Raw genomic sequence first — 72089 nt, forward strand, 5'->3', positions numbered from 1 at the left:
TCCAGCAACACCAAACCAGCCTTACAACAAATGCTAAAGGAACTTCTCTAGGCAGGAAACACAAGAGAAGTTAAAGTCCTACAAAAACAAACACAAAACAATTAAGAAAATGGTATTAGGAATGTGCATATCAATAATTACCTTAAATGTAAATGTATTACATGCTTCAACAAAAAGACATAGACTGGCTGAATGGATACGAAAACAAGACGATCACACACCAGTCAGAATGGCCATCATCAAAAAATCTAGAAACAGGGGTTTCCCTGGTGGCGCAGTGGTTGAGAGTCCGCCGGCCAATGCAGGGGACACGGGTTCGTGCCCCGGTCCGGGAGGATCCCACATGCCATGGAGCAGCTGGGCCCATGAGCTATGGCCGCTGAGCCTGCGTGTCCGGAGGCTGTGCTCTACAACGGGAGAGGCCACAACAGTAAGAGGCCCGCGTACCACCAAAAAAAAAAAATCTAGAAACAATAAATCCTGGAGAGGGTGTGGAGAAAAGGGAACCTTCTTGCACTGTTGGTGGGAATGTAAATTGATAAAGCCTCTATGGAGAACAGTATGGAAGTTCCTTAAAAAACTAAAAATAGAACTACCATTCGAGCCAGCAATCCCACTACTATGCATATACCCTGAGAACACCATAATTCAAAAAGACTCATGTACCAAAATGTTTATTGCAGCTCTATCTACAATAGATAGAACATGGAAGCAACCTAAGTGCCCATCAACAAATGAATGAACAATGAAAATGTGGCATATATATACAATGGAATATTGTCCAGCCATAAAAAGAAACGAAATTGAGTTATTTGTAGTGAGGTGGATGGACCTAGAGTCTGTCATACAGAGTGAAGTAAGTCAGAAAGAGAAAAACAAATACCGTATGCTAACACATATATATGGAATCTAAAAAAAACAATGGTCATGAGGAACCTAGGGACAAGACAGGAATAAAGACACAGACCTACTAGGGAATGGACTTGAGGATACAGGGAGTGGGAAGGGTAAGCTGGGACAAAATGAGAGTGTGGCATGGACATATATGTACTACCAAATGTAAAATAGATAGCTAGTGGGAAGCAGCCACATAGCACAGGGAGATCAGCTCGGTGGTTTGTGACCACCTAGAGGGGTGGGATAGGGAGGGTGTGAGGGAGGGAGATGCCGGAGGGAAGAAATATGGGGACATATGTATATGTATAACTGATTCACTTTCTTATAAAGCAGAAACTAAAACACCATGTAAGGCAATTATACTCCAATAAAGATGTTAAAAATAAAAAAAAGTCAAGTTCTTATATACAATGGAATATTATGCCACCTTAAAAAGAAACGAAATTCTGATACATGCCCACAGCATAGATGAACCTTGAAAGCATTATTAAGTGAAAAGCATTTTTAAGTGAAAAAAGCCAGACATAAAAGGACAAATATTGTATGATTCCACTTATATGAAGTACCTAGAACAGGCAAATTCATAGAGACAGAAAGAAGAATAGAGATGACTATGGACTGAGGGGAGGGAAGAATAGGGAGTCATGTTTAGTGGGTAGAGTTTCTGTTTGTGATGATGAAAAAGTTCTGGAAATAGATAGCAATGGTGGTTGCACAACATTGTGAATGTACTTAATACCATTGAATTGTATGGTAAAATGGTAAATTTTATGTATATTTTGCCACAGTAGTAAATAACCCAAGTTCAAAAACATTAATAAAAATTAATAACACACTTTAAAATTACTTGGGAGTAGGGAGAGCTATATTGGGGAAAGGGACAAAACAAAAACAAAAATAGCACCCTTCTATTTTAACTAAAATGAATGCCATTTTTTTCTTCATTTAGCTTTATCTCAGTTATTAACAGAAAAAAAAGTTTCTCTTACCTAAAGCTAAAAAGAGAATTAAATAAAAGATTGCTATATATAACTGAAGGGGAATATCCGTCCCACTTCGGGTTATGGCACTATTACTACCTCCCCTCAAAAAATGAAATCTCCACTAGCAAACATACAACACTCCTTGTTCACCACTGTAAAATGAGTAACTGCTTTCTCACTTTGCCTGGCAGAGCTCTCTTGTCTTTACCCCACAGTCATCCACAGCATCAGTCTCAGGCCCACTGCATGTTCCTCCACTGCCCTTCCCCATTATCCTCTTTTCCCTGCTACCAGCTGTAGCCATCCTCTTCTCTTACTGTCTGAAAGACTGACTATGCCCTTTACCTTCAACAATGCAGAAAGAACCCTGTGAGGGCTGGTCAGGAGTTCCTTATATGGCAAGCAAGGAGGTCCTGTTCTGGGCTTCCTGTCATCGTGCTTGGAAGTCTACTACTTTTCTTACGCCACCATCCTAGCATACATAACCATTGCCTACAAGCTAGCCAGGTCCCAAGTTTAGCTCTCCAGAGTCTGCTTCTGTGGTGTAGGAAAAATTTTAAGGCAAATGAAAACTCATCCTTATAGGCCCTGCTGCCATTTCCTTCAGGCCAGATCTTGGCTGAGGTAGGAGACAAGAAAGGGATTTCTAGACGCCTGAGATATTTTCCATAATAGAAGGGAACTCCCTAATATTAAAATAAAATGTTAAAGATAGATACATAATGCCTCCCCCAATCATCCACTGACCTCTCTGAGAGAATAGATTTTTTTTAATGTTTCATTTTTTAAAGTTTTCTTTTAAAATATACCCACATGATGTTTAACTTAAAACATATATTCACGTAGTAAATGAAAACAATAAACTTATAAAACAGTTAAAGTAATTAACATGGTAAAATGGACTTGACAGTATAAATATGTGACACTTAGACAGGTCACTCTTCCTTTCTACATAGACTCAGGAACCATTATGGTTGTATGACCTTGGACAAATTAATTAACCCTTTTATGACTTAGTTTTCCCTTTAGTGAAAATTCATGGCTTAATTCATATAAAACACCTACAATAATGCTTGGAGATAGTGTTTAATAAATGTGAGTTATTATTGTTTCTAGTAATTTTTCATTTGGTATAAGGAAAAAATGGCATGTTCTAATCAGCCTATTTAGCTAAGAATTACTATGCATATCACCAAGAGTTATTACTTTTAAATCATAAATAAGATGGAAGAAAAAAATATAAATTAATAGAGGTTAATGACTCCAAATTACTATTGCAGCTTCTAGGTCTTCAAGAATGGGAATATCAATTTTGACTAATTCACTCAACAAAAGTGCTAAATACTCTCTGTGCCAGATGCTGTATTATGTACTTATGTATATTATCTTATACTTATCTCACAATAATTCTGTGTGAAGGGTAATATTGGGCTCATGGTATTGTAAGGTTAAGTGATTTGCCCAAGGTCACACTGCTACAAACTGCTTAAGCTGAGATTTGTACCTAAGTTCCAAAACCCAGGTTCAATAGCATGCAAAAATTAGACTGACACTGTATGGATCTATGGATGCATCTGCTCTAAAAATACATTCATAATTAGAGCTCGTTGTTTTCTAGTTACTTACACACATCTATCTATCTATCTTTCTATTTATCTATCTATCTTCATATTCTCTGGGAAAGAGACTGCTGTTTAAGAGAGTTTACAATACTAATTTTAAAGGAATAGAGACTAAAAAATCAAAACTGCTCCCCATTTCCAAGACACTTCTGTGGCTCTGATTTCGGTTCCTAGTTATCCCCTTTTCCCTTAAGCAATACCCTGTGGATTCTTTATTCACAATGTCACTTACATTAGTCTCCTTTCCACAACCACTGATGCTTCCCTTGTTTACCTCCTTGTTACCTATTTCAACAACTTCTTTACTATTTTCCCATTGGCTATTCTTCTTTTTATCCATTGCAGTCTGTATAACATGATGGCTTTCACATTGCATGAACCCCACTGACCATTGACTTTTAGCAAATTACTACAACCAAGTCAGAAAGTGCTAGAGCTGGAAGAGACCTAACTATTGAGCAAGGAAGAGATTATGTCATTTTCTCACACAAACCCTTCAATTACCTTTAGAAAAAGATACAAAGGCAGGTCAAAGAATAAGAAAACCAAATGACCAATAAACAGATGAAGAGATGTCCAATCTCACTAGTCATAAAGAAAATTCAAATTGAAACAACATTGAATATCATTTTTAAGCCATCAAATTGGCAAGCTATATAAAGGATTGGAGAGTGTGTGAAACAATAAAATCTCAACACTGCTGATGAGAGTTAAAACTATTACAGACACTTTGGAGAGTGATTCAGTCTAAGATGTGCATACCTTGTGATTCAGCAAATCCAATCCCATGCATAGGCTGTAGGTAGGCCTTCTTAACCTGAGGTCTACACACCTTCATGAGGTCTGTGATCTTGGGTGGGAAAAAAGTTACACCTTTATTTTCATTAATTGAAATGTAATATTGCTTTTGATAATGAATGTAGGCAAAACACCAGTTTTATTAGCAGTACCTATGACTTATGCTCTAATAGGAATTTCAAATAGTTCCATGACATGTTATTTATTAGAGCTCCCTTGAAATATCATTTACATTCATCAGTACTTTTAGATTATAATAGCTATTAGAACCACTGACAGATATTACATAAAGAATTTTAAAAGAATCCCATTTTATTCTTTCACTATATATAGATATATAGACATGATAATTATATTTCAAAAAATTGGTTTCATTTGTAGTCTGATGCATTGTGCTTTATTTATTTTAAAACATTTTTCTGAGAAGGTGTTCATAAACTTCACTAGACACACAAAAGAATATATGGCACAAAAAATTAAGAATCTCTGCTGTAGAGACACACTTGTACATGTATATTTGAAGAAATATGCACATTTTTAAATAGTGGCATTATTTGTAATAGTAAAAATTTCATATCCATCAACAGGAAAACAGATAAATAATATATGCCATAGTTGTATGATCTAATACAAGAGGAATGAACTGTGTGTGTGTGTGTGTGTGTGTGTGTGTGTGTGTGTGTGTGTGTGTATGGCTAGATTGCAATAACCCCCACTGCCCATAGTAGGCATCCCCACAGGCACTAACACAGCACCTAATTTTGGATAAAAAATAAAAGATGAGGAACAATATGTAAAATATGATATTATTTATGTAACTTACAGAATATGTATACAGAATTATATATTGCTTATGAATCTATATGAAGGTATGCAAAAGTATTTTACAAAAGTAGACCAGGTAATTATGTATACCAAGCCCACAGCAGTGGTTTCCACTTGGGTGGTGTGATATCACGACTGGAATGACATATTGGACAACTAGTTATTTCCTTATTACCTCATACCTGCTCATTCCTTTGTATGTGTTGTTCTTTCTCACTGGAATACTTTCTCCAAGATTCCACTTATCAAATGCCTATATCCAATTGCAGCAGAGGGAGTAGGATAATATATTCATATTACTGACAGAAAAAAACCTGCCAACCAAGAATACTACACCTGGCTAAACAGTCTTTTAAAAATGAAGAGGAAATGAAGACTTTCCCAGACAAACAAAACTGAGGGAGTTCATTACCACTAGGCCTGCCTTACAAGAAATGCTAAAGGGGGTTCTTTAAGTTAAAAAGAAATGATGATGAACAACAATACAAAGATATATGAAAGCACAAAACTCACTGGTAAAGGCAAAAATATAGACAAATACAGAATATTGTAACACTTTGTAAGTGATCAGTAAATCACTTTTAATGTTAGTATAAAAGTTAAAAAAAAAGTTAAAAATAACTAGCTACCTAGAGGGGTGGGATAGGGAGGGTGGGAGGGAGATGCAAGAGGGAGAGGATATGGGTATATAAGGATACGTATAGCTGATTCACTTTGTTATAAAGCAGAAACTAACACAACAATGTAAAGCAATTATACTCCAATAAATATGTTAAAAAATAATTAACTATAAAATACATTAATGTATACAAAATATATAAAGATATAAATTGTAACTCAATAACAAAGTGGGGGGGGATAAATAAAAGTTTATTCTTTATATACAATAGAAGTTATCAACTTAAAACAGATTTTCATAACTATAATATTTTTACATAACCCCACAATAACTACAAAGAAAATACCTATAAAAGGCACATGAAACAAAAGAGAAAGGAATCAAAGTATATCAGTACAAAAAAATCAATGAAACATAAAGACATCAAGAGAGGAAAAGAGGGACAAAAAATCCCACAAGAAGAATGAAAACAAATGACAAAATTGTAATAATAGTTCTTTTCTATCACTAGTTTATATTAAGTGGATTAATCTCCCCAATGAAAAGACATAGAGTAGCTTAGTGGATGAAAAACAATATCCAACTATATGCTGTCTACAAAAGACTCACTTATTTTTTTAACCTTTATTGGAGTATAATTGCTTTACAATGGTGTGTTAGTTTCTGCTTTATAACAAAGTGAATCAGCTATACATATACATATATCCCCATATCTCTTCCCTCTTGTGAAAAGACTCACTTTACATTTAAGATGACACAAGCTGAAATTGAAGGGATGGAAAAAGATGTTCCATGCAAATTGTAACCAAAAGAAAGCAGGGGTGACTATACTTATATTAGACAAAATAGATTATAAGCCAAAAACTGTCACAAGAGACAAAGAAGAATATTATTTAATGATAAACAGGTTAATTCACTAAGAAGATACAATGATATATATATATACACAATATAATTGTACATATATAATTGTATATATAATACACAATTATACAGATAATATAATGGTAAATATTATAGATATAATTGTATATATATATACACAATTATATATAATTGTATATATAATATAATTGTATATATATAATACACAACTATGTATGTAATATAATTTTATACACACACACACACAACAGAGCAAATAAATATATAAAGCAAGGATTGACATAACTGAAGGGAGAAATATGCAGCAATACAATAATAGTAGGGGACGTCTATATCCCATTTTCAATAAAGGATAGAACATTCAGACAGAAAATTGATAAAGAAACAGTGGGCCTGCAAAACACCATAAACTAAATGGAGCTAACAGATTTAGAAAACATTATACCTGACAGCAGTAGAACATATTGTCTTCTCAAGTGCACACAGAATATTCTCCAAGAGAGATCACATGTTAGGTCACAAAATAAGTCTTAACAAATTTTAAAAGATTGAAATCACATCAAGTATCTTTTCTGACAACAGCTGAATGATACTAGAAATCAATATCAGAAGGAAAACTGGAAAATTCACAAATATGTGGGAATTACACAACACATTCCTGAGCAAACAATGGGTCAAAGAAGAAATCAAAGGAAATTAGAAAATATGAAAACAAAAACACAACATATCAAAACTCACAGGATGCAGAAAAGGATATACTAAAGAGGGAAATTTATACAAATAAAAGCCTACATTAGAAAAGGAAGAAAGATCTCAAATAAACAACCTAACATTATGCCTTAAAGAACTATAAAAAGAAGGACAAAAAAGCCCAAAATTTGAAGAAGAAAGGAGAGAATAGAGCACAAATAAATAAAATAGAGAATAGAAAAAAAAGTGTAGGTTGTTTTGAAAAAAACACGAATTTGACAATTAGGTAGACTAAGAAAAAAATGAGAGAGAAGACTCAAATAAATAAATGCAAAAATGAAAGAGAAGACAATATAATGGATGTCACAGAAATAAAAGGATTATAAGAGAATATTGTGAGGAGGAGCTACAAGATGGCTGAAGAGTAAGAAGTGGAGATCACCTTCCTCCCCACAAATACATCAGAAATAACAACTCCTACAGAACACTTACTGAACACTGGCAGAAGAAGTCAGACCTCGCAAAGGCAAGAAACTTCCCATGTACCTGGGTAGGGCAAAAGAAAAAACAGAGACAAAAGAATAGGGATGGGACCTGCACCAGTGGGAGGGAGCTGAGAAGGAGGAAAGGTTTCCATACACTAGGAAGACCATTCCCAGGCAGAGACTGTGGGTGGTGGAGGGGTAAACATCAGAGCCATGGAGGAGAGCACAGCAAGGGGGGTGGGGAAAGGCAAAGCAGAAAGATTCTCACATGGAGGATCAGTGCTGGCCAGCAGTCACCAGCCCGAGAGGCTTGTCAGCTCACCCGCTGCAGTGGGAGGGGGCTGGGAGCTGAGCATCCAGCTTCAGAGGTCGGATCCCAGGGAGAGGACAGGGGTTGGCTACGTGAACACAGCCTGAAGGGGGTTAGTGTGCCACAGCTACCCCGGAGAGAATGTGGGAAAAGGTCTGGAACAGCCAAAGATGCAAGAGAATTTTTCTTGCCTTTGTTTCACAGTGCGTGAGGAGAGGGGACTAAGAGCACCACCTAAACGAGCTCCAGAGACAGGAGCGAGCTACAGGTACCAGCACAGACACCAGAGCTGGACATGAGATGCAAAGGCTGCTGTTGCAGCCACCAAGAAGCCCGTGGGAAAGCACAGGTCACTATCAACACCACCCCTCCTGGGAGCCTACACAGGCCACCACTGCCAGGGTCCCAGAATCCAGAGACAATTTCCACAGGAGAAAACATGGCGCACCTCAGGCTGTTGCAACATCATGTCTGGCCTCTGCAATGGCAGGCTCGTCCTGCATTCCATATCCCTACTTCCCTCCAGCCTGAGTGAGCCAGAGTCCCCTAATCGGCTGCTACTTTAAGCCAATCCTGTCTGAGCGGGAACAGATGCCCTCAGGAAACCTACATGCAGAGGTGTACCCAAATTCAAAGCTGAACCTCAGGAGCTGTGCGAACAAAGATGAAAAAGGGAAATTTCTCCCAGCAGCCTCAGGAGTAGCGGACTAAATCTCCAAAACCAACTTGATGTACCCTGCATCTGTGGAATACCTGAATAGAAAATGAATAAACCCAAATTGAGGCAGTGGACTTTGGGAGCATTGATATATAAATATTATTCCTTTTTCTCTTTTTGTGAGTGTGTATGTGTATGCTGCTTTGTGTGATATTGCCTGTATAAACTGTCTGAACCAACTTTAGACACTGGGAACAGACACCAAAAACAACGGGAATTATGAACATGCAGTCTGCGAAAAGGAGACCCCAAACACAGTAAGTTAAGCAAAATGAGAAGACAGAGAAACACACAGCAGATGAAGGAGCAAGGCAAAAACCGACCAGACCTAACAAATGAAGAGGAAATAGGCAGTCTACCTGAAAAGAATTCAGAATAATCAGAGTAAAGATGATCCAAAACCTTGGAAACAGAATGGAGAAAATACAAGAAACGTATAACAAGGACCTAGAAGAACTAAAGAGCAAACACACAGTGATAAACAACAAAATAAATGAAATTAAAAATTCTCTAGAAGGGATGAATAGCAGAATAATTAAGGCAGAAGTACAGATAAGTGACCTGGAAGATAAAAGAGTGGAAATAACTACTGCAGAGCAGAATAAAGAAAAAAAGAATAAAAAGAATTGAGGATAGTCTCAGAGACGTCTGGGACAACATTAAATGCAACAACATTCCAATTATAGGAGTCCCAGAAGAAGAAGAGAAAAAGAGAGGGACTGAGGAAATATTTGCAGAAATTATAGTTGAAAACTTCCTTAATATGGGAAAAGAAATAGTTAATCAAGTCCAGGAACCACAGAGAGTCCCTTACAGGATAAATCCAAAGAGAAACACACCAAGACACATATTAATCAAACTATCAAAAAATAAATACAAAGACAAAAGATGAAGAGCAGGGGGAATCCACATACGGTTGACAGCTGATTTTTCAGCAGAAACTCTGCAAACCAGAAGGGAGTGGCAGGACATATTTAAAGTGATGAAGGAGAAAAACCTACAACCAAGATTACTCTACCCACCAAGGATCTCATTCAGATTTGATGGAGAAATTAAAGCCTTTACAGACAAGCAAAAGCTAAGAGAATTCGGCACCACCAAACCAGCTTTACAGCAATTGCTAAAGGAACTTCTATAGGCAGGAAACACAAGAGAAGGAAAAGACATACAATAACAAACCCAAAACAATTGAGAAAAGGGTAATAAGAACATATATATCAATAATTACCTTAAATGTAAATGGATTAAATGCTCCAACCAAAAGACACAGACTGGCTGAATGGATACAAAAAGAAGACCCATATATATGTTGTCCACAAGAGACACACTTCAGACTTAGGGACACATACAGACTGAAAGTGAGGGAATGGAAAAAGATATTCCATGCAACAGGAAATCAAAATAAATCTGGAGTAGCAATTCTCATATCAGAAAAATTAGACGTTAAAGCAAAGACTGTTACAAGAGAAAAAGAAGGACACTACATAAGGATCAATCCAGGAAGAAGATATAACAATTGTACATATGTAAGCACCCAAATAGGAGCACCTCAATACATAAGGCAAGTGCTAAGAGCCATAAAAGGTGAAATCAACAGAGACGCAATCATAGTAGGGGACTTTAACATCTTATATTCACTAATGGACAGATCATCTGAAATGAAAATAAATAAGGAAATTCAAGCTTTAAATTATACATTAAACAAGATGGACTAAATGATATTTTTAGGACACTCGATTCAAAAACAACAGAATACACATTCTTCTCAAGTCCTCCTGGAACATTCTCCAGGATAGATCATATCTTCGGGCACAAATCAAGCCTTGGTAAATTAAAAAAAATTGAAATTGTATCAAGTATCTTTTCCGACAACAACACTATGAGACTAGATATCAATTACAGGAAAAAATCTGTAAAACATGCAAACACAAGGAGGCTATATAATACATTACTTAATAACTAGGAGATCACTAAAGAAATCAAAGGGGAAATCCAAAAATATCTAGCAACAAATGGCTATGAAAACACGACGACCAAAAAGCTATGAGATCCAGCAAATGCAGTTCTAAGAGGGAAGGTTATAGTAATAAAATCCTACCTTAAGAAACAAGAAACATCTCAAATAAACAACCTAATATTACACCTAAACCAATTACAGAAAAAGGAAATAAAAAACCTCAATGTTACCAAAAGGAAAGAAATCATAAAGATCAGATCAAAAATAAATAAAAAAGAAATGAAGGAAACAATAACAAAGATCAATAAAACTAAAAGCTGGTTCTTTGAGAAGCTAAACAAAATTGATAAACAATTAACCAGACTCATCAAGAAAAAAATGGAGAAGACTCAAATCAATAGAATTAGAAATGAAAAAGGAGAAGTAACAACTGACACTGCAGAAATATAAAGGATCATGAGAGAACACTACAAGCAACTATATGCCAATAAAATGGACAACCCTGAAGAAATGGACAAATTCTTAGAAAAACAGAAGCTTCTGAGACTGAAGCAGGAAGAAACAGAAAAAATAAGCAGACCAATCACAAGTACTGAAATTGAACCTGTGATTTAAAATCTTCCAGCAAACAAAAGTCCAGGACAGGACAGGTTCACAGGCGAATTCTATCTAACATTTAGAGAAGAGCTAACACCTATCTTTCTCAAACTCTTCCAAAATAGAGCAGAAGGAGGAACACTCTCAAACTCATTGTACGAGGCCACCATCACCTTGATACCAAAACCAGACAAAGATGTCACAAAGAAAGAAAACTACAGGCCAATATCACTGATGAATATAGATGAAAATATCCTCAACAAAATACTAGTAAACAGTATCTAACAGCACTATAAAAGCATCATACACCATGATCAAGTGGGGTTTATTCCAGGAATACAAGGATTCTCCAATATACGCAAATCAAGCAAAAAGATAAACCAGATTAACACACTGAAGGAGAAAATCCAAATGATCATTTCAGTAGATTAAGAAAAAGTTTTGACAAAATTCAACACCCATTTATGATAAAAACCCTCCAGAACGTAAGCATAGAGGGAACTTACCTCAACATAATAAAAGGCCATATATGACAAACTCAAAGCCAAGATCGTCTTCAATGGTGAATATCTGAAACCATTCCCATTAAGATCAGAAAAAGATACGGTTGCCCACTCTCACCACTCTTATTCAACATAGTTTTGAAAGTTTTAGCCACAGCAATCAGAGAAGAAAAAGAAATAAAAGGAATCCAAATTGGAAAAGAAGAAGTAAAGCTGTCACTGTGTGCAGATGACATGATACTATACTCAGAGAATCCTAAATATGCTATCAGAAAACTACTAGAACTAATCAATGAATTTGGTAAAGTACCAGGATACAAAAGTAATGCACAAAAATTTCCTGCATTCCTATACACTAATGATTTTAGACCTGAAAGTGGAATTAAGGAAACACTTTCATTTATCATTACAACAAAAAGAATAAAATACCTAGGAAGAAATATACCTATGGAGACAAAAGACCTGTATGCAGAAAAGTATAACACACTGTTGAAAGAAATTAAAGATGATACAAATAGATGGAGAGATATACCACATTCTTGAATTGGAAGAATCAACAATGTGAAAATGACTCTACTATGCAAAGCAATCTACAGAATCAATGCAATCCCTATCAAACTACCACAGGCATTTTTCACAGAACTAGAACAAAATGTTTCACAATTTGTATGGAAACACAAAAGACCCTGAAGAGCCAAAGCAAGCTTGAGAAAGAAAAACAGAACCAGAGGAATCAGACCTCCCTGACTTCAGACTATGCTACAAAGCTACAGTAATCAAGCCAGTATGGTACTGGCACAACAACAGAAATATAGATCAATGGAACAAGATAGAAAGCCCAGAGATAAACCAAGTCATGTATGGTCACCTTATTTTTGATATATATTTTTGATAAGAATATACAATGGAGAAAAGACAGCCACTTCAATAAGTGGTGCTGGGAAAAGTGGACAGCTACATGGAAAAGAATGAAAATAGAATACTCTGTAACACCTTACACAGAAATAAACTTAAAATGGATTAAAGACCTAAATGTAAGGCCAGACACCATCAAACTCTTAGAGGAAAATATAGGGAGAACACTCTACTCTTGCTTTCATAAATCACAGCAAGATCCTTTTTGACCCACCTCCCTGAGAAATGGAAATAGAAACAAAAATTAAAAATGGGACCTAATGAAATTTAAAAGCTTTTGCACAGCAAAAAAAAACCATAAAAATATCAAAAAGACATATACACTACTAAATGTAAAATAGATACTAGTGAGAAGCAGTTGCATAGCACAGGGAGATCAGCTCAGTGCTGTGTCACCAGGTAGAATGGTGGGATAGGGAGGGTGGGAGGATGGGAGATGCAAGAGGGAGGAGATATGGGGATATATGTATATGTATACCTGATTCACTTTTTTATAAAGCAGAAACTAACACATCCTTGTAAAGCAATTACACTCTAATAAAAATGTTAAAAAAAAAAAAGACAACACTCAGAATGGGAGAAAATATTTGCAAATGAAGCCACTGACAAAGATTCATCTCCAGAATGTACAAGCCGCTCATGCAGCTTAATATCAAAAAAACAAACAACCCAATCCACAAATGGGCAAAAGACCTGAATAGACATTTCTCCAAAGAAGATATACAGATTGTCAAGAAACACATGAAAAAATGCTCAACATCATTAATCATTAGAGAAATGCAAATCAAAACCAGAATAAGATACCACCTCACACCAGTCAGAATGGCCATCATCAAAGAAATCTACAAACAATAAATGCTGGAGAGCATGTGGAGAAAAGGGAACCTTCTTGCACTCTTGGTGGGAATGCAAATTGACACAGCCACTATTAAGAACAGTATGGATGTTCCTTAAAAACAGTAAAAATAGAACTACCATATGACCCAGCAATCCAACTACTCACCTTATGCCTTGAGAAAACCATAATTCAGAAATAGTCATGTACCACAATGTTCATTGCAGCTCTATTTACAATAGCCAGGACGTGGAAGTAACCTATGTGTCCATCGGCAATTTATAGAATCAATACATTCTCTATCAAAATCCAAATGGCATTTGAATGGGTAAAGAAGATGTGGCACATGTATACAATGGAATATTATTCAGCCATAAAAGAAATGAAATTGAGTTATTTGTGGTGAGGTGGATGGACCTCGAGTCTGTCATACAGAGTGAAGTAAGTCAGAAAGAGAAAAACAAATACTGCATGCTAACACATATATATGGAATTTAAAGGGAAAAAGTAGTTCTGAAGAACCTAGGGGCAATACAGGAATAAAGACACAGATGTAGAGAATGCACATGAGGACACAGGGAGGGGGAAGTGTAAGCTGGAGTGATGTGAGATGTCAATTTTGGATGTGACACCAAAAGTACAGGAAACAAAAAAGTACAGCATGGATATATACACACTAGCAAATGTAAAACAAGTAGCTAGTGGGAAGCCGCCTCATAGCACAGGGCTATCAGCTCGTTGCTTTGTGACCACCTAGAGGGGTGGGATAGGGACTGTGGGAGGGAGGGAGACACAAGAGGGAAGAGATATGAGGATATATGTATATGTATAGCTGATTTAGTTTGTTATAAAGCAGAAACTAGGATACCATTGTAAAGCAATTATAGTCCAATAAAGATGTTAATAAAAAGAGAATATTGTGAACAATTATACAAGAGGAAATTGGGAAACCTAAAAGAAATGGATAAATTCCTAGAAACATACAATCTACTAAGTCTGAATCATGAAGGAACAGAAAATTTGAACAAACATGACTGGTAAGGAGATTGAATGAGTAATTAAAAACTTCTTGATAAAGAAAAGCCCAGTACTATGGCTTCCCTGGAGAAATCTACCATCCTTTAAAGAAGAATTAATTCCAGTCCCCATTAAATTTTTCCAAAAATTTAATTTTTTTTCCAAAAAAAGGAGAAAATGCTTCTGAATGCATGTTACAATGCCAGCATTATCCCAATACCAAAGTCAAAGACACTACAAGAAAAGCAAATTATAGGTCAATTACCCTGACATATGTAGATGCAAAAATTCTGCACAAAATACTAGCAAATCAACTTCAACAGCATATTAAATGGATCATACAACTTTGACCAAGTGGAAATTATGCTTGAGTGCAAGGATGATTCAACATACAAAAATTAATCAATGCAATATAGCACATTAACAGAATGAAGGATAAAATCACCAGATCATCTCAACAGATGCAGAAAAAGCATTTGGCAAAATTCAACATTCTTTCATGATAAAAACTCCCAAGAGAGAATAAAAGAAAATTATCTCAACATAATAAAAGCCATATATAAAAAGCCCACAGCTGACATCATACAAAGAAAACAGTGTTATCTATAATAACATCGAAAAAAATAAAATACTTGCAAACTTAACAAAAGAAGTGAAAGATTTATATACTGAAAACCATAAAACTTTGATAAAAAAATTTTAGACAAAAATAAATGGAAAGACATCCCATATTCATGAATTAGAAGACTTACTATCATTAAAATGTCCATAGTACCAAAAGCAATTTATAGAATCAATACATTCTCTATCAAAATCCAAATGGCATTTTTTAGAGAAATAGAAAAAAGTCCTAAAATTCATATGGAACAATGAAGGACCTTAAATAATCAAAGCAATTTTGAATACGAAAAATAAAGCTGGAGACATCACACTTCCTGATTTCAAAATATATTACAAATTTACAGTAATTAAAACAGTAGAGTACTGACATAACAACAGACATAGAGAACATGGAAAAGCATAGATAACCCAGAAGTAAATCCACACATATACAATCAGCTGATCCTCTACAAGGACTCCAAGAATATACAATGGGGAAAAGATAAACTTTTTAACAAATGATTCTGGCAAAACTGGATACCTACTTGCAAAATCATGAAATTGAACCTTTTATCTACACCATAAATAAAAATCAACTCAAACTTGATTAAAGATTTAAATATAAGACCTGAAACAGTAAAAACCCCTAGAATAAAAATTAGGAGAGAAGCTTCATATCATTTGTGTCAATAATAATTTCTTGGATGTGACACCAAAAGTACAGAAAACAAAAACAAATTTAGAGAAGATTTTTTTACATCAAGCTAAAAAGATTCTTCACAGCAAAGAACAAAATTAACAGAATGGGGCTTCCCTGGTGGCGCAGTGGTTGGGAGTCGCCTGCCGATGAAGGGGACATGGGTTCGTGCCCCTGTCCAGGAAGATCCCACGTGCCACAGAGTGGCTGGGCCCGTGAGCCATGGCCGCTGGGCCTGTGCGTCTGGAGCCTGTGCTCCGCAACGGGAGAGGCCACAATGGTGAGAGGCCTGCGTACCACAAAAACAAACAAACAAAAAAAATTTAACAGAATGAAGAGGCAATCTATAGATTGGGATAAAATATCTGTAAACCATATAACTGATAAGGGGTTAATATCCAAAATATAGAAGAAATTGCTTCAACTCATTAGCATAAATAAATAAATAAATAGGCAAAGGAGTTGAATGGGCAATTCTCCAAACACAACATACAATTGGCCAACAGGTATATTAAAAGGTGCTCAACATCCCTAATCACCAAAGAAATGCAAATTGAAACCGCAATAAGATATCACCTCATAGTTGTTAGAATAGCTATTATTAAAAAAAAAAAGAATGAAAGTCATATTTTGGTGAGGATATGAAGAAATTGGAAAACATTTCTTCTAATGTGGGAATGTAAAATGGTACAACAACTGTGCAAACAGTATAAAAGTTACTCAAAATATTAAACATAAAAATACCATGTGAGACAATTCCAAGGCTGTGGCAGACATCATGGGAGAGGCTTCCCTAGCAGCTCCCAAGGCTTTCTTTGTCTTGAGGACACCTTCCTTTTCCCTTCTCCACATGAGAACAGACATCTACTCTGAGAAGACATTAACTCTTGGAGGATCAGAAAGAGGGTGTTTGGTACGTCGTGACACACCTGCAAGCAATTTGGTGAAATACGTTTACTAACAAGAAGTTATTTTCGGAGGTAGCCTCATCCAGCAGAGGGCAGACAGCAGAAGTAAGAAGAACCACAATCCTGCAGCCTGTGGAACAAAAATCACATTCAAAGAAAGAGAGACAAGATGAAAAGGCAGAGGCTATTTACCAGATGAAGGAACAAGATAAAACCCCAGAAAAGCAACTAAATGAAGTGGAGATAGGAAAACTTCCAGAAAAAGAATTCAGAATAATGATAGTGAAAATGATCCAGGACCTCAAAAAAAGAATCGAGGCAAAGATCGAGAAGATGCAAGAAATGTTCAACAGAGACATACAAGAATAAAAGAACAAACACCTAAAAGCATTAAAGAACAAAAAAACAGAGATGAATAATACAATAATTGAAATGAAAAATACACTAGAAGGAATCAATAGCAGAATAACTGAGGCAGAAGAACGGAAAAGTGAACTGGAAGACAGAATGGTGGAATTCACTGCTGCAGAACAGAATAAAGAAAAATGAATGAAAAGAAATGAAGACAGCCTAAGAGGCCACTTGGGACAATATTAAACTCAACAACATTCACATTATAAGGGTCCCAGAAGGAGAAGAGAGAGAGAAAGGACGTGAGAAAATATATGAAGAGATTATAGTCGAAAATTTCCCTAAGATGAGAAAGGAAATAGCCACCCAAATCCAGGGAGGGCAGAGAGTCCCAGGCAGGATAAACCCAAGGAGAAACATGCTGAGACACATAGTAATCAAATTGTCGAAAATTAAAGACAAAGAAAAATTATTGAAAGGAACAAGGGAAAAATGACAAATAATATACAAGGGAACACCCATAAGGTTAACAGCTGATTTCTCAGCAGAAACTATACAAGCCAGAAGGGAAGGGAATGATATATTTAAAGTGATGAAAGGGAAGAACCTGCAAAGAATATTACTCTACCCTTCAAGGACCTCATGCAGATTCGAAGGAGAAATCAAAAGCTTTACAGACAAGCAAAAGCTAAGAGAATTCAGAACCACAAAATCAGCTCTACAACAAATGCTAAAGGCACTTCTCTAAGTGGGAAACACAAATGAAGTAAAGGACCTACAAAAAAAAACCCCATAACAATTAAGAAAATGGTAAAAGGAACATACATATCAATAATTCCCTTAAACGTGAGTGGATTAAATGCTCCAATCATCAGACACAGGTGTGCTGAATGGATTAAAAAACAAGACCCATATATATGCTGTATACAAGAGAACGACTTCAGACCTACAGACACATACAGACTGAAAGTGAGTGGATGGAAAAAAATATTCAATTCAAAAGGAAATCAAAAGAAAACTGGAGTAGTAATACTTATATCAGAACAAATAGACTTTAAAATAAAGGATGTTACAACAGACAAGGAAGGACACTACATAATAATCAAGGGATCAATGCAAAAAGAAGATATAACAATTATAAATATATATGCACCCAATATAGGAGCATATCAATACATAAGGCAACTGCTAACAGCTCTAAAAGAGGAAAACAACAGTAACACAATAATAGTGGGGGACTTTAACACCTCACTTACATCAATGGACAGATCATCCAAAATGAAAATTAATAAGGAAACACAAGCTTTAAATTACACAATAGACCAGATATACTTAAGTGATATTTATAGGACATTCCATCCAAAAATAGCTGATTACACTTTCTTCTCATGTGAGCATGGAACATTCGCCAGGACAGATCACATCTTGGATCCCAAATCAAGCCTTAGTAAATTTAAGAAAATTGAAATCATATTAAGCATCTTTTGTGACCACAACACTATGAGCTTAGAAATTAATTACGGGGGAAAAAAGCGTAAATAACAAAAAACACATGGAGGCTAAGCAATATGTTACTAAATAACTAAGAGGTCACTGAAGAAATCTAAGAGGAAATAAAAAAATACCTAGAGACAAATGACAATAAGAACACGACGATCCAAAACCTATGAGATGCAGCAAAAGCAGTTCTAAAAGGGAAGTTTACAGCAATAAAAGCCTACCTCAAGAAACAAGAAAAAATCTCAAATACACAATATAACCTTACACCTAAAGGAACTAGAGAAAGAAGAACAAACAAAACGCAAAGTTAGCAGAAGGAAAGAAATCTTAAAGATCAGAACAGAAATAAATGAAATAGAAACAAAGAAAACAATAGCAAAGATCAATAAAACTAAAAGCTGGTTCTTTGAGAAGATAAACAAAATTGATAATCCATTAGCCAGACTCATCAGGAAAAAGAGAGAGAGAACTCAAATCAATAAAATTACAAATGAAAAAGGAGAAGTTACAACAGACACCACAGAAATGCAAAGCATCCTAAGAGACTACTACAAGCAAATCTATGCCAATACAATGGACAACCTGGAAGAATGGAGAAATTCTTAGAAAGGTATAACCTTCCAAGACTGAACCGGGAAGAAATAGATAATAGGAACAGACCAAACAAAAGTAATGAAATTGAAACTGTGATTTAAAATATTCCAACAAACAAAAGTACAGGACCACATGGCTTCACAGGTGAATTCTGTCAAACATTTATAGAAGAGTTAACACCCATCCTTTTCAAACTCTTCCAAAAAATTACAGAGGAACACTCCCAAACTCATTCTATGAGGCCACAATCAGCTTGATACCAAAACCAGAAAAAGACACTACATAAAAAGGAAAATTACATAGCAATATCACTGATGAATACACATGTAAAAATTCTCAACTAATTACTAGCAAACAGAATCCAACAACACATTAAAATTATCATACAGCACGATCATGTGGGATTTATCCCAGGGATGCAAGGATTATTCAATATGTGCAAATCAATCAATGTGGTACCCCATATTAACAAATTAAAGAATAAAAACCATATGATCATCTCAATGGATGCAGAAAAAGCTTTTGACAAAATTCAACACCGATTTATGATAAAACTCTCCAGAATGTGGGCATAGATGGAACCTAACTCTACATAATAAAAGCCAAATATGACAAACCTACAGCAAACATCATTCTCAATGGTGAAAAACTGAAAGCATTTCTTCTAACATCAGGAACAGGACAAGGATGTCCACTCTCGGCACTATTATTCAACATAGTTTTGGAGGTCCTAGCCATGGCAATCAGAGAAGAAAAAGAAATAAAAGGAATCCAAATTGGAAAAGAAGAAGTAAAGCTGTCACTGATTGCAGATGACATGATACTATACATAGAGAATCCTAAAGATACCACCAGAAAACTAATAGAGGTAATCAATGAATTTGGTAAAGTTGCAGGATACAAAATTAATGCACAGAAATCTCTTGCATTCCTATACACTAATGATGAAAAATCTGAAAGAGAAATTAAGGAAACACCCCCATTTACCATTGCAACAAAAAGAATAAAATATCTAGGAATAAACCTACCTAAGGAGACAAAAGACCTGTATGCAGAAAACTGTAAGACACTGATGATAGAAATTAAAGATGATACAAACAGATGGAGAGACGTACCATGTTCTTGGACTGGAAAATCAGTATTGTGAAAATAACTATACTACCCGAAGCAATCTACAAATTCAATGCAATCCCTATCAAACTGCCAATGGCATTTTTACAGAACTAGAACAGAAAAACTTAAAATCTGTATGGAGACACAAAAGATCCCAAATAGCCAAAGCAGTCTTTACCGAAAAAAACGGAGCTGGAGGAATCAGACTCCCTGACTTCAGACTATACTACAAAGCTACAGTTTGCAAGACAATATGGTACTGGCACAGAAACAGAAATATAGGTCAATAGAACAGGATAGAAAGCCCAGAGAAAAAGCAAGCACATATGGACACCTTATCTTTGATAAAGGAGGCAAGAATATACAGTGGAGAAAAGACAGTCTCTTCAATATGTGGTACTGTGAAAACTGGACAGCTACATGTAAAAGAGTGAAATTAGAACACTCCCTAACACCATACACAAAAATAAACTCAAAATGTATTAGAGGCCTAAATGTAAGACTGGACACTATAAAACTCTTAGAGGAAAACATAGAAAGAACACTCTCTGACATAAATCACAGCAAGATCTTTTTTGATACACCTCCTAAAGTAATGGAAATAAAAACAAAAATAAACAAATGGGACCTAATGAAACTTAAAAGCTTTTGCACAGCAAAGGAAACTACAAACTAGATGAAAAGACAACCCTCAGAATGGGAGAAAATATTTGCAAACGAATCATTGGACAAATGATTAATCTCCAAAATATATAAACAGCTCATGCAGCTCAGTATTAGAAGAACAAACAACCCAAATCCAAAAATGGGCAGAAGATCTAAATAGACATTTCTCCTAGGAAGACATACAGATGGCCAAGAAGCACATGAAAAGCTGCTCAATATCACTAATAACTAGAGAAATACAAATCAGAGCTACAATGAGATATCGCCTCATTCCAGTTAGAATGGGTATTATCAGAAAATCTAAAAACAAAAAATGCTGGAGAGGGTGGGGAGAAAAGGGAACCCTCTTTCATTGTTGGTGGGAATATAAATTGATACAGCCACTATGGAGAATAGTATGGAGGTTCCTTAAAAATCTAAGAATAGAATTACCATATGATGCAGCAATTCCACTACTGGGCATATACTCAGAGAAAACCATAATTCAAAAAGACACATGCACCCCAATATTTATTGCAGCACTATTTACAATAGCCAGGTCATGGAACCAACCTAAATGTCCATCGACAGATGAATGGATAAAGAAGATGTGGTACATATATACAATGGAATATTACTCAGCCATAAAAAGCAACGAAATTGGGTCATTTGTACAGACGTGGATGGATCTAGAGACTGTCATACAGAGTGAAGTAAAGCAGAAAGAGAAAAACAGATATCATATATTAAGCATATATGTGGAACCTAGAAAATTGGTACAGATGAACCGGTTTGCAGGGAAGAATTTGAGACACAGGTCTAGAGAACAAACGTATGGACACCAGGGGGGGAAAGTGGCAGTGGGGGAGGGGGTGGTGTGATGAATTGGGAGATTGGGATTGACATATATACACTAATATGTGTAAAATGGATAGCTAATAGCAACCTGCTTAAAAAAAAAAAGAAAATATTTTCCATTCAGAAAAAAAAAAAGAAAGAAATACCATGTTATGTAGCAATGCCTGTTATGGGTATTTATCCAAAAGAATTGAAATCATGATGACAGATATTTGCACTCCCATATTCAGTGCAGCATATTTACAATAGCCAAGATGTGGAAACAACTTAAATGTCCATAGATACATGTATGAATAAAGAAAATATGAGATTAATATATATATTATTCAGCCTTTAAATATAAGGAAATCCTTCCATAGATGATGACATAGATCAACCTTGAGGACAATATGCTAAGATAATTAACATTTGGGTAAATCTCAATGTTGTGTTCTTACCTCAGTTAAAAAAAATACAAGGGGATGTGACCACGATATAAGATTGTAGCCATCACAATCACGGGAAATTTATGAAAACCAGATATAAATCCTTAAAAATAAAATGTGGGCCTTGAGCAGTCTTTGCAAGAAGAACTCCACTTTGTAAAAGTTGTAACTAAAAATAAGTAAGTGGGTTAATAAATCTAATAGAGTAATGGACGTAAGAGTCATATCAGTGCTAGCATCAAAGTTGTTCTACAGGGGCTTCCCTTGTGACGCAGTGGTTGAGAATCTGCCTGCTAATGCAGGGAACACGGGTTCGAGCCCTGGTCTGGGAAGATCCCACATGCCGTGGAGCAACTGGGCCTGTGAACCACAACTATTGAGCCTGCGCATCTGGAGCCTGTGCTCCACAACAAGAGAGGCCACAACGGTGAGAGGTCCGTGCACCGCGATGAAGAGTGGCCCCCTCTCGCCGTAACTAGAGAAAGCCCTTGCACAGAAATGAAGACCCAACACAGCCAAAAATAAATAAATAAATTTATAAAAATAATAAATAAATTTAAAAAATGATGAATTGGGAGATTGGAATTGACATATATGCACTAATATGTATAAAATGGATAACTAATAAGAACCTGCTGTATAAAAAAATAAATAAGATTCAAAAATTCAAAAAAAAAAGTTGTTCTACAAAAGTTTCTGTGCCTAATGATGTCTAAACAAAATATGAAACTTCTTCCAATACCTGAAGAACACTGTAATGGCAAGCAATCAAAACACGCAGACACACACACACACACACACACACACACACACACACACACACAGAGTCCCCTCTTTCATTTGATTTCAGCAGTCTACATTTTCTACAGTAGTAAATATTCTAGCTATATCTTGTGAATCTCAAAGTACTGGAAAGTAAGTGCCAATTCAAAAGTAGTTTATCTTATGACACCATAAATGTTACTAATTTTGTTGTCCATTTGAAATATGTAAGTTGTACTATTAAAAACAACAACAAAGGAGATCTTTATACATGTGGAAAAACACAAGTTTACCCACTGTATTCCCATTAACATATATATAATTATTGGTTATGCATTTACCTTTTAAATCATATAGAAAATAAGAGGAGATATGAACAAAAATATTAAAATATTGGTTTATATTTTTAAAGCCTATATACTTTATACAAAGCCTAGCTCAAATGTCATTTTTCTTATAAGACTTTCCCTGATTTCTAAGAAATCAGAGTTTTTTTTAACTCTCCCAGCACAATTGTATATAGTCTTATTGTTCCTCGGTGATAGAAGTGTGGAGTAGTAGTGGTGGAGGAAGCAAAATATACAAGGTTGACTATTTAAGCTTGGGGTCATTTTTTCTAGTACCAGCTGATGAAACAACATTCTCTCTCTTATTTATTTTTTTTTTTTTTGCGGTACGTGGGCCTTTCACTGTTGTGGCCTCTCCCGTTGTGGAGTACAGGCTCCGGACGCACAGGCTCAGTGGCCATGGCTCATGGGCCCAGCCACTCCACGGCATGTGGGATCCTCCTGGACCGGGGCACGAACCCGTGTCCCCTGCATCAGCAGGAGGACTCTCAACCACTGTGCCACCAGGGAAGCTCCCCTTCTCTCTTTTATATACCTCCTTCTCAATCATTTCTTAAACACCAGCAACATAGCTCCTCCCTTAAAAAGGCATAGGCTTTCAAGAGAGGTCTGAGGTATTATGACTGAAAAAGGTCCAAAGAAAGATAACTTTTGTAGGCATATAAAGAAGTTTCCATCAGGGCAGCATTCTGGGTTGGAGTCATTAATTAAACCCTGGGGCGAAGTGGGTGACTTTTATTTGTGAACTAACATGCATATCTTCTCACAGAAATCTCCAGATGTTTCAACAGGTGACTTGTTGGTCACACCATAAATGCCTCACAATTTATCTCCTAATACTTAGAAGACTATACCTTCTATATCTATATCATGACTGTGGTGATAGTTTGTGTTTTATCTTCCAGATCCACCCCTCCACTTTCTCCATCCTGCTTTGTGTCCCAGGAGACTAGCTTATATATACTCCACCAACAGGCTCCCCTCTCCTCTTGCTTTTGGTTGAGGTTTGGCCAATGAGAGTTACCAGCAAGAGTCTGGAAAGCAAACGGAGATTATCGTTGAGGTATTTATTCTCCCAGCTTCTACACTGCAAGGTCACTGTGGGCTGGCTACTTCCTTTAACCAAAGATCACAGCTCCTATCGAGTGGCCCTCTACTCATACTGAGTTCAAGGAATCACTCCCTACTTGCACTCCTTAAGTCCTAGGATTACTAATAGCACACACTGTTATTATCTCTAAGATATTACACTATTCTTTATGGTTTTCCTATCCCTTGCTCACACCTTTGTAAGTAGTTCAAGTATTAAACTCTCCTCAAATTACTCAATACGAATGTTGCATCTATTTTCTTCTAGGACCTTTACTGATGCAGCCTTCATCATAGATACCATCCAAAGAGTAATAGCTAACATTTAGTAAGTATTTATTTTGTGCTAGGCTTTATTCCAAACACCTGACATTTACTGACATATTTAAATCTTTACAGCTACTCTATAAATATTATTTTCTTCTCTACAAATCACTTCATTTCTCCTTTCTTTATCTCTGTTCCAGATATTTTTCTCTCCCTTTTACTGTGAAAGGTAACTGAAGCTATATCTCCCTCCATAGTTCAAAGGAGTAGAAAGGAATAAGGCCCAGAATGCACTAAGGATTGCAAAAATAACAATAAGGGTAACATACTTTGTTTATATTCAGAGCAAGATAAGTAAGGAATGGGTAGAGAAATTGCACAAGGTCAGTGGTAAAATTTGATGAATGATATAGGGGAATATGCACCTCACCTTCCATTTTACTTCTTTTTTTGTCCTTCTGTCACGAATAATAATTTTCAGGCTACAAAGAGTAAGGAGAAAAATGGGTAAACACAGATTGTTCGAAGAAGAGGCAGCAACAACCCATGATAAGCAAAACAATAGAAAAATATAAATCTGTCTTACAAAGTTGTTAAAATCAGCCAACAGGAAGAGAAGTGAAAAGAAGAGTATAAGCAGATAGGCCAAAGATGCAAACCAACGTCTAACTAGAAAAGAGGTCTTTGATTATCTTGTTCAGTACTTTTTTCAATAATACCACACTGCTATATGTAATTATATCATCTATCATATACAGTCTTGGATTTTTCTTTTCTGTTTCATATGTGTCCTTGTTCTTCCAATAAACAGAGAAAGACCCTTCTTTTCCTTTTGAATCCCATGGTCTAAGCACAAATTAGATATCTGAAAAGAAAGCCATACTGAATTAGAATGAGAGCCTTGTGAATCCTTCAAAGCCATGGGGGTAAATAGGATTGAGGATAGTTATTGGGCTAAGGTGCAGTTTATAGGATAACATGGCAACTTAGAACATCATACCTGTAGCCTTCATTTATGCATTTACTTACTCATTCATTCAACAGATATTTATTGAGAACCTATTCTGTACCAAAACCCACAAATGCTTTAGGATAGCTATTCACTGATTCAATCAGAACCCTCTTGCACTGTTGGTGGGAATGTAAATTGATAGACCCACTATGGAGAACAGTATGGAGGTTCCTTAAAAATCTAAAAATAGAACTACCATACGACCCAGCAATCCCACTACTGGGCATATACCCTGAGAAAACCGTAATCCAAAAGCTGCAATGTTCATTGCAGCTCTACTTACAATAGCCAGGACATGGAAGCAACCTAAGTGTCCATCGACAGATAGATGGATAAAGAAGATATGGCACATATATACGATGGAATATTACTCAGCCATAAAAGGAAACGAAATTGAGTTATTTGTAGTGAGGTGAATGGACCTAGATTCTGTCACACAGAGTGAAGTAAGTCAGAAACAGAAAAACCAATACCATATGCTAACACATATATATGGAATCTAAAAAAAAAAAAAGGTCATGAAGGACCTAGTGGTAAGACGGGAATAAAGACACAGACCTACTAGAGAATGAACCTGAGGACATGGGGAGGGGGAAGGGTAAGCTGGGACAAAGTGAGAGAGTGGCATGGACATACATACACTATCAAATGTAAAATAGATAGCTAGTGGGAAGCAGCCGCATAGCACAGGGAGATCAGTTCGGTGCTTTGTGATCACCTAGAGGGGTGGGATAGGGAGGGTGGAAGGGAGGGAGATGCAAGAGAGAAGAGATATGGGGATACATGTATATGTATAAATGATTCACTTTGTTATGAAGCAGAAACTAACACACCATTGTAAAGCAATTATACTCCAATAAAGATGTTAAGAAGTATATATATTTTCTGAGTGTCAACAATGTGCCAGAAACAATTTTAGGCACTTTGATGTATGAAACAAAAATGGCCCTTGCTCTCATAGAGCTTACAGTCTAGTAGGGGAATGTAGACACTAAAAATAACACAAATTGATTAATTACAATTTTATATGTGATAAAAACGAGAAGTACAAAGCACAATGAGAGTGAACCATGGCGGAACCTGACATAGACCAAGGTTCAGAGAGAGTTTCACTGCAGACATGACCTTTGAGTTAAAAAAGAAAAGATTAGTAGGAGTTAAGACAAAGAAGCGGGTGGAGGAGTGGACAGAGAACACAGCAGGCAAAGAGAACAGTTAGTACAAAGGCCTTCATGTGAAAAAGAACATAGAACATCAAGCCACTACAAGAGGGCCAGTGTAGCAGCAATAGAGAAAAGAAAAGAGTGATACGAGATGATGTTGAAGGGACAGGGATAATTAAAAAAGAAATCATCCTTTGTTTTTAGCTTCCTCAAATCACTTTATCTCTCCTTCCGTCCTCCCTATCCCTGATCATGAAGGGCCTTTGTAAAACGTCCGAACTTTATTCCAAAAGCAATGGGAAGCATTTGAAGGAGGATTCTGATCAAGAGGTGAGATCATATAATGTCTAATTTTAAAAGATCACACTGACTACTGTGTGGAGAATGGGTTGCAAGAGTACATTTGAGGAAGCTAGTATGCAAACTAGTTAATGTTTCAAGAAGGAAGGAGTGATTAATCCCATCAAATTCCACATAGAAATAGAGAGTGAGCACTGACATGTGTCTACTGAGTGAAAAGGAAGTCACCGATGACCTCTACAGGGAAGTTTTGGGGGAGTGTTGGAAGTTGAAGCAAGACTGTTATATTGAGTAAGTGAGAGCTGAGGCAATGTACCCAGTGAATGAATACAACTCTTTTGAGAAATCTGGCTGAGGAGAATGTATGGATTTACTTGTTTGTTTGTGGGAAAGAAGGGTGATTTTTTTTAAGATATAAGAGACTACAGCATATTTATTTACTGATAGAAAAGCTTCTATAGAGACAGAGAAGTTGAAGATATTAAAAAGAGAAATAGTAATATTTCTGAGAAGGCAGGAATGAGTGGGATCTAATCCTCAAGCAGAGGACTGGCCATAGAAAGGAGAACCTTGTCCTCCATCATAACAAGAAGGAAAGAAGAAAGAATGGGTACAGATGCAGATACTCATTTTTGCCCACCCTGAGGCTACTAACGTATAATGGGTGGGTGCATGACCTGAGTTCATCTCATGGTTTCTCCTGCACAGGACATTTTATCCTGCAGTAAATGATGCAGAGAAACAGGAAGAGAAAAGTTTACATTTTACAAGCGATAGCAGCAACAAATATAGTTTCTAGAGGGCAACAGTTGTGATTAATTCAGGGGCTGTGGCCATTGACAGAGATGGCATCAGTGCCTGCAGTGGCATTGCAGTATCAGTTGTGGTAACAGCAGTGTCTGTATCAGATGGTTCCTATAATGCAATTATGGCCATGGTGCTTGGATCTTGCCGATTTTCTGAGCCTAATTCTCCAGGTTTCCTAGTAATTCTACCAGTAACTCAGTACGCCTTCCAGAAAGTCCTCATCTATTAAAGTTACACAGAGCTGGTTTCAATGCTTGCAACCATGAAGACTGATTGAGGAGAGAGGGGGAGGATGGTGGAAGAGTAAGATGTGGAGATCATCTTCCTCCCCACAGATACGTCAGAAATACATCTACACATGGAAAAACTCCTACAGAACACCCGCTGAACACTGGAAGAAGACCTCAGACCTCCCAAAAGGCAAGAAACTCCCCACGTACCTGGGTAGGGCAAAAGAAAAAAGAATAAACAGAGACAAAAGAATAATGACGGGACCTGCACCAGTGGGAAGGGAGCACTGAAGGAGGAAAGGTTTCCACACACTAGGAAGCCCCTTCACGGGCGGAGACTGCATGTGGTGGAGGGGAAAGCTTCAGAGCCGTGGAGAAGAGCAGAGCAACAGGGGTGCAGAGGGCAAAGCGGAGAGATTTCCACACAGAGGATTGGTGCCGACCAGCACTAACCAGCCCGAGAGGCTTGTCTGCTCACCCACCAGGGTGGGCGGGGACTGGGAGCTTAGGCTCCTGCATCAGTTGGATCACAGAGAGAGGAGTGGTGGCATAAACACAGCCTGAAGGGGTTAGTGCACCAAGACTAGACGGAATGGATCCAGGAAAAAGTCTGGACCTGCCGAAGAGGCAAGAGACATTTTCTTCCCTCTTTGTTTCCTGGTGTGCAAGGAGAGGGGATTAAGAGCGCTGCTTACAGGAGTTCCAGAGATGGGCGCGAGCTGCGGCTAACAGCGTGGAGCACAGAGACAGGCATGAGACGTAAGGCTGCTGCTGCTGCCACCAAGAAGCCTGTGTGCGAGCACAGGTCACTATCCCCACCTCCCCTCCTGGGAGCCTGCCACTGCCAGGGTCCCGTGATCCAGGGACAATTTCCTCGGGAGAACGCACAGCATGCTTCAGGCTGGTGCAATGTCAGGCCAGCCTCGGCCAACGCAGGCACACCCCACATCCGTACAACTCCATCACCCGGGCCTGCGAGAGCCAGAGTCCCTGAATCAACTGCTCCATTAACCCCGTCCTGTCTGGGGGAAGAACAGATGCCCTCAGGCGACCTACACGCAGAAGCAGGGCCAAATACAAAGCTGAGCCATGGGAGCTGTGAGAACAAAAAAGAGAAAGGGAAATTTCTCCCAGCAGCCTCAGGAGCAGCAGATTAAATCTCCACAATCGACTTGATGAACCCTGCATAGGTGGAATACCTGAATAGACAACGAATCATCCCAAATTGAGGAGGTGGACTTTGACAGCAAGATTTATTATTTTTCCCCTTTTCCTCTTCGTGTGAGTGTCTATGTGTATGCTTCTGTGTGAGACTTTGTCTGTACAGCTTTGCTTTCACCATTTGTCCTAGGGCTCGGTCTGTCCATTTTTTTCTTTTTACTTTAAAAATATTTTTTTCTCAATAATTATTTTTTATTTTCATAACTTTATTTTATTTTATCTTACTTTATTTTATTTTACCCTCTTCCTTTCTTTCTTTCTACATTTTCATGCTTTTTTTCTGAGCCATGTGGATGAAAGGCTCTTGGTGCTCCAGCCAGGAGTCAGTGCTGTGCCTCTGAGGTGGGAGAGCCAACTTCAGGACACTGGTCCACAAGAGACCTCCCAGCTCCACGTAATATCAAACGACGAAAATCACCCAGAGATCTCCATCTCAACACCAACACACAGCTCCACTCAACAACCAGCAAGTTACAGTGCTGGACACCATAGGCAAAACAACTAGCAACACAGGAACACAAACCCAAACAATAGCAGAGAGGCTGCCTAAAATCATTATAAGGCCACAGACAACCCAAAACACACCATCAGACGTGGACCTGCCCACCAGAAAGAAAGATCCAGCCTCATCCACCAGAACACAGGCACTAGTCCGATCCACCAGAAAGCTGACACAACCCACTGAACCAACATTAGCCACTGCGGACAGACACCAAAAACAATGGGAACTACGAACCTGCAGCCTGCGAAAAGGACACCCTAAATACAGTAAGATAAGCGAAATGAGAAGACAGAAAAACACACAGCAGATGAAGGAGCAAGATAAAAACCAAACAGACCTAATAAATTAAGAGGAAATAGGTAGTCTACCTGAAAAAGAATTCAGAATAATGATTGTAAAGATGATCTAAACCCTTGGAAATAGAATAGAGAAAATGCAAGAAACATTTAACAAGGGCCTAGAAGAACTAAAGAGGAAACAAGCAATGATGAGCAACACAATAAATGAAATTAAAAATACTCTAGAAGGGATCAATAGCAGAATAACTAAGGCAGAAGAACGGATAAGTGACCTGGAAAGTAAAATATGGAAATAACTACTGCAGAGCAGAATAAAGAAAAAAGAATGAAAAGAAATGAGGACAGTCTCAGAGACCTCTGGGAAAACATTAAATGCACCGACCTTCGAATTATAAGGGTCCCAGAAAAAGAAGAGAAAAAGAAAGGGACTGAGAAAATATTTGAAGAGATTATAGTTGAAAACTTCACTACTATGGGAAAGGAAACAGTTAATCAAGTCCAAGAAGCACAGAGAGTCCCATACAGGATAAAACCAAGGAGAAACACGTCAAGACACATAGTAATCAAACTGTCAAAAATTAAATACAAAGAAACTATATTAAAAGCAGCAAGGTAATAACAACAAAAAACACACAAAGGAATCCCCACAAAGTTAACAGCTGATCTCTCAGCAGAAACTCTGCAAGCCAGAAGGGAGTGGCAGGACATATTTAAAGTGATAAAGGAGAAAAACATGAAACCAAGATTACTCTACCCAGCAAGGATCTCATTCAGATTTGATAGAGAAATTAAAACCTTTACAGACAAGAAAAAGCTGAGAGAGTTCAGCACCACAAAACCAACATTACAACAAATGCTAAAGGAACTTCTCTAGACAAGAAACAGAAGAGAAGGAAAAGACCTACAATAACGAACCCAAAACAACTTAGAAAATGGAATAGGAACATACATATTGATAATTACCTTAAATGTAAATGGAATAAATGCTCGCACCTAAAGACACAGATTGGCTGAATGGATACAAAAGCAAGACCCATATATATGCTGTCCACAAGATACCCACTTCAGACCTGGAGACACATACAGACTGAAAGTAAGGGGGTGGAAAAATATATTCCATGCAAATGGAAACCAAAGAAAGCTGGAGTAGCAATTCTCATATCAGACAAATTAGACTTTAAAATAAAGAGTATTAGAAGAGACAAAGAAGGACACTACATAATGATCAAGGGATCGATCCAAGAAGAAGATAGAACAATTGTAAATATTTATGCACCCAACATAGGAGCACCTCAATACATAAGGAAAATGCTAACAGCCAAAAAAGGGGAAATTGGCAGTAACAAAAACATAGTATGGGACGTTAACACCCCACTTTCACCAATGGACAGATCATCCAAAATGAAAATAAGTAAGGAAACACAAGCTTTAAATGATACATTAAACAAGATGGTCTTAATTGATATTTTAGGACACTCCATCCAAAAACAACAGAATACACATTTTTCTCAAGTGCTCATGGAACATTCTCCAGGATAGATCAAATCTTAGGTCACAAATCAAGCCTTGGTAATTTTAAGAAAACTGAAATTTTAACAAGTATCTTTTCCGACCACAATGCTATGAGACTAGATATCAATTACAGGAAAAGATCTGTAAAAACTACAAACACATGGAGGCTAAACAATACACTATTTAATAACGAAGTAATCACTGAAGAAATCAAAGAGGAAATGAAAAAAATACCTAGAAACAAATGACAATGGAGGCACGACGACCCAAAACCTATGGGATGCAGCAAAAGCAGTTCTAAGAGGGATTTTTATAGCAATAAAAGCCCACCTTAAGAAACAGGAAACATCTCAAATAAACAACATAGACTTGTACCTAAAGCAAATAGAGAAAGAAGAACAAAAAAACCCCAAAGTTAGCAGAAGGAAAGAAATCATAAGATTCAGATCAGAAATAAAAGAAAAAGAAATAAAGGAAACGACAGCAAAGATCAATAAAACTAAAAGCTGGTTCTTTGAGAAGATAAACAAAATAGATAAACCATTAGCAGACTCATCAAGAAAAAAAGGGAGAAGACTCAAGTCAATAGAATTAGAAATGAAAAAGGAGAAGTAACAACTGACACTGCAAAAATACAAAAGATGATTACAGATTTCTACAAGCAACTCTATGCCAATAAAATGGACAACCCGGAAGAAATGGACAAATTCTTAGAAATGCACAACCTGCCAAAACTGAATCAGGAAGAAATAGAAAATATGAACAGAACAGTCACAAGCAATGAAATTGAAACTGTGATTAAAAATCTTCCAACAAACAAAAGCCAAGGACCAGATGGCTTCACAGGCGAATTCTGTCAATCATTTAGAGAAGAGCTAACATCTATCCTTCTCAAACTCTTCCAAAATATAGCAGAGGGAGGAACACTCCCAAATTCATTCTATGAGGCCACCATCACCTTGATACCAAAACCAGACAAGGATGTCACAAAGAAAGAAAACTACAGGCCAATATCACTGATGAACATAGATGCAAAAATCCTCAGAAAATACTAGCAAACAGAATCCAACAGCACATTAAAAGGATCGTAAAACACGATCAAGTGAGGTTTATCCCAGGAATTCAAGGATTCTTCAATATATGCAAATCAATCAATGTGATAAACCAGATTAACAAACTGAAGGAGAAAAACCATATGATCATCTCAATAGATTCAGAAAAAGCTTTCAACAAAATTCAACACCCATTTATGATAAAAACACTCCAGAAAGTAGGCATAGAGGGAACTAACCTCAAAATAATAAAGGCCATATATGACAAATCCACAGCCAACATCTTTCTCAATGGTGAAAAACTGAAACCATTTCAACTAGGATCAGGAACAAGACAAGGTTGCCCATTCTCACCACTATTATTCAACATTGTTTTGGAAGTTTTATCCACAGCAATCAGAGAAGAAAAGGAAATAAAAGGAATCCAAATTGGAAAAGAAGAAATAAAACTGTCACTGTTTCCAGATGCCATGATACTATACATAGAGAACCCTCAAGATGCTACCAGAAAACTACTAGAGCTAATCAATGAATTTGGTAAAGTAGCAGGATATAAAATTAATGCACAGAAATCTCTTGCATTCCTATACACTAATGATGAAAAATCTGAAAGAGAAATTAAGGAAACACTCCCATTTACCATTGCAGCAGAAAGAATAAAATACCTAAGAAAAAACCTACCTAAGGAGACAAGAGAACTGTATGCAGAAACTATAAGACAAGGATGAAAGAAATTAAAGAGGATACAAACAGATGGAGAGATATACCATTTTTTTGGATTGGAAGAATCAACATTGTGAAAATGACTATACTACACAAAGCAATCTACAGATTCAATACAATCCCTATCAAACTACCAATGACATTTTCCCCAGAACTAGAACAAAGAATTTCACAATTTGTACGGAAACAAAAAAGACCCCTAACAGTCAAAACAACCTTGAGAAAGAAAAACAGAACTGGAGGAATCAGGCGCCCAGACTTCAGACTATACTACAAAGCTACAGTAATCAAGACAGTATGGTACTGGCACAAAAACAGAAATATAGATCAATGGAACAGGAGAGAAATCCCCGAGATAAACCTACACTAATATGGTCACCTTATCTTTGATAAAGGAGGCAAGAATATACAATGGAGAAAAAACAACCTCTTCAATAAGTGTTGCTGGGAAAACTGGACAGCTACATGTAAAATAATGAAATTAGAACACTCCCTAACACCATACCCAAAAATAAACTCAAAATGGATTAGAGACCCAAATGTAAGACCATGCACTATAAAACTCTTAGAGGAAAACGTAGGAAGAACATTCTGTGACATAAATCACAGCAAGATCCTTTTTGACCCACCTCCTAGAGAAATGGAAATAAAAACAAAAATAAACAAATGGGACCTAATGAAACTTAAAAGCTTCTGCACAGCAAAGGAAACCATAAACAAGATGAAAAGACAACCGTCAGAATGGGAGAAAATATTTGCAAGTGAAGCAACTGACAAAGGATTGATCTCCAAAATTTACAAGCAGCTCATGCAGCTCAATATCAAAAATCAAACAACCCAATCCAAAAATTGGCAGAAGACCTAAATAGAGATTTCTCCAGAGATGATATACAGATTGGCAACAAACACAGGAAAGGATGCTCAACATCACTAATCATTATAGAAATGCAAATCAAAGCTACAATGAGGTATCACCTCCCACCGGTCAGAATGGCCATCTTCAAAAAATCTCCGAACAATAAATGCTGGAGAGGGTGTGGAGAGAAGGGAACCCTCTTGCACTGTTGGTGAGAACGTAAATTGATACAGCCACTATGGAGAACAATATGGAGGTTCCTTAGAAAACTAAAAATAGAACTACCATATGACCCAGCACTCCCACTACTGGGCATATACCCTGAGAATACCACCATTCAAAAAGAGTCATGTACCACAATGTTCATTGCAGCTCTATTTTCAGTAACCAGGACATTGAAGCACGTTAAGTGTCCATTGACAAAGGAATGGATAAAGAAGATGTGGCACATATATACAATGGAATATTACTAAGTCTTAAATAGAAATGAAACTGAGTTATCTGTCATGAGGTGGATGGACCTAGAGACTGTCATACTGAGTGCAGTAAGTCAGAAAGAGAAAAACATATATCGTATGCTAATACATATATATGGAATCTAAAAACAAACAAAAAAATGTTCTGAAGAACATAAGGGCAGGACAGGAATAAAGACGCAGACACAGAGGATGGACTTGAGAATACGGGGAAGGGGAAGTGTAAGCTGGGATGACGTGAGAGAGTGGCATGGACATATACACACTACGAAAAGTAAAATAGATATCTAGTGGGAAGCAGTCACATAGCACAGATCGGTTAGGTTGGTGCTTTGTGTCCACTTAGAGGGGTGGGATAAGGAAGGTGGGAGGGAGCCACAAGAAGGAGGAGATATGGAGATACATGTTTATGTACAGCTGATTGACTTTGTTGTACAGCAGAAATTAACACACCTTTGTAAAGCAATTATACTTCAATAAGGATGTTAAAAAATATATATATAAGGGAAATAGATACAAACAAACAAAAATATGAGTCATTCTTTACCCTCCCTCAGCTCCCACATCCAATTTTTCATCAAATCCTGTTGAGTCAATCTCAAAATATTTCTCACACCCAACCTTTCTCCATTCCCACAGCCATTGCCCTACTTTTAGAAATCATCTCTTTCTGGACCCCAGAAGTGATTTCCTAACCAGTCTTCCTGCCTGCAGCCTCAGTTCTTCCTATCCAGTCTCCATATTGATGCCCCAAAAAGGGTAATCTTATTTAAGCCAGCCATACAGATTGCTTAAAACTTATCAGTGTCTATCCACTACCTATAAAATATTACAAGGTCCCATTTAAAACATACAGGGTCCTGTGTGATTTGGTTGCCTTCTTCCTGTATTTTACCACATCTTTCTCTTACTTTCTATACCCCAGTTTTATGGAAATGCTTACAAGTCCTTGAAGCAGGTCAAGTTATCTCATTACTCTATGTCTTTATTCATAAAGTATCATCTGTCTATAGCACCAAAATCTGAAGCCTCCTCAAGTGTACCTTTTATCTTTCAAGACAGGTCAAACATTCCTTATGCCATTCTATTCTCTGTCTCAGTATACATATCATGCCTTCTTTGTAGCTTCACTATAACTTAAAGGTGTTTATCTCTTGAAAACTATAATATTTAAAAGCTCTTATTTGTTTCTCTGCTTATCTCCAGTATTAGACTATGAGACAAAAATATGAAGCAGGGCAAATGTTGCAGGGATGCTAGTTAAGCTCAATCTAAGCATGTGCTTTATAATAAAAACTCAGGTTGTTTCTATGTATGCAGGTAGGTTCCCTCTGAAAAGGGTAAAAAATAAGGTTTGTGGTATTCCCCTCAAAATTTTTACTATGATGAAAGTGTTCCGAAACTTTATTTGTTGGTGGCTACATTTACCAAATTCATCAAACTGTAAACTTAAAATAGATGAATTTTGTGGTTTGTAAGTTTTACCTCAAAAAAGCTATAAGAAATAAGCTTTTCAATAGCAAAAAGAAATTGGAAAGCATTTCCTGGCATACATCCCCTCCTGAAGAGCTTCTAAAGCAGAAAGTGACTACAATAGTATAAGTGAGAACTTTCAGGTGAGGTTACCAGTTTCTTGAATTGCAACTTCTGCCACACTTAATGTCACAAGTTGGAAAGGAAAAACTTGTACACAGATCTGTATAAAGGAACTAGAAGTCGTGGTGGCAAGATCTTCCAAATAAAAATATTAGAGAATGCCCCCTTACATTTGTTATGGTTAAGAGAATAGTAGAAAAATAAGCCACAAAATAGAAACCATACGTATATGGGATTGATGAGAACTCAGAGCAAGGAGAGTATGGAAACATAGAGAAAGAAACAGAGAAAGTGGGCAGAACACCCTTGGACCACTTTAGCTCTCAGATCATCAATATCTCCTCCCTTTGGAAATAGCCCACAATTATAATGGAGACTAACAAAACAGTCAATCCAGCAGAAATAACAATCATCTCTGGAAAGTGAAGAAGTTTTGCCTGCCCTGATTGTTATAAAGAGGCTCCTGCAGACTCAATGCAATCCTTATTAAGATTCCAATGGCATTTTTTACAGAATTACTAGAAACAATCCTAAAATTATGATGGAACAACAAAGAGCCCCAAACAGCCAAAGCAAACCTGGGAAAGAACAAAGCTGAAGGTACTTACTGATTTCAACCCAAATTACAAAGCTATCATAATTTTTTTAAAAATTGATACTGGCATAAAAAAAATAGATACACAGAGGAATGGAACAGAATTGAGAGCCTAGAAATAAACCCTGGTTTATACAGTCAACTAATATTTGACAAGGGAGCAGAAAATACTCAATAAAGAAAAGATAGTCTATTCAATAAATGATGTTGGGGAAAACTGGATATTCACATGTAGAAGATTGAACCTGGGCCCCTATCTTATACCACTCACAAAAATTAACTCGAAATGAACTAAAGACAAATGTAAGACCTGAAACCATAAAACTCAGAGAAGAAATCATAGGGAAAAAGCAATTATTTCATGGATATGACACCAAAGCACAAGCAACAAAAGCAAAAATAAACAAATAGAACTACATCAAACTAAAAATCTTCTTCACAGCACCACCCCCAAAATCAGCAACATGAAAGCAACTTACTCAATAGGAGAAAGTATTTGCAAACCATCTATCTAAAAAAGGGTTATTCTACAAAATATATAAGGAACTCAGACAACTCAATAGAAAAAATAATAATCCAATTAAAAATGGGCAAATGGCCTGAATAGACATTTTTCCAAAGAAGACGTTCGAATGGTCAAGTGTTATATGAAAAGATGTTCAACATCACTAATCATCACAGAAATGCAAATAAAAACCAAAATGAGATATCATCTCACACCTGTCAGAATGGATATTATCAAAAAGATAGATAACAGATGCTGGTGAGGATGTGAAGAAACAGGAACACTGTACATTATTAGTGGGAATGTACATTGGTACTTCCACTATGGAAAACAGTATGGAGGTTCCTTAAAAAATTAAAATAAAACTACCATATAATCCAACAATTCCACTTCTGGGTATATGTTTGAAGGAAATGAAGAGTATTCTGAAGAGTACATCCCTATGATTATTGCAGCATTATTTACAATAGCCAAGACATGGAAACAATCTAAGTGTCTACCAACAGATGAATGGATAAAGAAAATATTATATATATACAATGGAATATTATTCAACTACAGAAAGGAAGGAAGTCTTTCTATTTGCAACAACATGGATGGACTTATACTCAGTGAAATAAGTAAAAAACAGACAATTACTGTGTGATCACACTTAAATGTGGAATCTTAAAAAAAAATCATGGCAATAGAGAGCAGATTTGTGGTTGCCAGGGGCGGTGGGTAAAGGAAAAACATGTGAAGGTGGTCAAGGGGTGCACACTTTCAGTTATAAGTTCAATAAGTTCTGGGGATATAATGTACTGCATGGTGACTGTAGTTAACAATACTGCACTGTATACTTGAAAGTCACTAAAAGAATAAATCTTAAAAATTCTCACTCCATGCACACAAAAATGTAATTATGTAAGGTGATGGATGTGTTAATTAACCTTATTGTGGTAATAATTTCACAATATATACATATCATTATGCTGTACATCTTAAACTTATACAGTATTATATGTCAAGTAAATCTTGATAAAGCTAGAAAAAAAGACATTCCTGTACTGATGCAACTCCAGTCCAACTGGCCTCTATTTCCACTCTTGTCTCCTACAATCTCAACTCTACCCAGTAGCCCAAGTAGTCTTCTTAAAAGATAAATCATATAATGTCTCTCCCTTTCCTTAAACTTTCCAATAGCTTCCCCATAACACTCAGAATAAAATCCAGGTCAACTTTAGCTAGCACACATGCTAAAAGTGCATTTGCCCTATCATGAAAGAACATATGCTTATTCAAGTCTATATGTGATACTTATAGAAGAGAAAAACCTTAAAGGGTGGGGGTGGGGTGAGAGAGATTAAAAATAAGAAAAGGAAATACATTAATAAACACAAATTTTGTTCCAAATTTTTTATTCCTTAAAAGGTCTGCCTACCTTTCAGACCTGCTCACTTATTCTCACTCTTGGTCACTGCACTTCTACCACACTTAGATCCTGCAACTTGACAAGTGCATTCTCTCCTCAGGGCCTGGCACTTATTACCCTGCCTGGAACACTATTTTCCCCCAGCTTTTGTCTTTGTTATTTTGTTATCTTTCAGATCTCAACTCATACATAATAACCTCACAGAAGCCTGACCACGTTAAGTGACCCCCCAATCATTCTGTCATTACACCTCGTTAATTTCCTTCAGTACACATCTCTGAAATTATAGTTTTTAGTCCTGTTTGTTTATTCATTAATTTTCTCTTTATTTTGTTCTTGTCTGTCTCCCCCAACTAGACTGTAAGTTCCAAAAGAGCAGGGAAAATACATATCTCATTCATGCAGTACTCCAGCACCTATTTCAGTGCCTGGCACATACGGAATTTAAGAAAAAAAATGACATGAAGAACCTAGGGGTAAGACAGGAATAAAGACACAGACCTACTAGAGAATGGACTTGAGGATATGGGGAGCGGAAAGAGTAAGCTGTGACAAAGCGAGAGAGAGGCATGGACATATATACACTAACAAATGTAAGGTAGATAGCTAGTGGGAAACAGCCGCATAGAACAGGGAGATCAGCTCGGTGCTTTGTGACCGCCTGGAGGGGTGGGATAGGGAGGGTGGGAGGGAGGGAGACACAAGAGGGAAGAGATATGGGAACATATGTATATGGATAACTGATTCACTTTGTTATGAAGCAGAAACTAACACACCATTGTAAAGCAATTGTACTCCAATAAAGATGTAAAAAAAAAAAGTATTGAATGAATAAGTGAGTACTACTCAACAGAATGCCTTTTAGCAAATATTTATTTACCCCAAGTTTTATGTTAGTCCATATATTTTTTTATAAATGACCAAACACGACGTATTCAATATACTTCATAGGAAACATACAGCACAGAAAGGGTCTTCACTCATCTCCTCACCAAACCATCTCTTTTCTAGTACTGCACTTAATCATATAATCTGAGTTGACAGAAACCTCACCTATTCCCACTCTCTATTCAGTGCTTAAACACTCTCTACAGCAGTAACAAGTGATTTACTTGCTATTGAAAAAATTTTTCTAGACAAGTTTGAGTAATTTCTTAATCAATACATTTGATCATTACTTTTCATTCTTTTTATTCCTCTAGATAATTTCAATTGATCTTTCTTTGAGCTCACTGATTCTTTCTTCTGCTTGGTCAAGACTGATGTTGAAGCTCTCTATTGAATATTTCAGTTTAGTCATTGTGTTCTTCAGCTCCAAAATTACTGTTTGGTTCTTTTTATGTTTTCTATCTCTTTGTTGAACTTCTCATTTTGTTTTTGTATTATTTTTTTCTGATTTTGTTACATTGTTCATCTATGTTCTTTTTTTTTAAGTTTTTAATTTTTTTGATTTGTTTCAAAGTTGAACCCAAGACACATTGACTTCATAGGAAATCCACTGAGAAATATTTTTCTAGCTCTCTGAGCATCTTTAGAATAATTATTTTGAATATTTCAGGCAATTCATGACTATCCATTTCTTTGGGGTCAGTTACTGGAAATTTACTATTTTTCTTTGGTGGTGTCATGTTTCCCTGATTCTTCATGATCCCTGAAGTCTTGCATAGGTGTCTGTGCCGTTGAAGAAGCAGTCACCTCATCCAGATTTTATGGACTGACTTTGGTAAGCAAAGGCCCTACCTGAAGGTGGGAGCAAACTGGAGTATGCTGTAGACCCAAGTCAAGTGGTGCAGGGCACCAAGTTCAGGGGTGTGTGGCATCTCCATGTCAAGTGGCTAGGGACCAGTGCAGACAGCAGTGGTGATCAAAGCTGGTGGTGTTCAAACACTTAGCAGTGGGGATCAGCTGCAGGTACCTGTGTAGTAGCAGGGGCCAGTTGCAGACACAAACATAGTGGTAGAATCCAGAACTAGCAGCAAAGGTTGAGGCCAACTGTGGATACAAAAGTAGCTGTGGGGGCCCTGGCTAACAGTGTATTCTACTGTGACTGCTGGGTCTCACCACGGGTGCACGACAATGGAAGCTGGTGTGGGGGTCAGGCCAGAGTCATGTAGGTGCACATCTGGAGGGGTTAAACCTGAGTGTGCATATGTTGGTGGGGGACAGCTGTGGGGATCTAGGCTGACATCTTGTACCCACACAGCTCCAGAAACCTGGGTTGGCTGCCACTCCAGGTCATGTCTCTGGCAAGTGGGGGAAGAAGCCAGTAGAGACTCAAGTGGCTGGTGTATGTGAATGCAAATAGCTGTGGGAAAAAATTCCAGTGAAAACTTCAGGGTGTCCATTGTGGCTATGCTGGCCATTGGTTTCTTCAGTGTAGAAAGCTGCTGGGGTCATCTGCAGAGAGGTCACTGGGAAGAGTAATCATTCTCATTGAGTGGTTGATGCTGGTAGCCCTTGTTTTTCTTCCTATTTCCTAGCCATCCCTATACATCTTTGCTTTTCTGGTCTCTGAGTGGACTGAAACCTAAGTGGGTCCTTTGTGCAGTGCCTCAAAAGGCTGAAAAAATATCACTCACTCACCTCTCTTTTTCCCAGTGAGGGTAACTCTTTCGAGCTTGGGAGTTACCCCTTGACACTGAGCAATGTTGGCCAGGGGGATGGGATGATGCAGGCAAAATAAAGTTGTTTTCCTGTCATTTTTGTGTAGTCATTCTCCAGTTTTTTTTTCCACAGTGTTGCTAAAGTTTCTTAAGTAGACTCCAGATATCACCCAGATCTGTTTTGTTCATGGGCAGCTGCCTAATTATTGATCTTTGAGGAGAGACAGAGACTAGGGTCTCCTATGTGGCCATTTAGGTGACATCACTCTTAGTCCATTTCAGTTCTCTTTAACGCATCAGGATATTTCAATTGAATAAAGAACATATGTGCACACTTATAAAAGGAAAAGCACACTTAACCAGGGACATAAAAAATAGAAGAGGATCATTTATTTGGGTATGGAAGACAAAAGAGAAACAAAACATGACACCAATTGCCCCACACTCTCATTTCTGATGGCAAGAAATAAGATTCTTGCAGTCTGAGGGCCCTTCTTTAGACTAAATGTAGCTAGTTAAAGGTATGAACACTTTGCTGAAGCTGCAACAGTGTCCCACTCCACCCTCCCACTGCCCCGCAACTTCTGTTACTTGACTTATTATAAGGGAAGTAATGAGAAGGTTAAGTTGAGTCTCACAGTATTACCTAAGACAAACTAGGCCTTTAAGCAGCCATATTCCCTGGATGATATTCAACTCCCTGTACCCCATCCCATGTCTATTTATCCGAAAGGAGACAATTCTTGATTGATCTTTTCTCCCACATATATTACATCAGAATTATGGCATATTTATTCCTAATATCCAGTCAAAGAGGCAAGGGCATAATTACTATTGGCTACATTGCTTATCTCGCTAATCCAAACATAATACGATTTGTTTGTTTTTCTACTACTGCATCTGCCTCTTCCTGGCTGTGTAATCTTAGACAAGTTAGTCACTCCATGCCTTAATTTTCTCATCTGTTAAATGAAAATAATAATAGTACAACCTCATAGGGTTGTTATGAATTAAATGAGTTTATGGCAGACACTTGATCCTGGCATATAGTAAATGCTAATGATATGCCATTATTATTGCTCAAATGGATAAGTCATAATGATATTCTGCATAGAAAAATTCCATAATTTACCCATTCTCTAAACACAAGGTTAGATAATCATAAGCTAAACTTTAAAAAACACAAATTAGCAATAATAAAGGAAATTAACAAAATCATTCCATTTATGATAACATCAAGAAGTACTTAGGGGAGACGAGGGGAAGATGGCGGAAGAGTAAGATGGGGAGATCACCTTCCTCCAAACAGATACACCAGAAATACCACTATACGTGGAAAAACTCCTACAGAACACCTACTGAATGCTGGCAGAAGACCTCAGAACTCCCAAAAGGCAAGAAACTCCCCACGTACCTGGGTAGGGCAAAAGAAAAAAGAATAAACAGAGACAAAAGGATAGGGATGGGACCGGCACCAGTGAGAGGGAGCTGTGAAGGAGGAAAGGTTTCCACACACTAGGAAGTCCCTTCGTGGGCAGAGACTGTGGGGGGCGGAGGGGAAAGCTTCAGAGCCGTGGAGGAGAGCTCAGCAACAGGGTTGTAGAGGGCAAAGCAGAGAGATTCCCGCACAGAGGATCAGTGCCTACTGGCACTCACCAGACCGAAAGGCTTGTCTGTTCACCCGCCGGGGTGGGCGGGGCTGGGAGCTGAGGCTGGGGCTTTGGTCGGAGTGCAGGGAGAGGACTGGGATTGGTGACATGAACACAGCCTGAAGGGGGTTGGTGCACAACGGCTAGCCGGAAGGGAGTCCAGGAAAATGTCTGGACCTGCCGAAGCAGCAAGAGACTTTTTCTTCCCTCTTTATTTCCTGGTGTGTGAGGACAGGGGATTAAGAGTGCTGCTTAAAGCAGCTCCAGAGACGGGCATGAGCCATGGCGAAAAGTGCAGACCACAGAGATGGGCATGACACGCTAAGGCTACTGCTGCCGCCATGGAGAAGCATGTGTGGGAGCACAGGTCACTATCCACACAACCCTTCCAGGGAGCCTGTGCAGCCCGCCACTGCCAGGGTCCTGGGATCCAAGGACAACTTCCCTGGGAGAACGCAAAGCACGCCTCAGGCTGGTGTAACATCATGCTGGCCTTTGCCTCCGCAGGCTTGCCCCGCACTCTGTGACCCTCCCTACCCCGGCCTGAGTGAGCCAGAGTCCGTGAAGCAGCTGCTCCTTTAAACCCGTCCTGTCTGAGTGAAGAACAGACGCCCTCCACCGACCTACACGCAGAGGCGGGACCAAATCCAAAGCTGAGCCCCTGAGAGCTGTGAGAACAAAGAAAAGAAAGGGAAATTTCTCCCAGCAGCCTCAGAAGCAGCGGATTAAAGCTCCACAATCAACTTGATGTACCCTGCATCTGTGGAATACAAGAAAAAACAACGAATCATCCCAAATTGAGAAGGTAGACTTTGAGAGCAAGATTTATGATTTTTCCCCTTTTCCCCTTTTTGTGAGTGTGTATGTGTATGCTTCTGTTTGAGATTTTGTCTGTATAGCTTTGCTTCCACCATTTGTCCTAGGGTTCTATCCATCTGCTTTTTTCTTAATAATTATTTTTTAATTTAATAACTTTATTATATTTTATCTTTATTTTATTTTACTTTATCTTCTTTCTTTCTTTCTTTCTTCTTTCTACTTCTACTAATTCTTTCTTTCTACTTTTTCTCCCTTTTAGTCTGAACCGTGTAGATGAAAGGCACTTGGTGCTGCAGGCAGGAGTCAGTGGTGTGACTCTGAGGTGGGAGAGCCAACTTCAGGACACTGGTCCACAAGAGACCTCCCAGCTCCACATAATATCAAATGGCAAAAATCTCCCAGAGATCTCCATCTCAACACCAGCACCCAGCTTCACTCAAAGAACAGAAAGCTACAGTGCTGGAAACCCTATGCCAAACAAGTAGCAATACAGGAACATACTCCACACATTAGCAGAGAGGATGCCTAAAATCATAATAAGTCCACAGACACCCCAAAACACACCACCAGACGTGGACCTGCCAAACAGAAAGACAAGATCCAGCCTCACCCACCAGAACACAGGCACTAGTCCCCTCCACCAGGAAGCCTACACAACCCACTGAACCAAGCATAGTCACTGGGGACAGACACCAAAAACAATGGGAACTATGAACCTGCAGCCTGCAAATACGAGACCCCAAACACAGTAAGATAAGCAAAATGAGAAGACAGAAAAACACACAGCAGATGAAGGAGAAAGATAAAAACCCACCAGACCTAACAAATGAAGAAGAAATAGGTAGCCTACCTGAAAAAGAATTCAGAATAATAATAGTAAAGATGCTCCAAAATCTTGGAAATAAAATAGACAAAATGCAAGAAATATTTAACAAGGACCTAGAAGAACTAAAGAGGAAACAAACAACAGTGAACAGCACAATAAATGAAATTAAAAATACTCTAGATGGGATCAAAAGCAGAATAACTAAGGCAGAAGAACGCATAAGTGACCTGGAAGATAAAATAGTGGAAATAACTACTGCAGAGCAGAATAAAGAATAAAAAATGAAAAGAACTGAGGACAGTCTCAGGGACAACATTAAACTCACCAATATTCGAATTATAGGCATTCCAGAAGAAGAAGAGAAAAAGAAAGGGACTGAGAAAATATTTGAAGAGATTATAGTTGAAAATATCCCTATTATGGGAAAGGAAATAATTAATCAACTCCAGGAAGCACAGAGATTCCCATACAGGATAAATCCAAGTAGAAATATGCCAAGACACATAGTAATCAAACTGTCAAAAATTAAATACAAAGAAACATATTAAAAGGAGCAAGGGTAAAACAACAAATAAAACACAAGGGAATCACCATAAGGTTAACAGCTAAACTTTCAGAAGAAACTCTGCAATCAAGAAGGGACTGGCAGGACATATTTAAAGTGATGAAAGAGAAAAACCTGCAACCAAGATTACTCTACCCAGCAAGGATCTCATTCAGATTTGATGGAGAAATTAAAACCTTTACTGACAAGCAAAAGCTGAGAGAGGTCAGCACCACCAAACCAGCTTTACAACAAATGCTAAAGGAACTTCTCTAGGCAAGAAACACAAGAGAAGGAAAAGACCTACAGTAACGAACCCCAAACTATTAAGAAAATGAGAAAAGGAACATACATATCGATAATTACCTTAAATGTAAATGGACTAAATGCGCCCACCAAAAGACACAGATTGGCTGAATGGATACAAAAACAAGACCCATATATATGCTGTCTACAAGAGACCCACTTCAGACCTAGAGACACATACAGACTGAAAGTAAGGGGATGGAAAAAGATATTCCATGCAAATGGAAATCAAGAGAAAGCTGAAGTAGCAATTCTCATATCAGACAAAATAGACTTTAAAATAAACTCTATGAGAAGAGACAAAGAAGGACATTACATAATGATCAAGGGATTGATCCAAGAAGATATAAAAATTGTAAATATTTATGCACCCAACATAGGAGCACCTCGATACATAAGGAAAATGCTAACAGCCATAAAAGGGGAAATCATCAGTAACACATTCATACTAGGGGACGTTAACACCTCACTTTCAACAATGGACTTATCATCCAAAATGAAAACAAATAAGGAAACACAAGCTATATATGATACATTAAAGAAGATGGACTTAAATGACATTGATAGGACATTCCATCCAAAAACAACAGAATACACATTTTTCTCAAGTGCTCATGGAACATTCTCCAGGATAGATATCTTGGGTCACAAATCAAGCCTTGTAAATTTAAGAAAATTGAAATTGTATCAAGTATCTTTTCTGAACAAAATGCTATAAGACTAGATATGAATTACAGGAAAAGATCTGTAAAAAATACAAACACATGGAGACTAAACAGTACTTAATAACGAAGTGATCACTGAAGAAATCAAAGGCAAAATCAAAAAATACCTGTAAACAAATGACAATGGAGACACGATGACCCAAAACCTATGGGGTGCAGCAAAAGCAGTCCTAAGAGGGAAGTTTTTAGCACTAAAATCCTACCTTAAGAAACAGGCAACATCACGAATAAACAACGTAAAGTTGCACCTAAAGCAATTAGAGAAAGAAGAACAAAAAAACTCAAAGTTAGCAGAAGGAAACAAGTCATAAAAATAAGATCAGAAATAAATGAAAAAGAAATGAAGGAAATGATAACAAAGATCAAGAAAACTAAAAGCTGGTTCTTTGAGAAGAGAAACAAAATTGATAAACCATTACCCAGACTCATCAAGAAAAAAAGGGAGAAGACTCAAATCAATAGAATTAGAAAAGAAAAAGGAGAAGTAACAAGTGATAATGCAGAAATACAAAAGATCATGAGAGATTACTACAAGCACCTCTATGCCAATAAAATGGATAACCTGGAAGAAACGGACAAATTCTTAGAAATGCACAACTGCCAAAACAGAATAAGGAAGAAATAGAAAATATGAACAGACCAATCACAAGCACTGAAACTGAAAGTGTGATTAAAAATCTTCCAACAAACAAAAGCCCAGGACCAGATGGCTTCACAGGCGAATTCTATCAAACATTTAGAGAAGAGCTAACACCTATCCTTCTCAAACTCTTCCAAAATACAGCAGAGGGAGGAACACTCCCAAACTCACTATGCGAGGCCACCATCACCTTGATACCAAAACCACACAAGGATGTCACAAAGAAAGAAAACTACAGGCCAATATCACTGATGAACATAGATGCAAAAATCCTCAACAAAATACTAGCAAACAGAATCCAACAGCACATTAAAAGGATCATACACCATGATCAAGTGGGGTTTATTCCAGGAATGCAAGGATTCTTCAATATACGCAAATCAATCAATGTGATAAACCATATTAACAAATTGAAGGAGAAAAACCATATGATCATCTCAGGAGATGCAGAGAAAGCTTCCAATAAAATTCAAAACCCATTTACTATAGAAACCCTGCAGAAATTAGGCATAGAGGGAACTTTCCTCAACATAATATAGGCCATATATGACAAACCCACAGCCAATATCGTCCTCAATGGTAAAAACCTGAAAGCATTTCCACTAGGATAAGGAACAAGAGAAGGTTGCCCACTCTCACCACTCTTATTCAACATAGTTTTGGAAGTTTTAGCCACAGCACTCAGAGAAGAAAAGGAAATAAAAGGAATCCAAATCGGAAAAGAAGAAGTGAAGCTGTCACTGTTTGCAGATGACATGATACTATACATAGAGAATCCTAAAGATGCTACCAGAAAACTACTGGAGCTAATGAATGAATTTGGTAAAGTAGCAGGATACAAAATTAATGCACAGAAATCTGTGGCATTCCTATACACTAATGATGAAAAACTTGAAAGTGAAATCAAGGAAACACTCCCTTTTACCATTGCAACAAAAAGTATAAAATATCTAGCAATAAAACTGCCTAAGGAGACAAAAGACCTGTTTGCAGAAAATTATAAGACACGGATGAAAGAAGTTAAAATCGTACAAATAGATGGAGAGATATACCATGTTCTTGGATTGGAAGAATCAACATTGCAAAAATGAATATACTACCCAAAGCAATCTGCAGATTCAATGCAATCCCTATCAAATTACCACTGGCATTTTTCACAGAACTAGAACAAAAAATTTCACAATTTGTATGGAAGCACAAAAGACCCCGAATACCCAAATCAATCTTGAGAACAAAAAACGGAGCTGGAGGAATCAGGCTCCCTGACTTCAGACTATACTACAAAGCCACAGTAATCAAGACAGTATGGTATTGGCACCAAAACAGAAAGATAGATCAATGGAACAGGATAGAAATCCCAGAGATAAACCCGCGCACATATTGTCACCTTATCTTTGATAAAGGAGGCAGGAAAATACAGTGGAGAAAGGACAGCCTCTTCAGTAAGTGGTGCTGGTTAAACTGGACAGGTACACGTAAAAGTATGAGATTAGAACACTCCCTAACACCATACAGATAAATAAACTCAAAATGGATTAAAGACCTAAATATAAGGCCAGAAACTATCAAACTCTTAGAGGAAAACACAGGCAGACCCCTCTATGACATAAATCCCAGCAAGATCCTTTTTGACCCACCTCCTAGAGAAACAGAAATAAAAACAAAAATAAACAAATTGGATCTAATGAAACTTCAAAGCTTTTGCACAGCAAAGGAAACCATAAACAAGACCAAAAGACTACCCTCACAATGGGAGAAAATATTTGCAAATGAAGCAACTGACAAAGGATTAATCTCTAAAATTTATAAGCAGCTCATGCAGCTCAGTAACAAAAAAACAAACAACCCAATCCAAAAATGGGCAGAAGAGCTAAATAGACATTTCTCCAAAGAAGATATACAGAGTGCCAGGAAACACATGAAAGAATGCTTAACAGCAATCGTTAGAGAAATGCAAATCAAAACTACAATGAGATATCATCTCACACCAGTCAAAATGGCCATCATTAAAAAATCCAAGAAACAATAAATGCTGGAGAGGGTGTGGAGAAAAGGGAACACTCTTGCACTGCTGGTGGGAATATGAATTGGTACAGCCACTATGGAGAACAATATAGAGGCTCCTTAAAAACTACAAATAGAACTACCATATGACCCAGCAATCCCACTACTGAGCATATACCCTGAGAAAACCATAATTCAAAAAGAATCATGTATCATATGTTCATTGTAGCTCTATTTACAATAGCCCAGAGATGGAAACAACCTAAGTGTCCATCATCAAATGAGTGGATAAATGGGAGGGAGACACAAGAGGGAAGAGATATGGGAACATATGTATATGTATAACTGATTCACTTTGTTATAAAGCATAAACTAACACACCATTGTAAAGCAATTATACTCCAATTAAGATGTAAAAAAAAAAAAAAAGAAAAAAAATACTTAGGAATAAACCTAACCAAGAATGGGAAAGACTTGTACACTGTATACTGAGAAACACTGCTAAAGAATTTAAAGAAGACACAAATAAATTGAAAGACACCACATGTTCATTAATTGGGAGACAATATTATTAAGATATCAATACTACTTAAGGAGATCCACAGATTCAACACAATCCCTCTTTAAATCACAAAGGCTTTTTTTTTAAGAAACAGAAAATTTCATCCTAAACTTCATGTGGAATCTCAAGGGACCACAAATAGAGACAACAATTTTGAGAAAGAACAACAAATTTGGAGGCCTCATACATCCTGATTTTAAAACTTATTGCAAGGTTACTGTAATCAAAACAGTGTGACACTAGAATTAAAAAATAGATCAACAGAATAGAATAGAGAGCTCAGAAATAATCCCTCACATATATGGTAAAATGATTTTCAATTAGAGTGCAAAAACCACTCAATAGTTCAAGGACATTCTCTTCAACAAATGGTGTTAGGAATCCTGGATATCCACATGCAAAATAGTGAAGTCAGACCCTTATCTTACATCATATACAAAAATTTTACTCAAAATCGTTTAAAGACCTACATGTAAGACCTAAAACTGGAAAATTCCTAGAAGACAACATAGGGGATGTCTTCATGACATTGGATTTGACAGTGATTTCTTGGATGTAACACCAGAAACTCAGGCAACAGCAGCAAAAATAGACAAATTAGAATATATAAAACTTAAAAACTTTAGTGCATCAAAGGATAAAATCAACAGAGTGAAAAGGCAACCCACAGGATAAGAGAAAAAATTTGAAAATAATATATTTAATAAGAGGTTAATATCCAGAGTCTATTAAGCATGCTTACAACTCAACAACAAAAAAATCAAATGGTTTATTTTAAAATGGGCAAAAGGTCAGCATCATGGAAGTGTAAGACATTCCTCCTTTCTCTCCCCTGTTTAAAAACAACTAATCAGACATTGATCCATGGACAAAAGTACCCCATTTGGAGTTGTAGGACCCATCATCATATACCAAGGGACCCAGGAAGACCCTTACTCAACTGTGCTTCTAAAAATAAGCAGACAGACCTCAATAAGTGTTCTGGGTTCAGTAGAGTCAGCAAACCTGACCCATCCCCTCTTGGCATGGTCAGGGAAAACACCTGGACAGTGGTGGTCTGGGCAGATATGCACAGGTGAGAGGAAATTTGTAGAAGGCCAGCCTGCCTGAAGGGAGATAACAGCAAGTCATCACAGTGGAAAGAGAGATTCCAGCAAGCCATCAAGTTTGGATGTAGTGGAGAGGGAGGAACTTGTTGAGAGTCACCCCTTCCAGGGTGACACTGTATGGAGCTGGTGGTGGTGATGTCTCCTGTGGAGAATGTGGAAAATGGTGAATGTCTGGCTTCCCCAGTTGTATGGGTCATAGATGGAAAAACCTGTTTCTCTTCAGCAGCACCCAAAGTACTGAAGCAGGACATCCATGACTTGGGGAGGAGAAAGGAGAAAGGGAAAGAAGCAAGTAAGAATACTAATGCATATTAAATAGATGGTGTACTTGCTAACTGCTTCAGGACTTTAGCAGGAAGTACACCCAAAAGGCTCTGAGAACACCCAAACCAAGGATCTTCCCACTGGGTGCGCATGCACCCCCAATGCCCCAAGTGCTAAACCCATACCTCCCTCTACTCTACAGGTCGATCCTTGTACAAGTTCCAAAATGCAGCAGTAAGAGCAGATCTGGTAATCAGAGTACTCTCAGAAAAATAGACCTGTGGACAGGGAGAAATCACAAACTAGAGCTATATTGTCACCTTCTGGAAAAGAAAAGTGAGGTTTTCAGCAACCAGCCTGGTGAGTTGTAAGAACAAGAGAAGTCAGAAGAGCTTAACTCTGCCACAGGAAGGAGCAAGAAAAGTGGAGGAGGTCTGCCCAACAACAGCTGAGGAAACCCCAGATATACCAATATCAATGAACAGTACCCTATGTGAAGGCAACCAGTAAGATTTAAGGAGGTGTCTGCTACTTCAAATACAGAAGTACCAACACAAAAACTACAAGGAACATGAAAAATCAAGGAAACATGTCATTGCCCAAAGATATCAATAATTCTCCAACAACCAAGCTCAAAGGCATGGAATATTGTGATCCACCTGATAAAGAATTCAAAATAGCTGTTCTAAAGAAACTTAACAAGATACAAGAAAACGCAAAAAGAAAATTGAAAATCAGAGAAAAAAATACATGAACAAAATGAGTTCTTTACCAAAATGATAGAAATAATAAAAAGAGCCAAACAGAAATTCTGGAGAATTCAATAAATGAGATAAAGACTGAAATAAAGAGCATCTGTAGTACAGTAAAGCAGATGGAAGACAGAATATGTGACTTTAGAAGATAGGAATTTTGAAATACAGTTAGAAGAGAACAAAAGAGAAAACTGAAAAGAGCAAAAAAAAGAGCCCACATTATCTGTAGGACTCCATCAAAAGACAAATATTAGAATAATTATGATTCTGGAAGGAAAAGAGAGGGAGAAGGGTGTAGAAAGTTTATTTGAAGAAATAATAGTGGAGAACTTCCTAGACATGAGTAAAGACTTGGACATCCAAATACAAGAACTAATAGATCACTCTATTATCTCAATGCCAAACGTCATTGTCCAAGACACATTATAATGAAACTGTCAAAAGTCAAAGATAAAGAAAGAATCCTAAAGGCAGCAGGAAAAAAAATGTATAACCTATGAAAGGAACCACGATTAGGCTATCAGATTTCTCAGCAAAAGCCCTACAGGCCAGAAGACAGTGGAAGGAAATATTCAAATTGTAGAAAGATAAAACTTGCCAGCCAGGAATACTCTATCCAGCAAAGTTAACCTTCAGATATGAAGGAGAAATAAAGACTTTCCCAGACAAACAAAAGCTGAGGGAATTCAGCACCACTAGATCTGTCTTGTAATAAATGTTGAAAAGAGTTCTTCAAGCTGAAATAAAAAGATACTAATCAGTGACATGAAAACATATGAAAGAATACAACACACTGGTAGAGATGAAAAATATATAGTTGGATTTAGAAAACTAATTCTATAATAAGATGGTGTGTTAACCACTTAACTACAGTATAAAGGTTAAATAAAGAGTATTAAAAATAACTGTGGAGGGCTTCCCTGGTGGTGCAGTGGTTGAGAGTCCACCTGCTGATGCAGGGGACATGGGTTCACGCCCCGGTCTGGGAACATCCCACATGCCATGGAGCAGCTGGGCCTGTGAGCCATAGCCACTGATCCTGCATGTCCGGAGCCTGTACTCCATGATGGGAGAGGCCACAACAGTGAGAGGCCCACGTACCGCAAAAAAAAAAAAAAAAAAAAAAAGAAATTACAAAGATCTAAAATAAAAAGCTAACTTTACACCTCTAAGAACTAGAAAAAGAACAACAAACTAAACCCAACGTTAGCAGAAGGAAGGAAATAATAAAGACCAGAATGGAAATAAATGAAACAGACCAGAAAAGCAATAGAGAAGATTAAAAACCCTAAGATCTGAGTTGTTGAAAAGATAAACAAAACTGACAACTCTTTTTGCTAGACTAACCAAGAGAAAAGGAAAGGAGACTCAAATAAATAAAATTAGGAATGAAAGAGGAGATATTACAACTGATACTCCAGAAATACATAGGATCATAAGAGCCTACTATGAACAATTATACATCAACAAGTTAGAAAACCTATAAGAAATGGATAAGTTCCTAGAAACACACAACCTACCAAGACTGAATCAGGAAGAAATATTGTAGAAAAGCTGAACAGATCAATAATGAGTAAGGAAATTGAATCAGTCATCGAAAACCTCCCAACGTAGAAAACACTATGACTAGATGTCTTCACTGGTGAATTCTACCAAACATTTACAGATGACTTAACACCAACTCTTCTCATACCTTCTATAAAATTGAAGAGCAGGAAACACTTCCACAGTCATTTTATGAGGCCAACATTACCCAGATACAAAAGCAAGATTAAGAATACTATAAAAGAAAAATATAGACCAATATCCTAGATGAATACAGATGCAAAAATTCTCAATAAAATATTAGCAAACTGAATTCAAGAACACATTAAAAGGACTGTATACCATGACCAAGTGCAATTTATCCTTGGGATGCAATGATGTTTCAACATACATAAATCAATAAAAGTGATACACCACATTAATAAAATTTTTAAAAAATCACAGGATCATCCCAATAGATGCAGAAAAAGCATTTCATAAAATACAGCACCCTTTTGTTATAAAAATCCTTGACAGATTGGGTATATAAAGAACATACCTCAATATACTAAAAGCGATATATGACAAACCCACAGTAACATTGTACCCAACAGTGAAAAGTGGAAAGTTTTTCCTCTAAGATCAGAAAGAAGGAAAGGGCATCCATTCTCACTACTGTTATTCAATAAACTACTAGAAGTCCTAGCTAGAGCAATTAGGCAAGACAAAGGAATAAAAGTCATCCAAATCAGAAAGGAACAAGCAAAATTGTCATTACTTGCAGATGATACAATCTTATATATAGAAAATGCCAAAGACTCAACCAAAAAACTGTTGGAACTAATCAACAAATTCAGTAAAGATGCAGGATATAAAATAAACATCCTCATTCTAATCCACCAGCTATCTAATCAGTTGTATGACCTTACATATGACACTTATTTGTGTTTCAGTTTCCTCATTTGTACAACTTATTTATATCTCAGTTCCTTCATTTATACAATTTAAAAATAAAGCGTCTAACACAGAAAAAAAAATCATGAACTCTGTTGCACTTCTATACACTAATAATGAAACATCTGAAAAAGAAATGAGGAAATCTTTCCCGTTCACAATATCATCAAAAATAATAAAATGCCTAGGAATAAATTTAACCAAGGATGTGAATGATCTGTATAACAAAAACAACAAGACTGTTGAAAGAAATCAAAGATGACACAAGCAAATGGAAAGATATCGCATTTTGATGAATTGGAAGAATTAATATTGTTAAAATATCCATACTTACCCAAAGCCATCTATAGATTCAAAGCAATCCCTATAAAAATTCCAATGTCATTTTTCTCAGAGATAGATAATAAAATCCTAACGTTTGTATAGAGCCCTAAAAGACCCCAAATAGCCAAAGGAATCATGAGAAAGAAGAATAAAAATGTGAGGCATCACACATCCTGATTTCAAACTATACTACAAAACTATAGCAATGAAAACAGTATGGTACTGACATAAAAATAGACACATAAACCAATGGAACAGAATAGAGAGCCCAGAAATAAATCTCCACATATATGGTCAACTAATATTTGACAAGGGAGCCAAGAACACCCAGAAGGGAAAGGATAATCTCTTCAACAAATGGTGTTGGGAAAACTGGATAACCACATGCACAAATATGAAATCAGATCCCTATACTTCACCACACACAAAGACCATTTGGCCACAACATTTGTTAACTAATCTTATGACACATGAGGAATCAAATTTCCCCTATAAATGATCCTCTTCCCTGTTTAGGAAAAATACTAGGAAAATGGTTTGGTTTAGGAGAATCTTGGCTTAAAACTTTACTAACAACATGGTCATTCCTATTGTCAATTTTGATCACATCTATAGTTCTCTATAAATGAACATACACAATGCACATGTAAGGTAAAATTGCATAAGTCCTGTTGGACAACTTGGAATTGACTGTTAGTCCTTGCCAGACATCTTACTAGTACAACTAGTACAAAAGGAAAAAAAGACCCAGGCCATTAAAACCCAATATCAAGGGACATGATGGATCCAGGGCAGGTAAGTCACCACCCTGGCATTTAGGGGCCAAATATTTTATCACCTTATTCTTTCTAACAAGAGATTAATGATCAGAAGGGGGGAATTGATGAAACAAAATTCATATTTTATGGCAAGACAAGAAAAATTTAAACATAAACTTTTTTTTGCCCACTCAGGCCTCCTTCCTTCCATTTAGTGTGTGTTGTGCATCTGCATTAACCAGACCTCCTTAGGAGATAACATTCCTTCTTAATTTCATAAAGAGTCACAACTCCTTAGGAGATAATCTTCCTTCTTATTCTTGCAAAGGGCCACAATGAGCCATGACCCACTTTGTATATGTAGATCTGGATTGTTTAAACTGTCAATACATGACTTGACATATAAACTTTTGTCTCAAAAACTTATATAACTGTGCTTTGACCTCTAATGGGCTGAACAGTCCTCAGAGCTTTCTGAAAGATGGTCTCCCAGGTTATAATCCTCAGGTTGGCTCAAATAAAATTTCCCATTTCTTTCTTAGATTGACTGTTTTTTCATTGACACTTGATAACTCCTATTTATCCTTTAAGACTCAAATATCACCACCTCCACCAAGTCTTCTCTGACCTCTTCACCCAAATGTCACCCAGGTCTTTTCTACTCATGTTAATGAGTTGCTTACTTGTCAGTTTTCCAATTCCTCCCTCCTGAATTTATTCAACCTGTCTGTAACACTGTGTCCTTTTCTACAAATGGGTACAACCCTACTGAGAATTTAAATGAGAAGCATGCAATGCTTAGCATTGTCCTTGGCATATAGTAAGTAATCAACATGCACTAGATGTTAGCTAGAGCTTTGCCTGTCTCCCAGCTGAGCTCCAGGGCAAGGTTGAGGTCTTATATTTGTGTATTCCCATCCTGTAGCACAGAGCTGTCCACATAGAGGGCTCCCAGGGTATGTATGTTGAATGAGTGAATGAGATTAATGAATGAATTTTGCTTCCTCCTTTCAAAACCATCTGCTTTATGTAAGTAGAAATGGTAAATATATTCAATCATGTTTAAATAGGCTATAGTAGAAAAGAACTCTGAACCCTGCTGAATATTTTCTGCTCTACTACCATACCATCACTGACCAGCAAAAGTGCCCCAAGCTCAGGGTGCTATTATAAAGACCAGTTTTCCAAGGAACAAAATATAGGCTATCTCATCATCAGGTGACATTAGCTAGATAATAACATTCTTTGAGGCCTAGCTGTTTCCCTGAGACACTACAGAGGAAGACTATTGACCTTGCTGCTTCTCCAGAAGCTGCTTTGGTCCCATCTATACTATCACCAAAGGCAAAGAGTTCTCTAGCCTCACCTTTCTCTAACTCTACCCCATCCCCCTCTAACCTACATTATAATGATCCTCATTACCTGCCTTTGATTATATGGTTCTTCCTGCTTAGAATATCCTTTCCCCTCCACTCTGGCTAACCAAATCTTACCTATACTTCAAGGCTTCACAGAGAAAATGAATTGGGTATCATGCTATGTATAGGAGTTTACCAAAAAGAGAGGGATGGAATAGAAGGAAAGGTGGAGGTGGATTGGTACAGGTTGTAAGAGGAAAAAGAACATTTATGGAAGTCCTGATAGCATGAACAAAGACATGGTGTTTGTGAAAGACCATGGCATGTTCGAGAAGTAGCAGTTAGTTAAATGTAACTCCTGTGATAAGGAAAAGTCACTGGCCATAAACATGAAAGGTAGGTTGAGGACAAATTGTGAAGTGTCTTACTAAAAGACAGGGATTTAATCTTGTAAGTGATGGGGAGTCTTTGAATAATTCTGAACATAGGATTATCAAGATAAAAACATGTATTTTAGAAATATCCTAATATGTAGACTAGATTGGAGTTTGTATTAGTTTGCTAGGACTACCACAAAAAAGTACTAAAAACCAGGGGGGCTTCAACAACAAAAATTTATTGTCTCACAGTTCTGGAGGCTATAACTCTGAAACCAAAGTGTCATCAGAGTTGGTTTCTCCTGAGAGCTCTGAGAGAAGGATCTGTTCTAGGTCTCTCTCCTTGGCTTGCAGATGGCTGTCTTCTCCCTATGTCTCTTCAGATCATCTTCCCTCTATGAGTCTTTCGGTCCAAATTTCCCACTTGTATAAGGATACCAGTCATATTGGATTAGGGCCTGTCCTAACTACCTCATTTTAATTTGATTACCTCGTAGATACCCTGTATCCAAATACAGTCACATTCCATGGTACCAGAAATTAGGACTCCAACATATTTTGAAGGACATAATTCAACACATAACAAAGCCCATAGAGACTGGAGGCAGATTAAACAACAATAAAGGAGCTATATTAATAGGCCAGGTCATACATGATGAAAAATTAAGCAAAGACACTACAAATAGGGATGGAGAGGATACAAAAATTCAAGAAGCAGAATCTAGACATTAAGGAGAAAGAAGAGTCATAGATGACTCTAGGCTTTATTGTTCAGTTGATTATGTGACTGTTGGTCAGGGATAGAAATTGGCGTGTTGGGGTTTGATGATGAATTCAGTTTTAGACATATTAAATGTTTGGTGTCAAGTTAAGATGTCTAGTTAACAGACAAGTAGGTGGGTCCAGGCTCAGAAAAAGCGTTCAGTTTGGAGATGCCAAGTTGTCATACAGGCCTTCATCAGCATATAAATCGCAGTTGAAAATCTTAAGTAGATGAGATGACCCAAATAAGGAGTATAGAGTAGCAAGATAAGAGAATGAAAAAGACAATCAAAGAGGTAGGTGGAAATCCAAGATAGAGTATCATCACAGAAGACAAGGAAGGGAAGGCTTTAAAGATGGAAGGAAAGTACAGCAGCCTCAAATGTAGTAGAATCAATATGTTGAAAACCTAACGAGAGAGCACTTGACATGACATTTAGGAGATCTTCAGGTAACTCTTGCAAGAGCAGTTTCAATAATGATTTAAATGGAAACTGCAGAAAAATAGGGTGGTAATTTGAGTAACTGTTGTTAAAGAAAGATTGATTTAGTGAAAAATGTGTTTGCAAGATAAAGATTAGGCAGTAGAGCATAACAGTGAAGGTGTAGACTTTATTTTGGGGTTCAAATCTCACTTCTGCTACTTCCTAGCTGTGTAAACTTGGGCAAGTTGCTTGATTTTTCTATGTCCCAAATTCCCAACTGAAAAATTGGGAAAACAATGGTACTTACTTAACAGGATTGTTGTGAGCATTATGTGAATTGATAAATGCAAAGTGTTCAATAGAGGGCTTGGCACAGAGTAGGTGTTCAATAAATGTTAGGTATATTAGGTGGGAATGGTTGGATGGGTGTAAGAAGCAAAGAAGAAAAAGAAATTAAAGAAGATTGGAGAGAAGGAAGCTGATGGAACAACTTCTCAGAAGGTATAGGAGAGAATGGATCCTCTTTTGCTTACTAGCCATGTGACCTTGGGTAAAGTACTTTACATTCCTAGGCCTCAGTTTCCTATTCTGTAAAATGAAGATGACAATAGTGCCTACCTCACAAAGCTATTTTGAGGATTAAATGAAATGATACATGAAACACACTTCCCTACTGGGAAGAACTTTGGGAGAAGAATGGTGTATAACCTACATGAAATCATGTGTTCCAGCAAGACTGAAAATTTAAAAAAAGTTTTCAAGTGAATAATTTTCAAAATTTCATGCTAGAGTAAAACAGTTACATCAGTTATACAATCTTGTGATGTTTCCTTAAAAAGGTTAAGCATTCTTCTAGTGCTAATAAATTTATTGTGATTTTTAAAATATGTATGCTGAAAATACTTTTTGTATTTCAGTAGTTTCAAATGTGTTTGAAACTTTTTTCAGATAATTGTTATAAAACAATAGTTAGTATAAAATTAAATTGTATTAGTTGACATGAATTCAGCAATAAGCTTACTAATTTTTTTCCAAAGTAGTATTATTATCCAAATCATAAAACATAAACCACCTTGATTGTGTGAAGATGAACAATTGAAGATTCATCCTCTTATTTTTTTTTTCTGAGAGTTTTGAGGAAGGATTGCAAGGTTTTGTTTTGTTTTGTTTTGTTTTGTTTTAACATCTTTATTGGACAATAATTGCTTTACAATGGTGTGTTAGTTTCTGCTTTATAACAAAGTGAATAAGTTATACATATACACATGTTCCCATATCTCTTCCCTCTTGCGTCTACATCCTCTTTACTAGACTAGAATTTTAAATGTGATAATTATTGAATATTTATCTTCTTTAAAAATGCCTTACTATCTCACTCAGAATAAAATCCAAAGTATTTACAAGGTCTTATATGATCTGGCCCTCTCTGTCTCTCTGAAATCATGTCCTACCACTCTTTTCCTCTCCACTCCAGTGATACTGGCCTTGCTATTCCTTGAACACACCAAGCCTTTACTATTCTAATTTCTCTGTCTAGAATACCCTTCCCTTGGGTATTCTCATGGCTGGCTCTCTCACTTTATTCGTTATATTCTTAAATATCACCATATTGGGTGGAGTCACGATAGCAGAACAGGAGGACGTGGAGTTCGCATATCCTCACAACTAGGGCATTTACTAGGTGCTGGTGGGGGACCTTGGACACCTAAGGGGACAGAAGGAATCCTCGTGTGACTGGGTAGGATGTGGGGGGTGGAAGGAGGAGAGGAGGAATAGGGGATGCAGGATGGGACTGGTGCCCCTGAGGGGTGGCTTGGGGAGGGGAGGGGTTCCCATGCTCGGAGGGGTCCGCTCATGGTGAGGGGATCAGTGGGGATGGGGAGAGACCTTTGGGGGATGGGAGGAGAATGCAGCCAGCATATCCCCCACCTGCTCAGGCCCCAGTGAGCCTGCTGTGGTCCCAGTCCTGAAACTCTGCCTCCAGAGCACCCTCCAGCCACACAGTTCCTGAGCCTAAGTCTCCCACTCAGGCCTCTTCCAGCTTTTTCTTTTTGCTATTGTGGTTCTGTTTTGCTTTGTTGTTTCATTTTTATATTTTTTTATTCTTTGTTATTGTTCTGCTCCCTTGTGTTTGTTGCCATTTTTTCTTTCTTTTGCCATGCCACATGGCTTGCATGTTCTTGGTTTCCAAGCTGAGGGTCAGGCCTGCGTTCTTCTGGCAGGAGCACTGAGCCATTGGGCTAACATGAACTTCAGGCCCCAGGGAATATAAATTGGTGTGAGCTCTCCTGGGGGTCCTCATCTTGGCACCAAGACATGGCTCCACCCAACTGCCTGTAAGATCCAGTGCTGGATGCCTCAGGCTAAACAACCAGCAAGACAGGACCACAGCACCACACATCAAAACAAAACAAACAAAAAAGAGACAAAAAAAGTTACAGATGAAGGAGCAAGGTAAAAACCTACAAGACCAAACAAATGAAGAGGAAATAGACAACCTACCTGAAAAAGAATTCAGAGTAAAGATAGATGATGATGATGCAAAATCTTGGAAATACAAAGGAGGCATAGATCAAGAAAAATACAAGAAACATTTAACAAGGACCTAAAATAACTAAAGAACAAACAAACAGTGATGAACAGCATGATAACTGAAATGAAAAATACACTAGAAGGAATCAGTAGCAGAATAACTGAGGCAGAAGAATGAAAAAGTGAGCTGGAAGATAGAATGATGGAAATAACTGCTGAGGAGAAGAAAAAAGAAAAAATGATGATAAGAAATGAGGACCATCTCAATGACTTCTGGAACAAGATTAAATGCACCAATATTCGAATTATAGGGGTCCCAGAAGAAGAAGAAGAGAGAGAAAGTGTCTGAGAAAACATTTGAAGAGATTATAGTTGAAAATTTCCTTAACATGGGGAAGGATATAGCCACCCAAGTCCAAAAAGGGCAGAGAGTCCCATACAGGAAAAACCCAAGGAGAAACACACCAAAAAACATACTAATCAAACAAACAAAAATCAAATTCAAAGAAAAAATATTAAAAGCAGCAGAATCTCCACAATGTTATCAGCTGATTTTCCAATAGAAACTCTGCAGGCCAGAAGGGAGTGGCAGGATATATTTAAAGTGATGAAAGGGAAAAACCTACAACCAGGATTACTCTACCCAGCAAGGATCTCATTCAGATTCAACAGAGAAAGCAAAAGCTTTACAGACAAGCAAAAGCTAAGAGAATTCAGCACCACAAAACCAGCTCTATGACAAATGCTAAAGGAACTTCTCTAGGCAGGAAACACAAGAGAAGAAAAAGACTCACAAAAGCAAACCCAAAACAATTAAGAAAATTGTAATAGGAATGTACACATTGAAAATAACCTTGAATGTAAATGAATTAAATGCTCCAACCAAAAGACACACACTGGCTGAATGGATACAAAAATAAGACCTGTATGTGTGCTGTCTACAAGAGACTTACTTCTGACCTAGGGACACATACAGACTGAAAGTGAAGGGATGGAAAAAAGATATTCCATTCAAATAGCAATCAAAAGAAAGCCAGTGTAGCGATAGTCGTATAAGATAAAATAGACTTTAAAATAAAGACTGTTACAAGAGACAAGGAGGGACACTACGTAATGATCAAGGGATCAATCCAAGAAGAAGATATAAAAATTTTAGATATTTATGAACACAACATAGAAGCACCTCAATACATAAGGCAAATGCTAACAGCCATGAAAGGGGAAATCAACATTAACACAATAATAGTGGGGGACTTTAACACCCCACTTACACCAATGGACAGATCATCTAGACAGAAAATTAATAAGGAAACACAAGTTTTACAACACACAATAGACCAAATAGACTTAGCTGATATTTATAGGACATTCCATCCGAAAGTGGCAGAATACACTTTCTTCTCAAATGCACATGGAACATTCTCCAGGATACATCACATCTTGGGTCACTTATCAACCCTCAGTAAATTTAAGAAAATTGAAATCATTTCAAGCATCTTTTCCAAAAACGATATGAGATTACAAATCAAGTACAGAAAAAAAAGGAAAAAAAACCCCAAAAACATGGAGGCTAAACAATATGCTACTAAATAACCAAGAGATCACTGAAGAAGTCAAAGAGGAAATCAAAAAATTCATGGAAACAAATGACAATGAAAACATGACGACCCAAAACTTATGGGAAGAAGCAAAATCAGTTTTATGAGGGAATTTTATAGTAATACAGTCCTACCTCAAGAAAAGAGAAAAATCTCAAATAAACAACCTAATCTTACACCTAAAGCAACTAGAGAAAGAAGAACAAACAAAACCCAAAGTTAGTAGGAGGAAGGAAATGATAAAAATTAAAGCAGAAATAAATGAAATAGAAATGAAGAAAACAATAGCAAAAATCAATGAAACTAAAAGGTGATTCTTTATGAAGATATATAAAAATGATAAACCTTTAGCCAAACTCATCAAGAAAAAAACTGAGAGGATTCAAATCAATAAAATTAGAAATGAGAGAGGCGAATTACAACTGATATTGCAGAAATACAAAGGATCATAAGAGACTAAAACAAGCCAATAAAATGGACAACCTGGAAGAAACGGACAAATTCTTGGAAAGGTACAACCTTCCAACACTGAACCTAATAGAAATAGAAAATATAAACAGACAAATCACAAGTAATCAAATTAAAACTGTGATAAAAAAAATCTTCCAATAAACAAAAGTCCAGAACCAGATAGCTACACAGGCGAATTCTATCCAACGTTAATGAGGAGCTAACACCCTTCTTTCGCAACTCCTCCAAAAAACTGCAGAGGAAAGAACACTCTCAACTCACTCTATGAGGCTACAATCACCCTGATACCAAAACCAGTCCAGATATCACAAAAAAGAAAATCACAGGCCAATATCACTGATGAACATAGACGCAAAAATCCTCAACAAAATGCTTACAAACAGAATCCAACAACACATTAACAGGATCATACACTATGATCAAGTGGGATTTATTCCAGGGGTGCAAGGATTTTTCTATATATGCAAATCAATCAATGCGATACACCATATTAACAAACTAAAGAATAAAAACGATATGACAATCTCAATAGATGCAGAAAAAGCTTTTGACAAAATTCAACACCAATTTATGATAAAAACTCTCCAGAAAGTGGGCACAGAGGGAACCTACCTCAACATAATAGAGGCCATATATGACAAACCCACAGCCAACATCATTCTCAATGGTGAAAAACTGAAAGCATTTCCTCTAAGATCAGGAACAAAACAAGGATGTCCACTCTTACCACTATTATTCACCATAGTTATGGAAGTCCTAGTCATGGCAATCAGAGAAGAAAAATAAATAAAAGGAATCCAAATTGGAAAAGAAGTAAAACTGTCACTGTTTGCAGATGACATGATAAATAGAGAATCCTAAAGATGCTACCAGAAAACTAGTAGAGCTAATCAATGCATTTGGTAAAGTAGCAGGATACAAAATTAATGCACAGAAATGTCTTGCATTCCTATACACTAATGATGAAAAATCTGAAAGAAAAGTTAAGGAAACACTCCCATTTACCACTGCAACAAAATAATAAAATACCTTGGAATAAACCTACCTAAGGAGGCAAAAACCTGTGCTCAGAAAACTGTAAAACACTGATGAAAGAAATCAAAGATGACAAAAACAGAGGGAGAGATATACCATGTTCTTGGATTGGAAGAATCAATATTGTGAAAATGAATATCCTACCCAAAGCAACCTACAGATTCAGTGCAATCCCCATCAAATTACCAATGGCATTTTTCATAGAATTAGAACAAAACATTTCACAATTTGTGTGGAAACACAAAATACCCCGAATGACAAAGTAATCTTGAGAAAGAAAAACGAAGCTGGAGAAAGCAGGCTCCCTGACTTCAGACTATACTACAAAGCTACAGTAATCAAGACAGTATGGTACTGGTACAAAAACAGAAATATTAATCAATGGTACAGGATAGAAAGCCCAGAGATAAACCCATGCACCAATGGACACCTAATCTATGACAAAGGAAGCAAGGATATACAATGGAGAAAAGACAGATGCTTCAATAAGTGGTGCTAGGAAAACTGCCCAGCTACATGGAAAAGAATGAAATTACAACACTCCCTAACACTATACACAAATATAAACTCAAAATGGATTAAAGACCTAAATGTAAGACTGGACTCTATAAAACTCTTAGAGGAAAACACAGGAAAAACAGTCTTTGACATAAATCACAGCAAGATCTTTTTTGATCCATCTCCTACAGTAATGGAAATAAAAACAAAACTAAATAAATGGCACCTAATTAAACTTAAAAACTTTTGCACAGCAAACAAAATCATAAACGAGACAAAAAGGTAACACTCAGAATGAGAGAAAATATTTGCAAATGAAGCAACTGACAAGAGATTAATCTCCAAAGTATACAAAGAGCTCATGCAGCTCAATATCAAAAAAGCAAACAACCAATCCAAAAATGGGCAGAAGACCTAAATAGACATTTCTCTAAAGAAGATATACAGATTGCCAAAAATCACATGAAAGGATGCTCAACATCGCTAATCATTAGAGAAATGCAACTCAAAACTACAATGAGTTATCACCTCACAACAATCAGAATGGCCATCATCATAATATCTACAAACAATAAATGCTGGAGAAGGTGTGGAGAAAAGGGAACCCTCTTGCACTGTTGGTGGGAATATAAATTGATAGAGCCACTCTGGTGAACAATATAGAGGTTCCTTACAAAACTAAAAATAGAACTACCATATGACCCAGCAATTCCACTACTAGGTATATACCTTGAGAAAACCATAATTCAAAAAGACACATTTACCCCAATGTTCATTGCAGCACTATTTACAATAGTCAGGACATGGAAGCTACATAAATATCCACCAATAGATGAATGGATAAAGAAGATGTGGTAAATACATACATTGGAATATTACTCAGCCATAAAAATGAACAAAATTGGGTTATCTGTAGAGATGTGGATGGACCTAGAGACTGTCATATGGAATGAAGTCATTCAGAAAGAGATAAACAAATATTGTATGTTAATGCCTATATGTGGAATCTAGAAAAATGATACATATGAACCAATTTGCAGGGCAGGAATAAAGACGCAGACATAGAAAACTGACATTGGACACAGTGGGGGAATGGGGGGTTGGCATGAATTGGGAGATTAAGGTTGACATATATACACTACCATGTGTAAAATAGATAGCTAGTGGGAACCTGCTGTATAGAACAGGGAGCTCAGCTTCGTGCTCTATGGTGATCTAGATGAGTGGGATGAGAGGCAGTGGGAGGGAGGTCCAAGAGTGAGGGGATATATGTATACATATCGTTGATTCACTTTGTACAGAAACTAACACAACAGTGTAAAGCAACTGTACCCCAATTTTTTAAAAATCACCATAACAGAGAAGCCTTCCTTGACTGTTCTATATCAAACAGCTCTCCGCAGTCCTTTCTCTCATCTTACTCCTACCTGACAAAAACCTTTTGCTTATTGTCTTTCCCCTCCACTAACACACGCTCATTAAAATACAGTCTCCAAAAAGGCAGGGGACTTGTAGACTCTCCAGTCTTGTGCAGTGATGGCACAGAGTAGATCGTCAGTAAACACTTGTTGAATGAATGAATTAATGAATCTCATAACACAATGTACTTTTGTATTGATTCCTTTGTCTATCACGGGTCCTTACCCTTGAAGGCTGAGGAAAAACTAGGAAGGAACTCAGACCAAAGTAAATGTAGGGGTGAGCTGTACTAGTCTAGGCAAGAACAGCCTAGCCCACCAGATCCTGGCATTCCACAACGGGAGTTGGGGGTCAAAAGTACTGTTTGTGAAATAGAGAGTGTCTGCAAGGTGTCCTTTTTGCAATTATCCCTTATGAATCCCTTTTGCCTCTGTGTAGACAGAAATTATCTGCAATCCCAGGAAGCAGAATGAATGACAACAAACTAATTGCTCTGGGAAAGCCACTTGAAGCCTTTGGAGAAGGATTTCTATTGTTTGCCTATAATAATTGTTAGTGGGTTCACAAACCTTTCATTGTCCTAGGAAGTGAATAACCATATTTCAACAACCATATTTTATGACAGCTATATCCTGCTGCTATATCCTCTCCCAAAGAAAAAACAACATGAACGCAAAGGGACAATCAAATATTAAAATGGAAGCACAGCAATACCTAACATATTCCATGCTTACTAAATGCAGGAGGCTGGCTGTGGAGTCAGCACATAGTTCCTTTCCCACCCTCCACGCCAGGGTGTGGATAGCAGAGTTCAGTGTGTGTGACATGTACAAGTGGCTCTTTGCTCTAGGACAAGATTGTACTCCCACTGATGAAAGTAACCAGGAGAGTTCCAGTTGAATTCATGTTTCCTTTGTTTTTAGGACCCCATAGACCAGGGACTTTAGAGAGAAAGAACACTAAGTGAGGCTTTCTTCTTTATCTGAATCCAGTGGATTCAACGACATGGCCATTCAGAATGTCATTTTAAGGTTTTTAAAACCAGTTGAGACGAGGGATGGAGGAAGGTGCTTTAGCTAAATGTTGCTGAGAAACCTAGAATCAACACAGGCCCTTGATGGGAGTTGACACCAGAGATGCAATGAAACCTAGCACATTAAAGAAGGGAGGGTCTTTGTGCCTTGCATGTGTAATACCAGAGACAGCTGAACTGGTAAGTTGCAGAGCGCTGGAAGTTGTGGCATTCCATTGACCAAATAGAAATAAATACATACATACATATAGACAATCCATACCTTAAAAAGAAAACCCAGAGTGAAATATTAGACCTAAAACCTTAAACAACATGTTTTCATCTCTTTGACCTGTGGAATATCATTAGGCTCCATCCAGACCTGCCACCCTCCAGAAGCAGAAACATGAGAAAAATAAACTTGGAAGAGATGCCACTGATCTGTTTGAGGCCTTCTAACAAATTTCCACCACACCAGTTCTTTTATTTAACGGCAGAAGGGAGCTGGTGAAGCCCTCCTCCCCAATACAATCTTCCAGACTGTACATGGACGTGTGAATGACATATTAACCAAGGTGGCCTTGGCTTCCCTATTGAAGCATCCTGCCCTTCTTTCTTTGCATGCCATTTTGACTTGAGCTCCTATCTCTTCCAGCTGGATCTCCCAGTCACTTGGGCTTGGGTCTATGGATGTGGTACTAAAGAAAAGACAATAAAGATGAACAGTGGGAACTTTCACGTGACACATACTTGGTAAATGTTGGAATCAAATTCAACATTCATCTCTAGGAAGAAACCTTGGCCGTCAATCTGTTAAGAAAGGAAACACCACTCTACATGGTCTTGACATATTACAGACACTCAGAAGTGGGATCAGCCACAGGCAATGAATCCGGCACTTGATAAATATTTGTAGAATAAATTATTTTTTCCAAATCTTCTGCAATGCCATGGCACCTCTCAGGAAACAGAAATTTTCCTCTTGAGCTATAACTGCAGAGCCTATTGACTCTTCAGTTAACTAATGTGCAACTTGGCAACATTGCCCAGGATGCACCTCCTGAGAATCAACTGGATATTAGAACAAGTTTGGAGGCTGGTATGAGGAAGAAAAACTGTCCTCTCTGTACAAATTCCCCCAACACATGTATTGTCATAGTAAGGTGAGTCAGTGCCATCCTTCTCAAAATCTAATTTCCAGGATCTATTTCCCACAGTTGAACTAGTGCACTGTCCCTTTAAGAAGCCAGGCAAGATGGAGCCTTCCCAGCTCACGGTTAGAAGCTTTAAGCAGCCAGATAGGGATGCTGGAGGGTGAGAAAAAGAAAGGACGCCTGGAAGGGATAAGTCAAAGCTCTAAGGACAGGAGAGGAAATCAAGGCTCTAATCATACAATCAGCAAACTCTGAGAGTACCTATCCCGTGGGTGGCAGCTCCCCTAGGCTTTAAAGCACCACCCCTCCTCCGCTCCCCTCCTTTTCTTACCCCACCCTACCCTGACCCACCCTCCGGATCCTTCTTGAAAGAGTCTCTTTCAGTAAGGTGGCTCTTTCCCCCCGCCAGCGGAGACCCCAGTGAGGGTGGCAAAAGGAAGGGGAGGGGTGAGGAGGCAAAATGAAAGGGACTTACTTTCGGATTCTGCGCCTCCAAAGGCATCCTCTCCTCCCAGCCCCGGGCCAGGCCGACGGGGCGGGGCCGGGGTTGAGCTGGTGGACTCGGGGTCCTCACTCCCTCGTACTACAAACCTAGTTCAGTGGAGAGTTAGGGTGAATGGGCACCGACTAGGGGCGGTGTACACTCGATTTTAATTATCTCAAAAGGAGACAGAAGGGTTTGAGAGAGTCGATCGGGGTAGGAATGGAGGTGAGCTCTAAAACCCTCTTGTCCTCCCTTTCTGGCTAGCTTCTCCCGCCTGGCATTAGCGATATCAGGGGCTATCGTTTTCTTTTTTCTTCCTTTTGGTTTCTCCCAGCTGCCTGTCCCAGACCCCACCCAGCGGCTCCACCCCATCCACTGCTACACATTCTGTCAATCACCAGCCCCTTTAAAGCTGCACCGCACAACTTGGGTTTTCATCTCTCTTTGGCGGGCAGAGAGAATCACGGGGCTCCTGGCACTTCCAACAACCCCTCCGACCTTTCTGTTGAGTTTAGGAAGCTGAGGTTAGTTGCTAGTGGCGGCCTCCTCTCCCCCTCTGCCCCGAAGCTTGCACAGTCGGCTCCACCTGAATTCCTTCCGGCGGCTAGGACACCAAACCCCACCCCATCTCTTTTCTTTACTTTGTTTATGGTAAAAAGTGGTTCCCTAGGCTGCCAGATCGCCAAGAAAGTTCCTGCAGCGCCCTCATTGGCGCTGCCCACTCTCGTACAGTTTCTGTACTGAAGTGGCTACAGCAGATTTCCTGTTCCTGGGGCCCCTCCGCTTTGCCTGGCCCGATGTGCTCAGTCTTCTCTATCTCTCATTGTGTAAATCTCCAGGTTTACGAATAGAATCGGGGAAGAGAATGTGGGGATTCCCAGAAATGTGCTTCATTCCTCTCACCCAAAACAACAGTCCTATGCCAGTGCCCCATTCCATAACTAGGCTGCTCAAAGTTGGAGAAGGGCCCTGAGGTCCCATCCACAGCTATTAGTGGAAATCCAGAATGACCCATCAGAAATCATAGTTAATTCCATTCTCCATTCCAGTTAATGGGAACACCTGGTTATTCGGGTCAAAAATCTTGGAGCCACCCTTGAATCCTCTTTTTCTCTCGTGTTTCACATACAGTTCTTCAAAAAATCCTATTGGCCCTGTCTTTAAAATTTGTCCAGAATCTCTCACCATTTCCTAGTCCAAGACACCACCATCAATAGATCCAGCCTCTTTGACTTGATTTATAAAAACCTTGTTCACTCTCCTCTAGCAACACTGATCTCCTTTTTATCACAATATGTTAAGATCTGTCCGACCTCAGGGACTTTGCACTTCCTTTTCTTTCTATCTGGTTGTACCCATGGTGGCCCCTATATCCTTCAGATCGCAGGAAAGGGAGATTAAAGTAGTTCAGATGGCCCAGGCACTCTCTGTGACCTAATCCCTTTTTATTTTATCACAGCACTGATCACAATCTAAAACAATCTTAGATGTGTGTTTGCTTCTGTGGTAAAATGTATTTCCCACTAGAGTATAAGCTCAGTAAGAGCAGGGACTTCATTTATTTTGTTCTCTGCTCTGTCCTCAGCACACTGAACAGTGGCTGCCGTATAGTAGGAGCTCAGTTAATATTTGTTGAAAGAACAATTGAAGGCAATTTCTTCTTCTTTTTTTTTTTTTTTTTTTTTTTTTTTGCGGTACGCGGGCCTCTCACTGTTGTGGCCTCTCCCGTTGCAGAGCACAGGCTCCGGACGCGCAGGCTCAGTGGCCATGGCTCACGGGTCCAGCGGCTCCGCGGCATGCGGGATCCTCCCAGACCGGGGCACGAACCCGTATCGCCTGCATCGGCAGGCGGACTCTCAACCACTGCGCCACTAGGGAAGCCCAGCAATTTCTTCTTGTATCTATCTGGATGTTATCTGTTTTTAAACAACAAACAGGACTTCCCTGGTGGTACAGTGGTTAAGAATCTGCCTGCCAATGCAGGGGACATGGGTTCGAGCCCTGGTCCGGGAAGATCCCACGTGCCGTGGAACAACAAAGCCCGTGTGCCACAACAACTGAGCCTGCGCTCTAGAGTCCACAAGCCACAAGTACTGAACCCGCACACCACAACTACTGAAGCCTGTGCGCCTAGAGCCTGTGCTCTGCAACAAGAGAAGCCACTGCAATGAGAAGCCCATGCACCGCAACGAAGAGTAGCCCCTGCTTGCCACAACTAGAGAAAACCCATGTGCAGCAATGAAGACCCAATGCAGCCATAAATAAATAAATAAATTTATAAAAACAAACAAAAAAGACAGCAGAGAATTGCACCTGTTGTGAACCACTGGCCCCATGTATTCTCTTAGAGCATCTGGATACCTTGTCTCTGGGCTGTTAGCAATGGTAGTTGGAGCAGTAGTAGTGTGCTTTTAGGTTGGCTTTTAGGGTTTGCAGCTGATTGCTGAGGGTTAAGTGTTCTTAGTTTTGTCAAGTCAGTGCTAGGGAGCATAGTTCTTGAGGGGCTGGTTCATCTGAATTAATAGAATCTTTGTCTTTAGATGTGTTCCTTTTTTGGAGTCAGATTATCTGTATATGCTCTCTTGTACCCCCAAGGATGTATTATTAACTCATTGGATTCCCACAACCTCCCAATGAAGTAGAAATTATTATTATTATCCTCATTTTACAGGTGAGAAAACAAAAGCCCAGGAAAATAGAGTGACTTGCCAAAAATCACACCCCTAGGAAATGGTGAAACCTAGGAATTGAACCAAGGTAGTACAGCTCCAGATATACACACTTTCCCACCACACACTATACCTATTTCTTAAACTAAACTTATAATCAATCATGATATTGGGAAGAGCAGACAACCCAGTTTGCTGGATGTTAATTGGTTAAAGAGGAAGGGGAGCAGCTGAAAATAGATTCATTGGTTACATAAAGGAAGAAGGATGATTTGAACAATTCGGTAAGCTGTGACTTTTATGCAAGGTCATATGAGGCAGCCATTTCCCTTTTCTAGCGGAAGGAGCTAGGGCTGTTTAGCTTCAGGAATAGAAAACTCAGGAGGAAAAGAATCCTGTCTTTTAGCCCTGTCTTAAGCTGTCATTGGCACATCCTTGATTGCTTATCCATCATGTGGTCTAACCTCAGCTATGTCTGTTCATAGAAGCTACTTCAGCTCGGCCCAATTCTCTAGAATTCTGACCATGGATGATAGATACCTCTTGCTAGGTTGCTACCTATATCTGAGCACAATACCCCAGGGAGATTTGAAAGATTCTATAGTTATGTTCTCAGCACAGTGCTAAGCACTGTAGAGCGTAGGCAGAGAAAGGACCCACAGGATCAAAAGTCAGAAGTTTCCTTTATACCCAGTACTACCACTTATTTGCTGTGTGAATACACGTAAGACTGCATGCAAGGGCTTCATATTCCTCATTGCACAATAAGGAAGTTGAATTAATGGTTACCAAAGGCTCCTTCCATCTCAGAAGTTCTGTCAGTTCCCTATGGTCAGCTCATTGATGTCAGAAAGTTC

This window comes from Delphinus delphis, chromosome X, assembly GCF_949987515.2.
Source record: "Delphinus delphis chromosome X, mDelDel1.2, whole genome shotgun sequence".
NCBI lineage: Eukaryota > Metazoa > Chordata > Mammalia > Artiodactyla > Delphinidae > Delphinus > Delphinus delphis.